The 72,089-nt window shown below is 40.5% G+C and overlaps 2 protein-coding genes across 2 annotated transcripts; one reads left to right on the top strand and one right to left on the bottom strand.

Moving 5' to 3' along the window:
- The first annotated feature begins 31,754 nt into the window (after positions 1–31,754).
- Positions 31,755–50,012, top strand: CHMP2B (charged multivesicular body protein 2B). Its single transcript, XM_033146821.1, has 6 exons — positions 31,755–31,971; positions 39,963–40,054; positions 40,329–40,523; positions 46,008–46,110; positions 47,884–47,990; positions 48,162–50,012. The coding sequence occupies exons 1-6, from the start codon at positions 31,938–31,940 to the stop codon at positions 48,273–48,275; spliced, it is 645 nt and encodes a 214-aa protein (XP_033002712.1). The 5' UTR covers positions 31,755–31,937; the 3' UTR covers positions 48,276–50,012.
- A 4,847-nt stretch (positions 50,013–54,859) lies between these two features.
- On the bottom strand, positions 54,860–71,186 carry POU1F1 (POU class 1 homeobox 1). The gene is made up of 7 exons (XM_033145817.1): positions 71,045–71,186; positions 68,348–68,357; positions 66,428–66,567; positions 64,787–65,029; positions 63,637–63,801; positions 63,234–63,294; positions 54,860–55,088 (listed from the first exon to the last, which is right to left on the bottom strand). Exons 1-7 carry the CDS (start codon positions 71,184–71,186, stop codon positions 54,875–54,877), a joined length of 975 nt encoding a protein of 324 aa, XP_033001708.1. The 3' UTR covers positions 54,860–54,874.
- Between the last annotated feature and the right edge of the window lie 903 nt (positions 71,187–72,089).

The following is a 72,089-nucleotide window of genomic DNA, read 5'->3' as shown; positions in this document are numbered from 1 at the left end:
TCTTCTGGCTACAGGTCAAAACCTCTGGGCCTCATATAATCTGCAGCAGCATCCAGCATGGAGAAGGGGAAGGAAGATGAAGACTGAAAGTCAAATTCCTCCTTCACTGGTAAGTGCACAATTTTTTTAATGGTTTGTTAAGGTTTTCTAGGATTTTTATGGAATAATAATAATAATAATAATAATAATTTTATTATTTATACCACTCCCATCTGGCTGGATTGCCCCAGCCACTGTGGGAGGCTTCCAACACATATAAAAACATAATAGGGGGTGTTCTGGCTTTATCTGATTTTTCATATAAGCACAATGACCAGGAATGCAAAGCCTGTGTAAGATCTGAGTTACCTGTATATCATAGTGACATCCAGTGACTACAGATGAGCAGTCTCATCCGCCTGTCAAATTTGGCCTGTGAGGCTAGATCCTTATAAGTAATCTGAATCACACCCTTTCCCCAGGTTACATTCTCTGCAAAGTTTTTATTTGTCTTGTTGGAGAAAACATACTGTTATCAATATATAGTACAGTGGTGCCCCGCTAGACGAATGCCTCGCTAGACGAAAAACTCGCTAGACGAACGGCATTCGTCTAGCGGAAGCTGCCCCGCAAGACGAAAAAGTCAATGGGGCTGCTTTATTAATTTTTTTAGCGTGAAAACCTCCGCGCTCCATTGCCGCTTCGCTAGACGAAAAATTCGCTCTACGAAAAAACTCGTAGAATGAATTATTTTCGTCTAGCGGGGCACCACTGTACCTGTATGTTTTCCTCTGCAGATGTGATAGCAACTTTGGGGAGGGTTGGACAATTTGAACTGAGGAAATGGTGTCTGTGAATATGCTTAACCCTCCTTCCAAGCATTGCAGCCCTGATTTAATTCAGGGGACACTCTGCTTTTTTACCTTTTCAAAATCTTCAGGGACAGATCTGCTCATGCCTCTTATTCCAATTCCCCATCTGGTTTTATCCCCAGAGCATATTTCATTCAGAGTGAGTGTTCCTTTTCTACTCACAAGCATACAACACAGCTCCTAGTCCTCCGAGATCACTGGATCTAGCAAGTTGTTTGTTGCTAATTGGATTGACTGCTTAAAATACTTTAATTGTATTCAGTTGCCAAAGGCTTTCTGGTACCTTGATGATGTTTCTATCAGAAATTATGCTCAGGGTGCTTAGATATGATGATGACACCCTTGAGTTATTGCATAGCTTAAAGAGCTGATCTCTGAGCATATGTTTGAAAACTTCAAATTCCCATTTGATAACCTCAGAATTTATGGAGATAATTCCAAAGCTGTAGATGAAGACAAATGAATATGATGCTTGCGTTCACTGAGGCTGCATAATTACAACAAGTTTCTGGATCTAATGTTCCACTAGGCAACAGATTTTCCAGCTTAATGGAACTGGGCTAGATCTGGGGTAGCCAATGTGTCAGCTAGGTGTTTGGGACGCCAGCATAGCCAGTGGTCAGGGATGGTGGGAGTTGTAGTATAGCCAATATATGGATGGCATCACTGAGCTAGATGTTACCATATGGCAGAATAAAGCTACTAAAATGTCAAGGGTGCCATGGGGGTACAATCATTTGTTATCTCCAAGCTAGAGTGTGTGAGAGAAATGGAGAGATTGCTTTTGAGTGGGTTATCTTTCTGGACTGGATTTCTAACTCAAAACTGTAGCAAATGATTATATATGACATTTAGAGACAAATGGTCTAATTCTATAAAACTTATACGCACATAGGAGGGAAAGCATGCACATGACTGAGCAAACAAGCCAGTTTTGAATTATGAAAAGCAGCTTTCCTGATAAGCTTTTCTCTTGGCAAAAGTCACATCTACACATAGTTCTGCTCTTACCCAGCTGTTAAAGATAGAAGAGATTCGTCCTTCAATCCATCTGGTCACCTTTGTTCTCACAGAGAGAGATGAGGATGTATGAGAAGCATGAGGGACTCGGGGCCAAGGCGATGACACAGACTTTTCAGACAGGCTCACTGCTTCTAGGGCTACTGATTCTGCTGGACATTGTCAGCACAACCTTGAATGTGGTGGGTCCAAACGTCAGCAAAAGATAGTGCACAACAGATGACTGGATGGCATTTTCTTTATCATAGAATATGTGATTCATTGCTGATAAAATGCTGTGGCTACTGTCATGAAAACTAATGTCATTTATTTATTTATTTATTTATTTATTTATTTATTTATTGTCTGAACTTTACAGTTCCTGTATTCTGAATCACTGACCTGATGGTTCTGGTCAGATGCATACTAAACTGCATTTATTTATACCAGCTCTTTTTCTCACATGTTGCCCACTTTGTGAAAGGTGAACACAAATGGGGTTATTCGGATCTGGCTATTCCCAGTATGTTTCCAAGCACAATTCAAAGTGTTAGTGCTGACATTTAAAGCCCTAAATAACCTCGGCCTGAAGGAGCATCTCCACCCCCATCGTTCTGCCCAGACACTGAGGTCCAGCACCAAGGGCCTTCTGGTGGTTCTCTCACTGCGAGCAGTGAAGTTACAGGGAACCAGGGCAGAGGGCCTTCTCAGTTGTGGTGCCCGCCCTATGGAAAGCCCTCCCGCCAGATGTCAAGGAAATAAACAACTATCTGACTTTTAGAAGACATCTGAAGGCACCCCTGTTTAGGGAAGTTTTTAATGTCTGATCTTTTATTGTGTTTTTCATATCCTGTTGTAAGCCACCCAGATTGGCTGGGGAGGCCTGGCCAGATAGGTGGGGTATAAGTAATAATTTATTATTATTATTATTATTATTATTATTATTATTATTATTCATATGGAATGTCACAGTGTTAGAGAATGCTAATGCACACTGCTGCCTCTGTTGCCCTCAGTAAAAAGTCACCTACCACCACCAGATTTTATCTTTTCCTCATCTGGGGAGTGGCAGGAATAGTTCCATACACTGACTATACCATCCGTAGTCACCTTGGTGTATTTTGACATCTGCAACTGCTGTCCTTACTCCTCTGGTCCAGAATCAGTGCCCAAGGTGAGGGCAGGGGATCAATTCTGCAACTCTAGTGACACAGCAGGGCTCCTGACAGTCCTGCCTCTGTGTGTCACGTTCCTCCAGGCGTTCATCTCCAGTAATGGGAGATCTTCCTTCTCCCTAGGGGCACCCTACCTGTGTGGCTGTTTCAGGACAGTCCACTAGGCTCTATCAAGAAATTCTTCATCTTACCCACTAGCATAAAGTGTGGATAGTCTGGCCTCAAGTTGCTGCACCATCTCTTGCAGCAAGGCAGCCGGCTTGCACTTGCTGCAGGTCTAGTTTTGCACTACCTGAGGCAGGAAGACAAACATGGCATGGGTTTTAGATGTCACTGCAGCAGCCAGTGTGGTGTAGTGGTTAAGAGCGGTAGGCTCGTAATCTGGTGACCCGGGTTTGCATCTCCGCTCCTCCACATGCAGCTGCTGGGTGACCTTGGGCTAGTCACACTTCTCTGAAGTCTCTCAGCCCCACTCACCTCACAGAGTGTTTGTTGTGGGGGAGGAAGGGAAAGGAGAATGTTAGCCGCTTTGAGACTCCTTTGGGTAGTGATAAAGCAGGGTATCAAATCCAAACTCCTCCTCCTCCTCCTCCTCCTCTTCCCTCACTGTCCATGTATCTTGGTCCAACATACACTGTGAGACAGCACTCCTCCTGGCCCCTTCCTCAAAATGCCCCCGTGAACACCTCTGATTACAAATCCTGGTCACAAGCTCCTTGAGGCTGCAATGAATTTTAAAAGTATTATTTGGTTTCAGGGCTACAGTAGTTTCTTTCCTTCCTTCCTTCCGTCCTTCCACCATGCTGCTGCTGCTGACCGTCCAATACTACCACCTGTATGGGCAATCTACCCAGAAGATAAATTTTATTTTGAGGAATTGGTGATCTGACATGATTATTCTTCCTGCCTCTGTTCCTTCCCCCTCCCTGAGCGCACTCAAGTTCTTTGATGACATGAGAACAGCCTTCAATGTACTAATTAATTGGGAGTAACACCTTCTTTCATGTTGGACATTATTTTGAGAAAGTGAGGCATTGAGAAGGTGTGGCCAAGGAATGATTTGCTATCTATAAATCAGATGGTTGTGAGCAGAGTTTTTGAGAAGCTCGTGAACGGACTGATGGCCGTGGGGCCATGCAAACTGAGGCTACCTGGGGGCGTCACTTCGCCACTTCTTGAGGACTTCCAAGTGGCAGATTGAAGTGCTTGCTTGGTATATATATTGCTTGCTGTTTAGAATAAAATCTTTAATCTTCTCACTCACTTGTGTTTTGTATTACTTCTGAATCTCATTTTAAAAGAACTGCAGTATCTTGCATTTGGCAAGACACCACCTAAGTCCCCACTCTGCCTTCAGGATGAAGATGTAGACTTGCCAAAATCAGTTCACCAGAACTGTGATATGAATTCAGGAGTCATCATTCCTACTCACAGCAAAATACGGACTATTCATGGTTCCCCTCCATACCAGGATGGTTCAGTTGGCACAGTGACCAACACTACCTGCATCTGCTGTTTTGGATTCTCTACCTCCAGTTTGGCAGATCTGAAATGTTGCTGGATATTGATGCTGGCAAGTTTATTCATCTTTAAAAAATAAAATAAAATAAAATAAACAGGTTGGGTGTGCTAATGATGAAAAGCTCAACCTCCTACCTTAACTGTGCATCACCAATACAACCCCCAGAGAGCAGAAGAAAACAAGCAAAGGCATGAGTCACAAACTAACGTCATACTCCAGGCTGTGTATTACCCAGAATCATAAAAAACCCAACAGCAACAAATGGGAAATCATAAAGATTATAGAAGTGTGTGTGTGTGTGTGTGTGTGTGTGTGTGTCATACTCGGTTTTCAGAATCTTTCACATGACAAATCCGAGCTGCTGAGATACCATAGCGAAAGTTGGAATTAAAATAGAAATCGTTAAGTCTGATCATACTGATATTGTAAAAAAAAAATTCCTATACAATAATGAATCATACTGAAGTTGCAAAATGTGTGGACATTTGGTTGTAGGTGGGCCTCCATTCATTTGGAATTCTGGACAGCCAAGATGGCTGAGTAGCACCCAGATGGTGGACAGCTTGAGACACCCTGTCAAAAGGCGAATGCATTGGCAGAATAAAGTGAGAGGCCTATGCCAATAATTAACCATTTCATCTCATTTCAGAGCATAGGTGTGCCTCAATCCCAAGAGGATGTGTTTATGTATATGTATGTATATATATATATATATATATATATATATATATATATATATATATATTTCTTTATTAGAATCACTTAGATCTTACCTTTATAATATAAACATGGAAACACTCAAGGCAAGTTGCAAAATCAGTTATACATCCCTGAATTTTCTGATTGAAATACAGTAACATTGCAGCAGCAGTAAAAACATCATCAACAAAACTGCTGAAGAAATCTGAACAAGAGAGAACCTGCATAGCAAAAAATGAAACGGAACAAGCTTCTTATGTTCTCTCACCTGCAAATCTGCAGATGACAAATGTTAGTATGGAACCAGCCCACAGTTATCTTTGATTTACAGAACCTAGCAGAGAAGCATTATATTAGAACTAAGCTCAAAGTTCTCAGACGAGTGAGGGGGCAACAATACCACCACACACACAGACACACACACGAAAGGTTATTTCACCAAACAATCTTATACGGTGGGGGGATTTTTGGGTGGGGGGAAGTCACAACTAGTAGGAGCTATGTGGCTTCTTTTCTTCCTCATTTGACAGGAGGAACAGCATCATTTTGTATCCCCTCACAATGCCTCAGACTATGCAACTTCATCTGTCTCCTTGTGCACCCCCCTTGCCCACCCAAATCTGCTCCAGATAGCTGGAGGGAAATCCAGAACAGATTTTAGGGGACACACAGGAGATGAGAGGAAGAATACAATCCACTGTGTAGGCAAAAGTCTTTGTGTTAATTGTACAACTTCATTGGATACATCTCTTCATGCCATTCAGCAGCATTGTGGGGGAAACTGGCAACTGCCACAGAATTACAATTCTTTCCCATGATGCCCTGGAAAAAATGCCACCTCTGTAGCATTGTACGGGATACAAAATGGCACCGGTCCACCAACACCTTTGTCATTGCTATCACTTGAGGTTGTGAAAAAGAAAGAAGCTCTGCTGCTGCACCAAAAAAAAATCCCACTGGAGAATTCCTCCAGAGAATATTCAGTTTAATCCCTCATTCCAGTTTTTTACCACCTGCAAATGGGGTGGTGAGAAGAGGATCGTTTTTTCCTATGCCCTTTGCCCTTGAACAATGGGAAGGGCAGAGCAAAAATGGTTTTTTTAAAAAAATAACAGAAACACAAATAGGCTCCATTGCACTCAGTGTCCTTTCAGACTATTTGGATATTGGGAGAACTGTGAAGGGTCCACTACAGGATCAACACAAGGCTTTAAGAAAAGGGATTTTGTTTTCAGACTTACTTCATTGTAATCCATTCAGTGAAGCACCTGTTCTTGCCAATCTTCTGCTGTGTAGTTTTAACTTAACGCCCTTGTTCACTCACTCAGCACTCAGCCTGTTACTAATCTGTACAATATGCATTGCATATATATTAATAATAAGCACATGGATGTTTGAAGAACCTCAAAATAATTTTCAACATTGATTTTCTGGGCCAAGAATGTATGTTTGGATAAAGAAAACAACAGGGCTCGTGTATTTGCACATTTGCAGTTTATTAAAAATCAATTTTTTGGAAGAAGCCTTTTTTTGTGAAAACAAATGCAAATTTCACTTCATTTCCTACTCTAATCATACACATGCAGCCAGTTAGATGTACAACAAGGAAATTCCTTTTAAATGAGTATAAAAATGACAGATGCTAATGCCGACAAGCTTAAGAACGGAGCAAATAAAACAATAAGTGGGCTTGTTTAAAACTACTCACAGAAATCCATGCTTAATTATATTCAGCACTTAGTTTGCGTGCTAAATGATTTCATACATGGGACCAATATTCAAGGAAGTAGCAGGAAAGTAGGGGGGACAAAGAGCAATGTTGTGCTATGGAATTTGGTGATTCTGGATGCCAGTGGAGCCAAATGAATCCAGTGTCAATGATTGGAGGCATGCAGCATTCATTTATTCTGGAGCTGTGGCAAATTGTGGCTACAGTACCTGCTGTGGATAGGAAGTTTGTTGCCTACAGGAGCCGCTCATATGGTGAGATGTTTATCATGCCTCTGCCTTTCCAGATTTATGATTGGGGATGGAGTCTGGTAACATTATTCTGACATACGGGAATATGCTACAGATGACTAACAGTTTCCCATGTGGCTGTAGTAGTATACTCCTCACAGAGCTATACTTCCAACATCCTTAACAAACTACAGTTCCCAGGATTCTTTGGGGGAAGCTGTGTGCTTTAAATGTATGAAGTGGATGCAACCTGTATCTATCAACAGACACAACAACATTGCTGTGTAACTGCAAAGACAACAACAACAACAACAACAACAACACTTGTACCCGTCTAATGGGGCTTCATGTATGATGCTGTATAAGGAAATCAAAAATTAATGCACAGATTGTGATATTGTGTGTGCTGACTATATTGACCCCTCCACTCTTTCTTATATTAAAGAGATGCACGAATGCAAACAATCCAAATGCTGGGTTGTATTCAATTAAGTATCACTCAAACAGGACCAATTGGAATTAATGGTATTGAGTAGTCATGTTCCATTAATTGCAATGGGTCTATGCCGAATAACACTTAGTTGAACACAACCCATTGTTTCTTGGGTTGCCTAAATGAAATCCCTTCCAAATCCAGACAACAACAACAAGAGGAGGAATATATTCCAATCTGGTATCCTCTATTTGCAAGTACCAACTGCGATAGTTCTTTTATCTACCCAGACTCATAATAAAATTAGGTGTCGTTTCAATCTTCAAAACCTGATGCTTGCTCAAGTTAATGGTGTTGTGGCCCAACTGTTACATCCCACAAATTACATTTTACACCATGGAATGCCTCAATTGCGCATTTTAATTCTAGTACTTGAAGCTTGCTCTTCTATTTATCGGCAGATCCATCACTTGCTTTTTCACAGATGTTTTCTGCCTTTATAACCCATATAAAAAGAATGGTTTGTGCTACCAAGTGATTAGATGGCTGTGTTCAAGAAGGCCGCCAAATAGACTTGGTAATGAGGATGCAGGGGGCTTTGAGCTTTGCCACTGCATCTGAGCCGGAGAAGTACCATTTACAGCACTGCACATCCTTGGAGCTGGCCAGTGCCCTGCCAGTTATAAATCCACACAGAATTGACCCATGTGCCCCCATTAATACTACTGGAGCTACACTGCTTGAAAATAAAATACACTTCTAGAAACAAGAAGGGCCGCAATAGAATATATTGGCAGAGAGAGAGATTGCAATAAGACTGTCAACGTGTAACAAGCTTATTAAGTACAGGTTTTTATATCAAAGATATAAATTTTATAGGTGAAAGCCTGCACAAGTTAAGGCTCTGTCAGAATTACTGTAAAGAAATAATAATAATAATAATCCCCAACCTGTAATAAAAGTGTGAGCAACAGTGATAGACAATGCCCAGAATGACTAGGCCACAGATTTATGACCAGAACAGGCAATAAAAACTAGCAAATACAATTTAATTCTGGCAGGAGGATGCCTAGAGCAATAAATTTACAGGAGGCTCCACTCACAAATATAGACACTTATAGAGTTTCAAGTAGTGTATGTAAATCATGAGAAGAAACACCTGATCGGATCTTGGCTGAAAAGACAAATTCTCAGTAGTTCAGGGCTCCAATCCATATATCCTTGTGTACAGCATCAGTTATTCACACTCTGCTGTGCACGCAGATCTCTGCAGGTAAGCTCTAATGGTGCCCATCACCTGCCAGGGCAGAAGGAAAATAGGGCCCTGAATTCAGCATCCTTATCCTCCCAAACAGCTGACTCAGTCAAAGAGGACTGACCCACTCCAAGAGCCCATACAGAATTCACAGGCTGGGGCAACCCTGTCATATGAGTGGGGTAGAAATAATGAAATTGTTATTATTACTCCAGATGGAATCATTTTCTGCACATACATCAAGGGGGCTTGCATGCAAAATGCACTTGAGCACAGTATGCCATTTCTAAATGGGGGAGGAGGGCTTTACACTAAGACCGGATGCTCATATTAGTTATGGGTACAGTGGTGCTATCTTCCTCCCACATTAATTGGGCATAGGACCACACATGAGGTGGACTGAAGCAGCCATTATGGGCAGCAGAATCCTGAAGGGCAGTGCCCATGCTGGGGTTGCGTGACAGCGGCAAGCCGCCTCAGCTGTGTAATCTCAGTAAACAAAGCTTGGGCCAGAAGTGGGTGGAGCAGTACTTTCTCATTTCACCTCAGGCTGTGAAATGGGCTGAATGTGTAATGTGGATATGCTGACTGAGCCCACAGGTGGCAAAAGCCCCCTTTTTTTCACCACCACCCCCTTTTTTAAGGCTCGTTCCAGCACAGATGCATTCTGAGTCAGTCACAAAATGGGCTTAATGAGTTCAATACACAAGAAAACAGTCAGCAGGTAGAGACTATAGACTTGAACTCTGGTACAGATGATGGATATCCAATCATCTCATTTGTGAATAATGAAGCACTTCATTCTGATCAGACTGACTTAACTGTGTTGTGCCTTTTGTTTGTGAATAAATTGCAAAACCACATTCCCCTGTAGTGATATACTGACCTTGTATTCTTCCTACCATGTTTCTGTTCTCTTTTGTTAATTTCTTTTCTCAGAAAAATGCAGGAAAATATTTTCAGGAAAAACATCATTATTTTTTAAGTGGCTGTTTGAATCAGCTCTTAGGACATGTCCACTCAAGGTCCGTTTGGGCTTATTAAGGGTATTTATCCAATCCATACAAGGCATGGTTCAGTCTGTCCTGATTCTCCCCTCTGACTGGGCTGTATAGTTGATGAATGCAGCTGTGGGGCAGCAACAAAGACTCAAGGATGTGCCTTGATTCATGCACACATATATAAATACCTTTGTACCTTTTAAAAAGGTTTTATTATGTTTGTGTCCTACCTTCCATAATGCTACCCAAAGACACATGCGCTTTATTCTGTGTAAAAGCAACCAGCTGTGAGCGCGCGCACACACACACACACACACATACACACTTAAGGTTGTTTGAAATGTGATGGCTTAACCAGTATTTGTATTTACAGCATCTTGAATTTGAATGCCGGGCTTACTGTATGTTGGACAGAAACCTTCCTTTGAGTAACAACTGGCACTCTCAAGGTTTCTCTCCTATGCAGGATCCCATGTAGATAACACATGAATATTCCCCATGTGGATAAATGTAGCATAGGTAGGCTTAAAGACACCTTTTTAATGTGATGCCATTGTGAAAATGTTACAGGGGTTGCTTGTGTTTATCTAAAACTCCCAGTAATTCAGAGGCCTTTAAAACATGATTTAAAGAATCGAGAGTGCAGAAGCACCAGCTGGACAAAAATGAAGATTGGAAGGTTGTAACAAAAGATTGAGGAAAGAAGATACATAGCAAAGGGTTCTAGTGCAACTGTTGAACGGAGAATGTGTCTGGTAGGACAAAAAGGGGTATGATACTGCCATCTATCGGTCAATTTAAAATGGCCATAATTTAATGGTTGTAGGGAGGAGCTGCAGGTGACTGAAAGCTTCGTTTATTTCCACTCATAGCATTTTAGTCTAGTGTCCTGTCAAACAGCTATTTGCTTTCCTGGTGAATTTGGAATTTCATAAAACAAGTAGGAGAGGCAATAAAACATTGCAGTGTGTAGTGCTCCCATTTGCTGTTCCTATCAGCCAGCCAAGCCCTTCTCTGCTAGACTTCATTCCATTCTCTTGTCTACCCTCTTGCACCCACCCCAGTCAGCATTCTCTGGCCACTGACTATCTTGGTCCGTGTTTCAGAACATAAGAAGTTGCCATACACTGAGTCAGTCCATTGGTCCATCTAGGTCAGTATTGTTTAACACTGACCATGGCTCTCCAGGGTTTCATGCAGGGAATCTTTCTCAGCCCTACCTGGAGATGCTGGAGATTGAACCTGGGAACTTCTACATGCAGGGAAGATGCTCTACCACTTTCCCCTGTTGATCAGCTTCTTGGTCCCCCCCCCCAAAATTTTTTTTTTCCTGTTCTTTGACAAACCTCAGGGTTCCTTCAACCCTGGTGCCACCATCCTCTTTTAGCTACATAAGTGACAGCACTAGAACATCAGAAATAGAGGGAATTATTTTCTACCTGTGAGTAAGATGTGGGAATTTTTCAACAACTGATTCAAGGAAATGGGTGTGGATTGCAATTCTTGATGAGCTGTTGGAATCATAGAACAGGCCGAAGGAATGAGACCGAAAATGGCTAGTTTTGAAATTCCTGTTTTGTCCAAACTATTCTGGAGTAGTTTAATTGACTACTTTGTGAATAATTTTTTAATGATTGAGGTTTCTTAATACACCCACAGAGCCCAAATAGGTTGCTTTCATGCTTTAAAGCGTACCGGAATAACTACAAATTATTGCCATGAAAAAACTTTTTATTTCAAGTCTGATGTCCTGTGAACATAGGTGCTGTTCTTTTGAAGATTGCTTTGTAATTATTCTCTATGCATTCCACCTCCTAAAGTTTTTACAGCAGGTGTTGGGGTGGCTCACTTAAAGGTCCACTACAAAAATATATCTTTATCTGTTAGCTCCTCATGCAGCCAAACTGATTTCTTTAGGTGCCTCCCACTTTTCTTTCTTATTGGAATTGTCTGCCTTTGTGCTTCAATATTTCACCTTTAAGAAACTCCCATCCATTTCAAACTTACATCTTGAACTTCCTGGTGGATGTTTATTCCCAATTCTGATTCACCACATCAATATGTGAACAAATCAGAAGTTAAGCTGAGTTCAGAGGCTGTTATGTCAGCATTTCAAACCATACAAAGAGACCCTCAGTTTGGGATTTAGGGAGGAAAATAATGCCCACACACATTTTTTGTATTGTGTCCATTCTAGCAAGGAAATTTGTTTTTAGATTGCTGTTATTTAAGCTACAGAGTACAGATTTCAATATGTTTCTAAGTCAGTGCAGAAGAGAATTATTACCTCCATGCTCTGCTTCATTGCTTGCCTGGCCATGGCTGGAAACAGGATGATTAGATGGAGCCACAGACTGAACCATCAGGGCTCTTCCTATGTACTACCGGTATATAAGCTAAATCAATTTTGGGTTCCCAAAGATTTGCAGTAAGCGAGAAGTAGAGGAATGTAGGAACACAGGAAGCTGTCTTTATGCTATGTCAGACCATTGGGCAGCCTAGCTTAGTATTCTATACACCAGGGGTCAGCAAACTTTTTCAGCAGGGGGCCGGTCTACTGTCCCTCAGACCTTGTGGGGGGCCAGACTATATTTCGAAAAAAAATATGAACAAATTCCTATGCCCCACAAATAACCCAGAGATGCATTTTAAATAAAAGGACACATTCTACTCATGTAAAAACACGCTGATTCCTGGACCGTCCGCAGGCCGCATTTAGAAGGCGATTGGGCCGCATCCACCCCTGGGCCTTAGTTTGGGGACCCCTGCTTTACACTGACTGGTATTGGCTCTTCAGGGTTTCAGAGTTCTACCTGGAGATGCTGGGAAATGAACCTGGACCTTTTGTAAGCAAGCAAGATCATCTACTACTGACCTATAGTCTTCCCCTAAAGGTGATATAATTCTGCAAAGAGAGGGGAACATGGGATGTCACAAGCTTCAGTATCTACCACATCCAAAATAACATCCATTGATGAATTAGTATCACATAGCTGAGAGAGCTGTTTTGCAGGGTGGGGTCCTTTTTTCCTTCACCAGTTCTGTTAAGTAGTGGGTGGACACAGCAGACGACACAGTGATTTCCAAGCTTATCTCGTTTCTTTTTTCTAATAACGCGAGAGCCGCATGACGTAGCCAGCTCTGCGCATAGTGTCCCTGTTGCCCTAGCAACATCAGGAACACGCGCAGAGCTGACCAAGCAGCTCTCGCTTGACATCGCTCGCCTGCCGCCACTTGTAACGGCCGCTGCCGCTTAGAAGTAAGTCCACGCGAGCGCGCACCCGCCGCGTGCCCGCGCACACCCGCCGCTTCAACAGTTTCACCCGGCTGCCCGAAGTCCCTGCGCTCCAAGTCCCAACAGCTGTCCGTGGGGCACATGCACAGTAGCGCAATCCCACGGACACAGGGACTGGACACAGAGACACTTGCATTTTATTATGTTAGATTTGGCAACCCTCTCCAGATGCAACATTTTAAAGATACAAAATGAGGTTGGATTGCAGTATGGAATAAAATTTGTGATTAAAAGAACAGTTCGCTGTGTGTGGCTTCAAGAGATGGGGGAGAGCTCTAATGTTGGAATGGATGATCTGGGAAAATTAGAGTGGATACCATCTCTACCCACCTTAAAAACAACAGAGAAGAGATACAACTTAAGTGGACTTTGGTCAAAATGCAGTTGTAAAGATGAAAGGAATTTAGAGTCGTGGACAAGGGAGGCATGGATACTTTGATGGTGATTAATTAAAATAAAAGTACTCCAAGATCCCCAGTGGCGGAAGCTGGATCCCTTTCCTGGGCTGTGGAAATTTTTAGATGCTGACTGAGTAGTGAGAAAGAGTGGACTGTTGGGAGTATGTTGTTGTCTGGAAACACCAAGCTAGATAAGAGCACGATGGGAGGGAGCTATTTTGAGAATTCTCTAGGATTGTAGCCCCACCCCAGCTACGCTGAGAGACAACAGCAATTAGAGGAATTTCAAGAAAGGGACAGCAGACAAAGGCAAAGGAGTTTATAATTGGACATATTTGGACTGACACATGCAGAGAAAGGAAAACAATTAGAGCACCTAATTTGAAATCCTATGGAAAGTTAGATAAGGTATTGACACGAATAGTAATTGCTAAAAATGCAGCTGTTATCTTAATGATTAATATACCAACTGATATAAAAAATATGAACCCCAGCAATATAAGAACTGGACAAAAAACATTGATCAAGGAGCTCGGGAAACCGCTTTGATTAAATTGTATAAATTTGGAAATAACTGGAATTATTTTGATATTAATTGGAATCCATATAATTGGCAAAACTGTGGTAATATTGGATAAATATTAGAAAATTTAATTTATAAAAATTTATTATATAGAAATTCTTGTCCTTTCACATGTACATTATAACTATCAAATGAAATTTACATTAGAAATAAAATCAAATGCAAAAATGCAATATTCATATTTAAAGTACAGTAGTATAATTAACAGCAAAGCAAAACATTCTCTTGAACATCAAAAACAGTACTAGTAAAATACAGAAATACAGTTTTAAAAATCCCCATATTAAAACACCATTGGAAGGAAAGGAAAGTGTTTTCCTGTATGCTAGCACCGCCGCCAGGATGGTGATAGCAGCAAAATGGAAGACAGAACAGGTACCAACAAAGAATGAGTGGTTAAGTAAACTAAATGAGTATTTACTAATGGCAAAGTTAACAGCAGCAATAAGAAACCAAACACACCAAAAGTTGAAAGAACAATGGAAATGCTATGAAGAGTATATGGAAAAATACTGCTCAAAGAAAGAAGTGCTAATATGCTTGGAATAAATAGGTATGAAGGAATTCTAGGATTAACAAATTAATCGAAAGATTTAATAAAAGGAGGATAGAACAATTTAGTAATTATGAATGTACAAATAAGGTATAAATAAGTAATTAGGAACGTACAAATAAGATGTATATAGCTTTAAGGAAGTCGATAGAGTGCTGGAGGGAAGTCAGAGGGATATGGGGGGGTGGGGAGGGTGGGAATAACGGGAATGGGATGAGATCAACGATATTGTATGGTACTATGGAAATGTATAAGATGTAATGTGTGTTCTCTTTTAATCAATAAAGTTATATTTATCAAAAAAATAAAAAAAATAAAAAAACACCATTGGAAGTAAAACAAAATAACTTAGTTACTTCTCACAAAATCATCTCCCAGACACATCCATAGCACTCTCCCACATACAAACCTCACTTATTCATTCCCACCAACCATGCCCGTAACACAGCAAATCCCCAGCCAACTATATGTCGCAAATACTGTTGCAAGTGCAAATTAAAAACAAAACAAAAACAATGGATACAAATGGATCAGATGCCTACAATAGCTCCCCTCACAGGTAAGGGGCTTTGGAATTGTAGTTAACTCAACCATGGTATAAATAAGTTACACATGTGAAAGCATTTACCTGAATGCTATTACAGTGTGGAGAATGAAGTGATCCACATAAAACTTATAATGCATAAAGTGACTCTGAAAATACCACATATCTCCATATACTACTCCTAACTAAAGAAAGAAAATTGAGTGATATAACTGGTTCAAATTATGATGGTCTCTGTCCAAAGTACACTTCTTCACAGTCCATGAAGCTGGTTTTTGACCAAGTTGTATTGAAGGCATAAGAAGGGTTAAGAAAAATATATTTAAATATGCTATTTTGGAGCAATCACTGGTACAACAGTGCTTCGGGCAATGACAATCTGTTAGCTCTTCCCTAAGTCTATTTCCTGCATTTGCGATGCAAATGTTACAACATTCAGAAAATGGCATTATTTTTGTAATCATTCATCAGCAGCAGGAAATCATGTAGTCCTATCTCCCTTGTAGTGCAAGTTTATTCCCTACAGCTACTTCCCCCCTCCCATAATTTTCTCTGGTTTGCTTGGAAGAGAGCTGCTTGTTTAATTCCTTCCACCTAAATTGTCCTTTCATATTGGGCCATGATGATACACCAAGAGTACCTCTGTAAAAGTCTATGGAGTGGTACCAATATAAAACTCAACCTGAATTTTGATAGAATTTTCTCTCTGTACTAGTCTGTCATCACACTGTTGACACACTGTGCATACTCCAGAATGAAGGAAGCATCGGAGACAGGCAGGTGAGGTGGGGCGAGTGAGGAAACTGGGTGCAGAGGAAGGTGGCCACTTCAGGCAGCTGATTTTGGGTATTGTGGAATGGCAGAAAATTGTTAGTTATTTAATTCATCATGTTTGTATTTTTACTGTCAAGCACGAGGACAGGTGCCTGTGACATATTTTTACCTCAGGGGCCACACTAACTTGGTTGCCTTGGGTAGTATGCTTTTTATGATGGTGAGATGCCATTTACTGCTCTGCCTCAGGCAGAAAAATATATTGGGCCGGCTCTACTAGTGAACAATGGAATAACGACTCACTGTTGTGGGAGAATGGAAAACCAGGAAGGGGGTATCCCGGGAAAGGCCATCGATGGATGGAATTCACATGTTTGAAATTTCTGAGACAGTTTTGCATTTGGTCATAATTTGGCCCATTTTATGTATGATGCATGCAAGCCTAGATAACAATTGCCAGCTGCGTAGCCCAGTACTAAGATAGCTACTTTAGTACTGTTTGGGGAGATATGGGCAGTTCTAAGTGGCTCTCTTGGGGAATGTACACTTTAGCAGCTTAACACACAGTGAGGTCTTTTGCTCCTCTACATAGTTCAGGTTGCATTTTACATTGCTGTACACATCATTACCTGATTTGCTTTCCCTGCACTTGCAACTCCCTCAAACAGCTATTCCAGGGGTCAGCAAACTTTTTCATCAGGGGGTCTTTCCACTGTCCCTCAGACCTTGTGGGGGGGCCAGACTATATTTTGAAAAATATAAATACCCTGCAAACCGGTCCTGCAGCTGCCTCCGGACCTGGAGGAGGAACACACTCTGCACGCGCTCAGGAGTGCATCTCGGCGGTGCCCGCTCACCTGCGTTGTTGACGAGCAGCAGCTGTTTCATTGGCCCATCCCCGCAGAGCTCCCAGGCGGCGTGCATGGAGCGCCAGGCAAGCAGCGCACAGCTTGCCCTCCAGCTGCTCCAGCTGAAGCTCCGCGATGCGCCCATCATGATGCCCATGGTGAGGCCTAGACCCACAGCCCAACCACCCGCCTCTCCGACCACGCCCACACCAGTTTTACCTCAGTGCGTGCCTCCTGCAGCCAATCCGAAGCCATGCCAGTGTTGTGGCCTGCCCAGAAGCCGTGCCAGCATTGCGGAAGTCAGTCCCTGCGCACACGGACTGACCAAGCAGGTGGCAGGGTCCGTGGGCCGGATATATGAGCCTGGGGGGCCGCATCCGGCCCCTGGGCCTGTTTTTCGTCCCTTGAGCTATTCAATCAAGCTGTCAGGAATAAAGAATGTCTAAAGTATACACACCTCCGCTTAATTGAGGATTATGTTTTCAAATCAGATGCAACATACAGCAGTATTTCCCAATAAACTACAGGATACATATGGATGGTGGCTATTGTCACGTATACCCAGCTTCAAAGACCAGAGGAGGAAGCACATTGGAGCTGGAGTGAATGGTTATGTGTACACAACCTTACAACAGGTTTAGGTCACTTCCGGCGGCGACGCCATTGCGGGTGGTCGTGGGCTGCTTCGGCTGCGAAGCGCCCAGTCCATCCCGGGGGTTAGGAGCCCCGCCACCGCAAAGCGGGGCTCCGGTTGGGGTGCGGGAAGAGCATCCCGCACCCTGGGCTCCCCGGCTGTGCCCGTTGTGGCTCCGAACCCTTCCCCCGCTCCCCCTGTAAAGGGGGAGTGGGGGTGAAGGGACGACGGAGCCGGGCTATAGGGGACATGCCCCAACCGGGATGTAAATGCGGCGACAAAGCCTGTGATGAGCGTCTAAGTTCTACCTGTCTTTAACGAGCTGATAAGAACCCAGTGGTTGTGAGTACTTGACTGACTTTTTTTTAATCTTGGAACGATCTGGGGGAAAGAGGAAAGGCAGCCCGCCTCCCTTCCCTTCGGGAATGAAAGAAACTAACCAGTTTAAGTGACTGCTGCTACAATAATCGACAGAAAGTATCTGGAATTTGAAAACTGAGACTGCTGAGATTTCCCTTTGGGGATTAATTGAGGAAAAAATATCTCCATTTGAAGTTTTGGTCTTTACACTCCGGCTTCGGAAAAATGGCGACGATTTGGACTGTCGTGGGAAAAAATTGAAACAAAGGAAGGAAGAGACAGGAGCTGAAATTTGATACCCACCCTCCCTTTCAAAATGCTGGACTTTGTGCTCGCACTTGTATTGAACTCTGGTTTAAAAGATGAGGAAATGCTCACTGTCTTGAAGCTGGAACTGCTTGATCGGAAATTACAAGTCTTGTGTGGGATTTTAAAGAAAATGGACTTAACTTCCACAGAGGAGGCTTTTCAAAAGTTTTATACAATGGAATCGAACCTTGGCAAAGAGCTGGGAGGGGTGCTTGAAGGATGGTTTGAAATGGCTGGGCAACTCCGGGAAAAGGAACCGTTTTCTGGGGGTGGCAGCCCCGGAACGGGAAAATTTATAATATCCAGACCCCGAGGTGGGAGCTCGGGGGCAAGGGACATGGAATTAAGATTTCTACAAGAAGAAGAACTATGGTACAAAGAAACGGAGGAGCCCAAAAAAGAAGTGATGGACACCCTGAAGCCTGATGCAAGGTTTGTTGTGAATGCTGCCTGGATCTGTGGACATTTAGAAGAAGAGAATTGGAGATCCGGTTCTGGTGAAAGACAGAGAAAGACAATGGACAGAGGGGGAGTGGGTTGAAGTATTAAATGTATATTCCAAATGGTCTGTCATGGTATCTGAAATCGGAGAGTGAAGTCTGTTAATTATAAGTTTATTTTAAACAAGTAGGGAGATATTGAATTTTAAGTTAAAAGCAGCATGATAAAGGATAGAAGAAATAAGTTTAGTCTTTATAAGAATATTTGGTTAAGATTTTTGTTATAATAGAAAGATCAAGATAATTGTGTTATCTTTAATTAAAGTTAAAGTTTTTTTTTTATAGAGAAAAGATGTTAAGAAAGTAGTATATCGATTTAAAACCGAAGGTGAAAAGGCGGGGGAAGTCAAAAGTCAAGATTCAGAACTAGAATTTTTTTTTTTTTTATGTAAGGTATACAAACAAGAAGAAGAATCCTGGCATTATGTGTATTTGTATTTGTTTTTGTATTTGTAGGTGTGGGTTTGGGTTTGTGTTATATTATGAAAACGCTAATAAACTCTAATAAAAAAAATACAACAGGTTTAGGTAATTATCACTACTTTGTAAGGTAAATCTGCACACAAATCCAAGATAATCCAGTACACGGCATTAATATGGCCATTTGCAGGATGTGTGTGAGAATTACATTATCACATAAGTAGAACAGAAGAGAAAAATCATATTACGAAGAACAAAATCAAAGAAAATAATCAGATGCCTATATCTTATAAATTAAGTACAAAAAGATATCCTTTTGATTAGGATCTACTGACAGGAAAAAAGGAAGTAGTATTTTCTTTAAATTGTCTTTATCTTTACATAATTTTCATGGGCCAGAGGAGGGAACGCACTAACAAACAAGGTACAAACTGTGAATTATTCTTGGTCTACAATTTCTAGTGTGCCATTAAGTTTCAGAGAATTATTATGTTCATTAAATCATCCCAGTTACAAACTGGATGACACCTGCAAAAACATTATGCAATGCCAAGTCCCTTTTGGTCAAATTTCTCACCAAAGCTAATCTATAACCCACTGTTTTCACTTTGGGGGGAAATGAAATTATTTCTTTATGCACTCAAGATGAAATCTAAGAGGATGTCCTAGTGAAGGACTAGCTCTCCTTAATGCCCTTAGTCTTCCTTCATTATGCTTGCGTGTCCCATGATAGAAACATTAATTTGACACAGCTGAATTGTGCTACCTATGTTCCTTGTACGACACTATCATTGCCTGAGGCAGGGCTTCCTACTTTTGATACTGGGGCCAGAAAGCCTATCCATAAATCCAGTCCTGTACAAGGAACAATTAAGCTACAGGTTGTCTAGCTGTGAGCATTTTAGCAGATGTGCCTAATAAATTATTTGATTATATTTATTTCCTGTCTCTTTGGATTTAGATGCTAGCACATACAAAAGCTAACACTGACGGCTTTCTTATGTTTTTTCTCAGGCAATTAATATGATCTAAATATGTAATTTAAAAACACTTACACACTTCAAATATTCATAGTAACTGCTTCACTCTTCATAATTCCCCTGTGAAAAACAATGTTCTCATTTTAAAGCTGTAGAGATAAGCAGAAGGTTGGACTCACTTGCTCGAGGTCATACATCAATTCAGAAATTGGGATAAAGGGCTTCCTGTTCATAGCCCATTCTCTGTGCCTGCTTTCATTATGACTCACAAACATCACCAGTAATTGTTTCTCTGTATATAGTTGAGTTTCTGTGTTGAGATAGACTGCTGCAAAGTTTATAAATGATTCTGTTGCAAATATTAATTCATTATATGAATATTCTTTTACAATGTTTCCATAAGAGTAGGTAGATTACTGTACATATAGGATATTCCTTCCTTAATATGTAAATTAAAATATTTTTCTTGATGCAATACGTTACACCAGACAAGTTGAAGCCCTCACAGGCTAAAATAACTTGGTTTCTCAATACTGTATATCGATCGTGTATATTTGTATAGCACACATTTAACAATGTTCACTGGATTGTTAACATTTACTCAGAGTAGGCCCAATGAAATTAATGGACCTAATTTAGCCATTGCCATTAATTTCAAAGGCTCTACTCTGTGTAAAAGTTAGTTGACTAAAACCCCAAAACACTAAATATTATAGTGTAAAATGATTACAGTATAAAATGAAAATAAATAAAGCTATCTGTAGCAACCAGCACAGCAGAGTTTAATACGCTGAAGATCTTTAAACTGTTTATAAGATTATGTTTCAATGTTGTAACACACTCTAAGACCTTAGGGTAAAGGGTGGGTTATAAATTGTAGTAATACAATAACAATAACAATAAAATAATTTTAGAGGGTTTTGGGTGTTCTTAATACCTTTAGTTGTTCACAGTTGTTTTAAAATTTTATTTTAATTGTATTGTCTTTACTAATTTGCTGTTTACGACCCTGGGCTCCTTTGAGAGGAAGGGCAGGATAGAATTTAATAAATAATTATATTAAAATGCTCGGGAAAGGGGCCTCTTTCAGCTGGTGCCAAAAAGACCATAACACAGGTGCCAGGTGAGCCTTTCTGGAGAAAGCATTCCACAGCTGGGGCATCACTGCCAATTGGTAACCTTTCTTTGGTAACCACCCACCAGACTTCATTTAGTGGGGTAACCTTAACCTTGGCCAAGATATAAGTCCACTGTGCTTGTCCAAGGCACTTACTGGAAATTAAGTGACTCACTACACAGGGACAATATATGGAATAGATGCACTGGAATTATGCCTATGCAAATACACCACTAGAGATAAAAATTTTGTATTCTATCATCTGGAAAGACCTAAACAGCAACTATATATGAACATCTTGCCAGTTATCCCTCACCCCTTAACATAATATGAATAAGAATGAACATGGGAATCAGCCACAATAAAACTAGTACTAACTGTTTTGAACCACCTCTAGTTTCAGGATTTTGCTAGCGTAGCAAATTATAATGATGCTGATTAGGCAATTATCAACAAGAGATGTGTTAAATGTTGTGCTCAGCAGAAATGTGAATGAAATGTTCAGTTCCACTAGTGTTTTAAGACAACCATGGAAAACATTATGACCAAAAATCTTAATTAGGCAGCCTACATACTCAACTGAAACATTTACACTGCATCTTATAATAGAGAATGTGAATGTTGTGCCATTATGGCATCCATCCTTAAGCTATCTCTGTTGTTAGAGGGGAATGAACTCAGCACCAGACTTGGTTAACATTTTTCTTAGACATGAAGTCTAATATGTAAAGCCATAATGATTTGCAATTCCATAAGCTACAGATCAACAGACACAGGAATTCCTGCATATTTTAGAAACAAACATAAAGGTAAAGGTAAAGGTAAAGGTAAAGGGACTCCTGACCATTAGGTCCAGTTGCAGACAACTCTGGGGTCGTGGTGCTCATCTCGCTTTACTGGCCGAGGGAGCCAGCGTACAGCTTCCAGGTCATGTGGCCAGCATGACTAAGCCATTTCTGGCAAACCAGAGCAGCACATGGAAACGCCGTTTACCTTCCCACTGGAGCGGTACCTATTTATCTACTTGCACTTTTACATGCTTTTGAACTGCTAGGTTGGCAGGAGCAGGGACCGAGCAATGGGAGCTCACCCCGTTGCAGGGATTCCAACCGCCAACCTTCTGATTGGCAAGCCCTAGGCTCTGTGGTTTAACCCACGGCGCCACCCACGTCCCAGAAACAAACATACATACTGTTAAACACCACCTATATCTCCACAAAGGTTGTCAGATTCCAGGGGTTCCAGGCACGTACTGAGGGTTTGTGTTTCCTTTGGAAATGAAACACAGCAAAGACTGTGGTGTAGGTGTCTTTATAATATATGGTTTATTTACACATATATGCAACCTGAGCCTATGATGGGAGGACTCACAGCATTACAATCAGCAGTGAAAATACATATGGAGTTCACTGGAGGATGACTTGCAATGTGCTTGGGGCAAGGACTAAAATTATATGACCTTGGCCACAGTCCATCACCAATTTGAAACCTCATTGAAAGGGGCAAGAACACTTAAGTACCATGAAATAAATAGGACATGCAGCTGGATCTTATGCACTTCTACTCAAGGGTAGTTATTCCCAATACTGGGTGGTATTCAACTCTACTTAGAGTAGGTGTAATGGCATTAATGGACCAAATTTAGGCATGTTCATTGATTTTAAAGGCCAAAATACTAGGCAATTGATTTCAAAGCAACATATCTGAATTGTCCTGATACTTTCTAATGTTTCATTAAAACTGAAGGGACAAATTAGTATCCCATTTTACTGATATGTAGAAATATTGGAACATAGTTCTTACATTTTACTTATGCATTTATTTTCAACACAAATAGAGACGAGAGAAACAAAATTTAGAAACAACATTATTGCATGACTGATGATAAAGGTAAATCTGTTCCAGTTTTATTTCAGTTCTTAAATTTAATTTTAAAATAGGTGAACTCATACTAGAGAACAAAGGAAGCGTGGATTTTTTATTTATTTTTTAAAAAAGCCCAAACTAACAGGTATTTCATGATACTACAAAAAGTGAACTACACTCAAGGGCCCAATGAGAAACCATATTGCAAGGCATGAACAATAGATTTCACATAAACAATTTGATTCTGCCTGCATGGACTTGCAGTGATAAAAAAATGAGGAGGAGGAAAAGCTATTTTTTATAACACTTTAGGGCCCAATCCAGCTTAAAATATATCCTGCTTTCTGACTGCACATACCATGGGAACATAATTTTAGTGACTTCCATGACTTTACACATCAAGTTTTCAGGGCAGACATGGAATATAATATTGTCAGACTAGCTCTTCAGGAAGCCCTTCTGTACACTTGACAGGCTGTAAAAATGACGAGCATCAGCTTACATGGGAAACAAAAGAAATTAAAGATCAAAAACAACAACCCAATCCTGGTTGCTATGTTTTAAATATTAAGCCTGCTAGGAATTTTATTTCTGTAAATTTCTGATTAGAGCAGATCTCAGCTTTACTAAGGTGATATATCTATAATTTATTTATTTATTATTATTTTTTCTAGCGGTTGGGATCTAGCTATTGTTTAAAATTCCTGAAAGCATTTAACTTCACAAATTCTTTAAGAATTATTCTACAGTTTAATATGTTCACACTTGTAAAAGGTTACTGGTAATTAAATAGTCAGGACTTAAATAATTGTGTTATTGAAATTTTGTTTGGCTTAGGGAGTAATTAGAGGCAATTTTGATAATGAAGGGCAAAGCAGATTAAAAGATTTGGCATTAATAGAGCTATATAATTTAATAACAAATAATCAACCACCTAAAGGAAATGTATAACATCAAGATTAATAACTGTATATACACATGTATATATTAAACATGTCAGAGCTCATGAACAAAACATGATATACCTATATAGCACAAGGACTAAAATGAATTCTGTCAGGAAGGAATTTGCCTATAGTTTGCTAAAGTACAAGGCTGGAATGTAGATTTGCCAGCATCCTATGAAGCAAATATTCAAACAGCATCAACTATAAAATATAACACCCTCTAACTATCAAGGGTAATAACCTTTGCATATTATTGCTGGGAATTCCTCCAATGCCCAAACCATTTTTAGTTTGCAAGCCAGTTTAATTTATTTGACATGGTTGGAAAGAATTTGCTGTACAACCAAAAAAGCTGTAGTTTTACCCCCCATTATCTCTGCACATAAAAAGTCAAGAAGCTTCAGGCTAGAATTAACATAAGATTGGCTATTATGATAGTAAGAGCATTTAGCAGCAATCCCAGTTGACTGTGCAGTTTGCAATAATAAATACCCTCATCTAATCTATCTCTCTCATATTTTTTAACTTCATGCCTTAAGGAAATATTGAAGCTCATGATAAAGTACCAAAAGCCTTTGCTTTTTAGGTGATACCCCCCGATATCTGTTCAACCTTGGGCAAAGTCATTTACAGATGCAGAGTTTACAAGTTAAATGACTTCAAAATATAAGCAGTAGTTTTATGACCACCCTTAAGAAATGCAGTCATTTACCTACTATACTTGGTTGATGAAGCTAGACTTTGGCTGAAAGCCTCAAACAACCTCATCATCATGCCAGGCACCATTTATTTCACCAGAGCTTACAGCTGCACAGTTCAGTGAGAATCAGGAAGATTTTGCTCAGGACTAACAGCAGTGCCTTAAAACATAGGTACAAAGAAACTTGCAGGTAGCTTAAAGGTTACACCAAGAACACTTTTAATAGCTTGCTGCTTCTCTTCAATGTAAATATTCAATGAGACATACATTCAAATTGTGGACTATAAGCACATGAAAATAATGAATTCCTATGATGTTACATTTGTGCTCTCCAGTACATACTCTGGTCTTTGCAGAAGATCGGGAAAGAACAGTTATTTGATATATTGTACTTGATTCTATGTTTCAATTTTATCAACTAATTTCTTAAAAAACAATTTCAGAAAAAGCCTAGCCAGAATGCCTGTAAGAAATATTGTTAAAGCTTCCTTTTCATTCTCTTTCTTGGCATAGAAAGCATCCAGAGAAAACCTGTAGAAAGCAATTTCTCTGCCCGCCATCCCTGTCAAAGGGGAAAAAAGTTTAACTAAATGTGAAAGAGATCTATTGCATTTTCTGAGTCACCGGTATAGAATTCAATTGTTTCCCTGACGAGTGTTTTGTTTCAACTTATCAGTCACAGTACAGTATAAAGATTAACCTGGAGTGATGTGCAGCACTGAAAAGAAAGATGGCAAGAAACACTTCTAGTTGTTCCTGGAGGCAAGACAACTACAACAAAGGCAGAAGGCGTTCTTTGTATTATAGAGCACTGACCAAATGAAATGCCTTGTTTGGTGCACTGTTTTGAACATATATATATAAGGAAGTTGGTTTTTATACACCTTCCACAGTTCTGCAGCTTGTGTCCTTTAATCCTAATGATTCAATTTTTATTTATATATTTAGAAGTAGCAAGGAGTGCCAAGCACTTTCTGGGAATTTTTAGGGACCCCTTCCCACAGCAAATTGTGATCATTAAATGGACAGTGTCATTTCTGAGTGTGAAACTATCACACCACAAATCAGGCAGAAGTTTTGGTCTCCCATCTTGATTCAAAATGGTGCCTGCCAGTATTTCATTCTCTCATGCAAGAGACTGTATCCAGAGGGGACTGATACAAGTGTCCTACATGTCAGGAAAAGAAATTCCTGCAGATTTGTTGTCAAAGATTGTTAACAAATGGATATATATGTACATATGTAGATAGTGATGCAATATTGTCATGAAAAGGGGAAGATGTCAGTATTTCAGTATTTCATTCTCTCATTGCATAGTGTAACTTGATACCCATGTTTACTTTAATTGTACTGTTGTATGAGAATGGAAGTTATCTGTATGTCATTTCCGTTCTCTTACCCTGAGGAAGGAGACGTGTGTGTGAGTCAGCTCGTTGCCATGTTTCCTTGTTACTTTTTCTTGTAAATAAATCTTGATGTCACATTTCAACCACAGTCTGCTTCTGCTGTACTCTGCTTTGTTGTTCAGTCATTCAGTCGTGTCCGACTCTTCGTGACCCCATGGAACAGAGCACGCCAGGCACCCCTATCCTCCACTGCCTCCCGCAGTTTGGCCAAATTCATGCTAGTCGCTTCAAGAACACTGTCCAACCATCTCATCCTCTGTCTTCCCCTTCTCTGCTACTATGGGCTAAGTCCCTGATCACCAAGGGGTGGCCCACAGTGCCTAGCATCCAAACATCAACACTGAATGCCACCCCGACCTTGAGAAATCTCAAGCTTTTTTCATTCCTATGAAGAATACACTTCAACTACACCTAGGGGCAATCTCTGTTTCCTGATATTGGCTCTTCATAAATAAAACCACTCCTTTTGTTATTTAGTCGTTTATTCATGTCTGACTCTTCATGACCCCATGGACCAGAGCACACCAGGCACTCCTGTCTTCCACTACCTCCTGCAGTTTGATCAAACTAATGTTAGTAGCTTCGAGAACACTGTCCAACCATCTCATCCTCTGTTGTCCCCTTCTCCTTGTGCCCTCCATCTTTCCCAACATCAGGGTCTTTTCCAGAGAGTCTTCTCATCTCATGAGGTGGTCAAAATATTGGAGCCTCAGCTTCAGGATCTGTCCTTCCAGTGAGCACTCAGGGCTGATTTCCTTAAGGATGAATAAGTTTGATCTTCTTGCAGTCCATGGGACTCTCAAGAGTCTCCTCCAGCACTAATTCAAAAGCATCAATTCTTTGGCGATCAGCCTTCTTTATGGTCCAGCTCACTTCCATACATCACTACTGGGAAAACCATAGCTTTAACTATACAGACCTTTGTCGGCAAGGTGATGTCTCTGCTTTTTAAGATACTGTATAGGTTTGTCATCGCTTTTCTCCCAAGAAGCAGATGTCTTTTAATTTCATGACTGCTGTCACCATCTGCAGTGATCATGGAGCCCAAGAAAGTAAAATCTCTCACTGCCTCCATTTCTTCCCCTTCTATTTGAAAGGTGATGGGACCAGTGGCCATGATCTTAGTTTTTTTTAATGTTGAGCTTCTGTTAGTCTTTTGAAGATGCCCAGTTCAAATTTTGTTAGTGTTGTCATTATTTATGTCCCATCTGATCATTCCCACCCCTGCATGCTTAGCAGTCATCATTCATAGCTTTAACACTAGGTTACTACTGCAATATGCTCTAAAGAGATACTCTGAATACTTTTAAAAGTATGTTGTAAACCACCCCGTGACCTTCAAATGACATAAATAATAATGAAGTAGTAGTAATCACTGGAGAACAGGATAGCTCGTTGGGACAGGTTACTACCAACAGAATCTTCTCCTTTAGCTATGTGGATGAAATTTATGGTGGAAATGTCCTTGCCCTTTTAAGCATAGGAATAGCTTATGCTTATATCACAGGTACAAGATAATGAAAAATGAACCAATGGGGGGGGGGGAACCTATGATGGAAGGATATTTCTTTCAATGTTACTGTTGTTTTGCTAATAGCTAGCTAACATAATTCTGACAAATAAAATCTACAGTCCTTCAAATAATGTGCTTTTTTACTTCTTCAAATGATGTGTTTATCTTTAAAATGCCTTGGAATAAAGATACACAGCTGCAGGGAAACCTGCACAAGCATATTAATGTCATGAGATGAAAGAAAAGAAATAGTTGCCTGCCAATAGGTAATTTGGAAAGAAAGTTTATATGCCTGCAAATCTGAAAATAGAATATGAACATCCTGGTGTTTTTAAAAAGTGTAATTCATCACAATTAAGAATCCATACATCTGGATTTTCCCCCAAAACACAAGAATTAAATTACATTTCTTACTGTAATTTTTTTTAAATTTAGGATTTATTTTTAAGCCAGTTATCCTATACACTGTGAAGATGGTAAGCCACATTGAAGACTGTGTCATTTTCCATTATTAACCTAACCCCTTCATATCCAAGGCTACTGATCGTGGATGAGTATGCTGATAACCCACTTGCTACCTTCCATGGAGATACTGGAGAAAGGGAATTAGTGTGGAGATGGCCAACTGAGAGGAAGGAGTAGGAAGTACTCAAACCATAAGGTTCCTGCCTTTGTAAACTATCCCAACAACACCCAAATAAGCTGCAATAGACAGAGGGGAAGGCAAGATCAGCAGGTGTAGAACTTAAAGCACTCCAAGCAGGCTTTGGAAGGCACAGTGCATAGTACAATTCCTGTCACTCCCCAGAGGAGGAAGAGACATTGTGGTGATAGGTGACTCCCTATAGTAAGAGCTGTTCTACAGTGGAACAGTCTTCCTTGGGAGGTTGTGGACTCTCCTTCCCTGGAGTTTTTTAAGTAATGGGTTGGACTAGATGACTCTTGGGTTCCTTCCAACTCTATGATTCAATGATAAAAAATGCAGCAGTCAGAATACTGGATGGAGTTCCACTGAGATCTCACATAAACCCTATTTCAAAATAGCTGCATTGGTAATCAGTTTGTTTCTGGGCCTAATTCAAATTGACCATGGTAATGTTTAAAACCATAAATGACTCAAGCCCCAAATATCTGAAATACCTTCCCCATAAACTTTCATGGGTGTTAAGCTCTGGGCAGGAGACCCTCTTGGAAGTTCCACTGCCCTCATACATTTCTGGGGTGGGTCCCACTGCAAGCACACAAATCCCTACGGGTTACTTTTACTTCGCAGGGAATAAAAGTTGTCCACCCACTGTTCTATTGCCTCATGCAGTGAGTGGCATCACTGAATGTAGATGGTGCAGAACTAAGAACTAGGAACAAGCAACTCATTTTTCACTTGAATGTGAAGTTTGCTGCATTCTGGGACTCAAGTCATGTTACAATTACATGAAAATGCAGATATAGCCTATGATGCACTCAAGGCACTTCAGTCAGCACAGAGTAGCTCTACGTGCCTGAGACATGACAGCTATAAAGGGTTCTAATGGGAGTGCAAGTGATGTGCAGTAGGACCTGCCCCACTTGTCTCATCATTGTAGCTACCTCAGTGTATGCCACTTCATCGTGCCTGGTTGCAGCTACATGGATCTACAAGCTTTATGTGTAAGGAAGAGACTTAAAAATAGGACTGATGGATAAAACATCCAGAAGATGGGAGTCTATGGAGCAGTAGTGTCTGTTCTCTAAATTCCACTGAAGACAAAACACTGATACAAAGAGCTTTTCTCCTACAACAGACACTCAGGCTAACAAAAATGCCGGAAACATACTCTTACCAAGAATGCAGCAAGATATCAGAATATGAAAAAGATGTAGTCACTGATGCCTACTTAACAGTCTATCTGTAGTTTTCAAGGTAATTATGACATTCTGTGCACATTAGTATTTATTTTTATTCTTTAGTATATTTTGAATGTGGCAGCTAAATTACTATTAGTAATTACTATTTTTTTGTTAACAAAACTTGATTTGTTTTTTTACAAAATCAATGCTATACTGCTTAAAAGAAAACAAGACTATACTGTATGACATTTTTGGGAAATGCCTGTATATGCATCACCGAATGAGATTAAAATGGGAAATTACAACAGAAAAGTTCTGTGTAAGATTTATAAGAGTATTATAGCATGAAACATAATTCTCGTTCAGCAGTGATCTGGATCTTGTTTAGTTAATTACTACATATAATGTATTGCATACTTTCTTTGCCTATTAAGAAACCATTTATTTAAACAGGAAGAGAAAATGTAATATTTATGCTGTCATCTTTTAAATTTTACTTTTGCTTTCCCCCAAAACTGTCTTTTTCAATATGCAGAGATCATGCTGTTTGGCATACCATCATTTTGTGCCCTGCACACTGGTTTATTATATATCAATTGGTTTGTTGTGTGATGTATTGATTGTATAGACTTGTGGAGTGAAGCAATGAGTGCAGCAGAAGGCAGCAAACAAGAGTCTCTGTGGCAAGCTGGCAGGTTCCTCTGGTGGGCTGGCAGGTCCCTCTCCTCATCCACACTGTATTCCCTAATAGGAGACACTGTACAGGTTCAAAATGAACATCAACTTTTAAAAAATCCAGACAAGTAATCTTGCTCATTCAAAATAGCATGTTCAATATGAAATACGAACACCACACAAAACTGGAACAGCTCTATTGCTGCAATTGCAAATAGCTGTTTGGCATTTTGCACAGCATCTGCCAGCTTTATGAAGCATGCCACACTGAATTGTAAGGCTGGAAGGGATCTGAACATCATTTCCTCCAATCCTGACAACCTGTATATCCATATGTTACCCTGTAAGATTCTTCTCTAAGCAAATGGAGAGCCTGACATTATATTAGGGCAGGTATGACAAACTTCTCTAATCTCAGGAGCCAGACAAGACGTGCTCAGTGTCCTACCACTGACATGATCAGGAAGGGCTTTGCAATCATGTACCATGCGTCTTCGTGGCTTCTTACAGAAATATCTGCATATTGTACACAGAACTCAGATGTGAGAGGTTGTACTTTACAATGTCACTATTTCTTACCATTTGAAAATATTCTTTAAAAGACTTATTAGTCAGGGCCTGCTTTGGGGGACCATCTCCAACCTGCAGACTCAGCTGTCTCTTCCAGGAGTCAGTCAAGTCCCAGGCTGCACTCAAGAACAACCCTCGCCGACCTCTCTCCTACTTTCCACACGGAAACGCAGGCGCTCACGTGCTGTACACAGAGACGGCACAGCCCACATGCTAAGAGCGACCCAAAAACACTGCATGGCATGGCGCCTTCCCTGCATTTCGGATTTAGCGAGGCAGCCTTTGGTGGCCCCTCAAACCACGCAGATGCGCCCAGAGAGTTGAGGCGTCGGGAAGCACCGCTGTCTGGCCGCCTCTGACACTAAGATTTAACCGACCCGAATTTACACCTGAATGCCTTTTTCCCCCAGCCTATTTTCTTTCGGTGGAGGTGGTGGGTGGGAAGCTCGAATGAAACATCCGTTTCAAAATAACCCTCCAAAATGCTTCGCTTGAAAGGGAGAGAGAAGCCTCACGCGCTACATTTCCTCAAACAGCCGCCGGGATTATTCTCGCTCGGCCGCTTTGCCACCTCGACGGCGACACTCTTGAGAAACAGGTTGTCGTGAGGCGCGGCGCTGTCAGGTATATCCGCCCGTCCTCCCGGTGTGTGTGTGTGTGTGTAGAGGTTACTACTACCCTCTCACCTCCCCCGCCCCCCCCCAAAAAACAACCACCACCCTACCTTGCTGCGTGAGGGGAAAGACGGTAGATAAATAAATGGATAATAAATTAATAAAACAAACGTCCTCCCACCCCCCACCCCCTACAACTAGGTCGTTTCATAGCAGCGGCTACCAGCCGTTCCTGCCCCCTCACAGCCCGCGCGCTGTCACGTGAGCAACCGCCGCTCATTCCCCCCCCTGGTCTCGAGTCCTGCCCGGCCGGCCGCGGAACCGACTCCTCCCGGACGCTCGCGAGAAGGGCGGCCTTCTCTAGCCCTTCCCCTCACGGCAAGCCCCTCCCCTCCGCGCCAGTGCCGGCACTGGGCGCCGCTGTTGCTACGGCTTCAGCCTCTCCCGAAGGCGGGGAGGCGGGCTTTTCTCCTGCTCGTCTCTGAGCTTGTGGCAGCAGCAACAGCGGCAGCCTCCGCTTCCTGGTCGGTCACCTGAGGAGCAGGAAGGAGCCCCGGTGGTGGCCCCTCTCTCCCGCCTTGGTTCCTGGGCCGCCGCCGCCGCCGCCGTCATGGCGTCGCTCTTCAAGAAGAAGACGGTGGACGGTGAGTGACGGGCGAAGGAAATCTGCTGTGGTGGTCGCTATGGTGGGGCGGGGGGAGGGTCCTTTTTCCTTCCTTGGGGGTGGGCAGCCTTTCCCCCAAATCGCCCTCTGACGACACCGCACCCTAGCAAACGGTGTGGGGGGATTTCCCTCCACCCCTCGCCCCAAGGCTGCCCCCGCGTCTTTGGAGAGGTATTTCCCGATACTTCAGGGAGTGTTTGCCCCTGTGGGCCCCCCGCTTCGCCCCTGAGCTGAGGGGATCCAGCCTAATTGCTCCTAGTTTGCCCCCAGAATATGATGACTTCGCCTCCCCCCCCCATAGAAGTCTTCCTCCCTCTCCTTTCTGATAGCCCTGTAGCTGCCTCCTGCGCTGCGTTCTTTGCCCTTTGGTCTTTCACTTGCCTTAAATGCACCACCAGGCTTGAATTTTAATAATAAAAATAAAAAATAATGATGCAGCTCAGAATGTAGGCTTGAGCACAATCCGTGTGTGTTGTTGGGTGGCAGTGGTGGTTGTTTGTGCATTGAGAGAGGGAGAACATGCATGACTCATGTCCTAATCATGTGTGGAAGTGTTACGTACAATGTTAATAAGCAGCACACACACAAAAACACCTTGTGGAACCAGGTTATTGCGGGATTGTGGCTGTGAGCACATGCACGTTTACCTGGGAGTAAGCCATGTTGAACACACCGTGGGGATTGCACTGTTTAAGGATTGCCCTGCTCAAATGGAGGAGCTGCTGCAGAGAATGCATTAGAAGTATGGCAAGGTTCTTAAGAACTGCTTTTTGCAGTAATTTTGAGATATTGTTACAATGAGTGTTTGTAGCCACCTACTGTATTTATTAAATAATAAATAAATAAATAAATAAATAAATACTGTGTGTGGGATTATTGTTTTTTGTTGGTTACTATGTTACTGTATTTTTGTGTTTTTATACTGCCCTGTGACCCTTGGATGAAGGGCAGTATATGAATGTAATAAAAATAAATAATTATCTGTATTATCTGTATCAATTTCAGTAGCCCTAAAAAAACGAAGGAAACAAGATGCATTGTTTTATTAAAACGAGCATTCTTTCCTATCAGGAACTGCCAGGGTGCATCAGTGTTGCCAGAGAGCTGGTTCCTTGATGTAACAAAAGCCCTTAGTGTCCTCTTCAAAACGATGCCCTTTATTACTATTGCTGCAATATTGGTTGATATTAAAAAGTGTTCCTCAATATTTCCTAGGGATTATATTTGTGTGGTGTGTGTGTACACAAAAATCCCACCTACTGCTGATTTCTAAAGAAGTATGAGTTAAGTCTTCCTTAGTTTAGAGAAAGACACTTCAAAGGAATGCTTTGAATTACATTGAAGCAGTTGGCATATTTGGGAAGCAAAGGACATATTTTGTGACTATTGCAGCATAATGTTGTGTGATCATTGCTGCTAAGTGAATTTTCTGTATGTGTCATGCACTATTACGTATCTCCCACCTCTGTGTTTTACTGTTGGCTACGTCATCTATTCATGAGTCAAAACATGGACACTCATTTTCTTTAGAACTGGGTTCTCAGGAAAAGTGACATTTTTAATAATCTTATATATATATGTTGTTTTACAACCATCATGGTTATTAAAGTGGTTCACAATATTAAAATTACACCAATAGTTGGATGATAGTGCTACCCCAATGACAAATCTGAAATACCAGGTAATGGTCATGTGGCTTCTGGTTCTTCTTCCCTGAAAGGTGTTGATGGCTGGGAGGAGGGCAAATGTTCTTCAGAGTCCTCTCCTGTTGCTCCTGCTTGTACATCTCTGAGCAGATAAGATGAATGACTCCCAGCACTCAGAACTCTCACAGTCATTAGCTCTTGGAGGCACTGAGTAGTGTAGTGATGTATAAAAAAATTTATCCCCAGTCCTGCCAGCTTTGCTGCTTCACTGTATTACTACTCAGTAATTGCAGTGCATCAAACATAAATTTAGTATTTTCTGTAACTTGCCTGGTAAAGAGTTTGAGTACAAAATTTGATGGCACAGCTGGCTTTCTCAGCTTTCCACTGATATAAATTTGAAGGAGTTGCTTCTTTTGTGAAGCTTTTTGTCACACAGGACTGCTATAGGGTGAATAGATAATGAGGTTGCCATATGGTTTGGTTTTCTATCACACGATCTCTTGATAATCTGTTACTACAAATGTGGTATAATTTCTTTTCTGTCACTTATTTCCATGTGTGGTGAATATATCTGATAGTAAAGCTATTCCATATTTATTAATTGAAACAATTTACTTTCTGCCTTTGTTGTGCTCATGGCCAAACAATCCCCCCCCCCCAAAAAAAACCACCCCATTAAAAGCAGAAAGACAGTATTGATTAAAACTGAACAATTGAACTGGACTCAATTGAAGTTAGGTGTTCTGCTCCACTTCTGGAAGGCCAGTGAGGTGTAGCACTATGGTTCTCAGTGGGGTGTTCGATCCCTACATCTCCAAGTGGGCCTGGGAGAGACCATGGAGAGCTACTGTCAGACAGTGAAGATAATACTGAGCTAGATGATCAATAATGGTGTAAGTCAGCTTCCTACATGTGGTAGAGGTTCCTACCTGAAACCTCAAGGTTCAACCTTTAAGGAAGCAAACATAAAAAGTATAAGCTGAGACAAAAACTTGTATGTGTGAGTGCATGGTCATAAGGATTGGAAAGTTGGCATTCTTTGACAAATTCAGAAGTACTCTCAGTATTTATACCCTGGAAGAAAGAAGCTGCTCTGTCTCTGGTATATGCTTCTGTTTAATCAGAGTTAGCCAGCATGGCGTCTTCTAGATGTTGAACTACAACTCCAATTATCCCAAGCCAATATGTTTAATAGAGATAATGGGCATCTAGAGGGCACTAGGTTTACTGTCTGACGTAAGTAGATAAGTGCCACCTCCTTACCTCTGATCTGTGAAGAGGTGCTTGTGAGTAAATACAGTAACAAGGAACTTAAATTTTTGCATTGTCATGGGATATTGAATGAAAAGTTTTGTCGGTGTAAATGCATTTAGTGTTTTTGTGTGACAGCCATTTTTGTAGACCCATTCATTAGGATTGAGTTAGCTGTAGCCCTTAGCTTTCAGTTAAATTATACTTTTCCAGTTAAGCCACTTCTAGTATAGCAAATGATATTCATACTGGCCAACCTACTTCTAGGCATCAATTGCAATTCTTACCTTGCTACTGTTTTTCAAAATACTCATTCCCCCCAGCCTTCAGAAAGATGGCTAAAACTGTTTTGTACAGATGTGACTTCAATGTTTTCTAATTTCCATAATTGGTTTATCATTCTGCTATTCTTAATAAATCAGTTTTCATTAAATAAATTTTATTGCTATTATTTTTATGATGGGCTTCTGAAGAAGTTCACAGATCTATGGGACTGAAAACTGGCCTGTTCCACAAAATTGCTCCTATTTATTTAATGCAGATATTCCTATCATTCCCTTTTTTTACCCATGTAGCACCCATACAAATATTAAGAACTGCAATACAATAAAATAGATTAAAATAAAAGGGGTGAAACAATAAAAATACAACAGATAAAATATATAACATTTAAATCCATTTGAAAGCAACAACAATAGAAACCACAATTTAAAAGATATCTTAACTGCAAAAGTCTTCCAAAATACTGTGAAAACAACTAGAGAGGAGGAAGTTCATGCTTCATGGGATGGGTTCCATAGTATTTGTGCAGCTACTATCTCTTGTTATTATCAAGCATGTCTTAGGGAAACACAGAGAAGGACCTCTCCTTTTGTTACCTTAGAGAGCACACAGGATGGTATAAGAGGGGGCCACTTTCAGGTATCCTGGGCCCAAGCCATTTAGGGCTTTAAAAGTAATCGACAGCACTTTGAGTTGTACTCAGAAGCAAATTGATAACCAGTGCAGATGTTGCAGGTTAGGTATAACTTGGTCTTATGGCTGTGTGCTCACTAATATCCTTGCTGCTGCATTATTTGAGACTTTTCAAGGGAATTTCACATAGAGTAATGTAGTCTTCAAGGAATGTTTTACTATAGCTTGGCCTGACTCCTCAGGGACAGGTGCAGCTGGTGCACTAGCCAAGGCACTTCTGGCCATCGTTACCACGAGGTCATCTAGATATAAAGCTGCATCCAGAATAGTCCCAAGATGTAAACCTCATTTAATCCCTATTCCAGATTTTTATCTCCCCCACCCCACCCCTTCCCCCACCAAGAGTACATTTGTTTTGTCTGGTTTGAGCCTCAGTTTGTTACCCTTCATCACCTACTGTTGATCCCTGGTGCTGGTTCAGAATACTATCCACTTGATTAGTTCCCTATCCCAATATTGACCAGGTATTCAACAGGATCACTGACTGGAGCAACAGAAAACTTTCCCAGGGCAGTCAGGAAACTATTTGAGCCCACTTTGTTCTGAAGGAAGACCTTCTTTAACACTCCCCCATACCTGCATCAGGAATCCTGCAAGTCTAAAACTTAAAAGGTTTTTTTTGACAACCCCCAATACCCAGATCACATTCTCTTGTCCAAAAAAAAAAAAGCCACCACAACAACCCAAGTTCAGGGTAATTCTTAGAGTTGTCAACTGTGAGACTTCTCATGTTACCATAATTTTGAGTCTTAAGTATGGATTTCAATCCAAATCAAGCCCGATTGTACAGTACAGTGGTACCTTGGTTTAAGAACAGCTTAGTTTGTGAACAACTTGGATTAAGAATGCTGCAAACCCAGAAGTAGGTATTTTGGTTTGTGAACTTTGCCTTGGAAGCAGAACATGTTCTGCTTCCTGTTGAGTGTGTTCCATTTGTAAATTGAGTCCCCCATTGCTATGGGAAGGCACGCCTTGGTTTAAGAACGGACTTCTGGAACAGATTAAGTTCATAAACCAAGGTACAACTGTACAAACTTCATGCAACACACTTGATTTTCCCTATGATATTCATTCCATTGTATTTAGTACTTAAAGGTAAAGGGACCCCTGACCATCAGGTCCAGTCGTGTCCAACTCTGGGGTTGCAGCGCTCATCTCACTCTATAGGCCGCGGGAGCCGGCGTTTGTCCACAGACAGCTTCCGGGTCATGTGGCCAGCATGACAAGGCCGCTTCTGGCGAACCAGAGGAGCGCACGGAAACGACATTTACCTTCCCGCTGGAGCGGTCCCTATTTATCTACTTGCACTTTAACGTGCTTTCGAACTGCTAGGTGGGCAGGAGCTGGGACCAAGCAACAGGAGCTTACCCCGTGGCAGGGATTCGAACCGCCGACCTTTTGATCAGCAAGCCCTTGGCTCTAATTGTGTATGCATTTGTATAAGTTAGTAAGGGCAGTATAGGTGCCTCAACATATATGAAAATGTTTCCTGTCAGGACTTTTTAATGCTGAAATCATTTCATCCTGGCATGTCTTGGAACTGTATCTAGGAAAGAAGCGTCTTTGAAGAAAGGATTAATGTAAAATAAATCTATGGCTGCAGTTCATGCTTTATTCATTTTTGACAGTCTATATTGTGGGAAGCAACAGCAACAAAATCCTATCATTATTGTTAGATGATTTTTTTTTAGATTGTGAAAGGAAGATGGAAACTTACTTTTGGGGATGTTTCATTTTCAAAAGAAATGGGATTTTTAATAGAATAAGACAAGTCATCTCTGTAAAAGCACGTGGGGGGGGGGAGTTGACTCTCTTCTGAACAACTCCAAATAAATTATTTTGACTTTATTGTGTGCTACTTTGAAATGGCCTCAGGCATAAAAAAACACAAAACATACTTTTTTATTATGAAGAAATAGATAAATGTAATCCTTGACTGGCAGTCCTATAATTTAAAAACTTCATTCCCCTCTAGAAGCCATGGCTAGTAGTTCATGGGAATGTCACTTGCTTCTCTTTGAGTAAAAGAGGATAAACATTCCCAGCCTGCAAAGTGTCATATCTTTGTGGTCTAAAAGGACTTTTAGAAAGTCATTACAAGTATTCTCATCTGATAAAACACAACTTCTCAATTGATAGCTAAGGGAACAACCCTGTTATCTAAATGAGAATTCCAACTCTGTTTGAAAATAGTATATATGTATGTGTGTGTGTGTGTGTGTGTGTGTGTGTGTATCACACACACACACACATATATAACACACACTCTTACAAAGTAAGCCACTGAAACCTTGAATGTTATGATTCCATAAGGTTCAGATTCCTGCGCTATTTCTATGTGGAAGAAAGTGCTGGTTTATTAAAAGGCTAGAAAATATTTGTGCTGTGGGTGGTATTTTGTTTATGCTGTGTTACAATTTCTTTGATAGGGAAATTAAAGGGAAACTTTTCCCCAAAAAATTGTGATTTGGAGAGCACCCTTTCTATAACATCAGAATGATAGAAAAATGAGAACAATCAAGTGCTGGTACTTGGGCACAGAAGATGGGTTTATCTCTAGTCTACTTATACTGTATTGGGACAGTAACAGTTTTCTTAAGTTGATATATAACTCATTTAATAATGTATCTGGCTATGATTATATGTACATCAAACTTCTTTGAAATAGGGAAAAATGCAATAATGGAAATAAATTCATACTGTTGGTAGTATTTGTTATGTTCAAGCAATAATGATAGTGTCAAAATAGTAACATAGTAGGTTGCATCCAAAGGGTCCTTTCCTCCAAGGCGTGCATAAATCAAATATAAAATTTCTCAGGGTTGGATCCAGAGGAAGCCTCTGCTTTCCTGTGGATTCAAAACAATATGGCTGTTTTTAAAATTAAGTGTACAGAAAATGTGTGATATCATTTGGAGTTTGTGTGTTCACAGAAATCAAACTGCTAAGCTCTTTGTAACTTTGCCAAGCTTTTTGTGTGGGTCAAGTTTTATCTCCCTGTTTCTTTAGTGAATGCTTTCATATTAACCATCCACAGGCAGAATACCGGTAAATTGGTTTTATTATGGTTTTATGCATTTTATGATGAAAACATTGTAAGGTGTTTTTTTTTAGTCTTTATAAAATAAATATGGGGCATTCATGTTTAAGTCATATTCACAACTTCAGTCTCAGTGTGTATAGCACTCTCCATGTGACTGAGACCCTAAAAAAGCATGTGAAACAACCCTTTTAGGAGGATTTTTAGTAGGCCTTCAAATGGACACAAGTAGGTTGTGGAGTCAGGACAGCATATGATTCCCCACATGTAATTGGTTACCTGCAATTGAAGACTATAGTACAGGGGTCACCAACCTAAGGCCCATAGGTCAGAAGCAGCCTGTGGAGGTCATTTGACCAGCCCACGAGCCGCCCCCAAACCAAGCTGCCCACTTGTGCGCTGCGCTAAAGCAGCGCAGCACGGGGACTCGCCTCCACAGTGCCGGAAATCACGTTGACACAGACACCGGAAATCGCGTCTGCACATGCGCAGACACCAAAAATCACAGGCATGTGCACGATCCAGCCCATGGAGGGATCTCTGCGGGACCGATCCAGCCCAGGCAAGATAAACCTTCCCAACCCCTGCTATACTATTTCTATCAAGTATTATCTTATCTGCCCTTTACAATAAGGTCACAGGTAATATACAATTATAAAACAAGTACAACTATTCCAAATTGAACAAACAGCAGAAACTGAATAAAAGAGGTGGGTCCCACTAAACGAAATACCTTAATTGTCAAAAAGCTAGGGTAAAGAGTTTGCATTCAAAGGTTCAGCATAAGCAGTACAATGAAAATGCTAGATGCACTTCTGTGAAGTGAGAGTTGCACAAATGAGGGGCTGCCACAGAGAAAGCAGTCTCCTGGGCCTCCGTCCCTCACACTATCCTAATAGTCTGTTTTCTAGTTATTCCAGTAGTCTATTTTTGAGACATCAGTGATGTTGCTATTAGGAGCGAAACACCTCTCACCTAAAACTTATGTTTTCATCATGCATGTATTCACTATGCTTCCTTATCCATTATACTAACTGTAAATATTTTGTTTCTTAGATATAATTAAAGAACAAAATAAGGAGCTAAGAGGCACCCAGAGGGCAATAGTAAGAGATCGAGTAGCTTTGGAGAGACAGGAAAAGCAACTGGTAGGTAATCAGAGAATCTTAGTACATCTTTCACAATCAGTGCCCAAACTGGTTATGGTAAATAATAGCTTGTCCATCTCCTTAACACTATTTTCTGCCTGTACTCTGTAGCTTTTAATTTTGGAAACAGTGTATTTTTTTCTTTAGCTTTCTTGCATGTCTAATAGGAAATTGTTCGAAAAATCACTTTTTACTCATTAAATTATCATAGTATTTATGCTGGAAGACAAAAAGTGAATACAGACTTAAAAACTGTTTTGTTTTTAATAAATAGGAATTGGAAATAAAGAAAATGGCTAAAACTGGAAACAAAGAAGCCTGTAAGGTTCTAGCAAAACAGCTTGTGCAACTGCGAAAACAGAAAACTCGAACCTATGCTGTTAGTTCTAAAGTTACATCCATGTCAACACAAACAAAACTGATGAACTCACAGATGAAAATGGCAGGAGCAATGTCAACAACAGCAAAAGTAAGCAATCAAACAAGTATCCCAAATATTGCTCATAGGATGCAGTTTTTAATTTACACAAATCTGTGTTTCAACTGGTTTATCATGATGGGAACAAATCTAGGTGAGTGTCAGGGTTGTGCATTTCCCCCTCCTTTGGCGCTGTAGCAAGTGGGAGATGAGAAACTTTCACTTATGTTTTTAATTAACTGCAGTTTAGTATTATCTTCTGAAACTTAATCTCAACTATGGCTTGTTGAAGCAAGCCAAGGTCATAAACGCTGGTCAGAGTTGTCTTGTTTTAAACAAACTATGTAAGATTAACCACAGTTTGCTGGGTTTCGACAACAACAAGCTGCAGTTAATGGGGGGGCAAGGTGGGCAGAAATGAAAACCTCTAAATTCTGTCTTGTAGCTTTACTTGAAGGGGGTTCATGTCAGCCTAGGATTGTTCCTGCCGAGATAAACCACAATCTATTGTGATGTCTAAAACGTAGCCAATAATAATTTCTACTGTTATTATACTTACTACCTGCTAGGGCTGGGCAATATCAGCTTTTCAACATTGCAATGTATCGCCAGCCAAACATCGCGGTTTGGCGATATACCGTGATGTTGAAAAACAAGATGCATTGGTCTCTGCAGCAGGAGCATTGGGGCTGCTCTGAGCTGCTTAGCTGGGAGGAGGGAATGTACCCCCTCCCCAGCTGAGACAGCCCTGGTGCTCTCCCTGCTTGTGTGCGAGTGGGGGGTGCATCAGGGCTCCTTTAACAGTTCACTGCGGTGAGCCGCAGCCGCACTTCCCTCAGCTGAGCAGTTTCACAGAGCCCCCACCCCGCCGCTGGCTTGCAGGAGTCAACGCCGAGCTGGGAGCTCCTTTAACTGCTTAACTGAGGCAAGGGCAGTTGCACACTACTCAGTTGAGCAGTTTAAAGATGCTGAGGGAGGAACAAGCTGTATTGGTGATATATCGCTGGTGAAACCGCTGCTGCTCCTGAGTCCCTCTGCTATCAGTGCTCTCTGGAGAAAGGAACTCTTGACTCCCTCCAGCGGACGCTGCTAGCAGAGGGACTTAAGAGCAGCAGCATTTTCACCAGTAATATACTGCTGAGTGAAGCTGACATCATGGTCTGCTCCTCATACTGGTCCTGGGCGATATATTGCCCAGCTGGTCCCAGGTTGAGTTACAACAAGCACTCTGCAAAAATCTGACAATAAAGTAATCTGCAATTTATGGTGAAAATAGTCAATACTTTTATAGAGTATGCATGTCTAAAGAAGCTAAACTGATGTTAATTAGCTGACAAATGCCTTCTCACAAAAGAAAGAAGGGCAATTTGTAACACACTGAAGGCATTTGTACTATCATGTAATTAAATGTTTAGGGAGTCTTGTGCCTGTGGCTTCTATCTTGACCCAATCCCTCACTGTCATTTTGCAACTGGGTTAAACCACAGAGCCTAGGGCTTGCTGATCAGAAGGTCGGCGGTTCGAATCCCCGCGATGGGGTGAGCTCCCGTTGCTCAGCCCCTGCTCCTGCCAACCTAGCAGTTTGAAAGCATGAAGTGCAAGTAGATAAATAGGTACCGCTCCGGTGGGAAGGTAAGCAGCGTTTATGCACGCTGCTCTGGTTTGCCAGAAGCGGCTTAGTCATGCTGGCCACATGACCCGGAAGCTGTACGCTGGCTCCGTCAGCCAGTAAAGCGAGATGAGCGCCACAACCCCAGAGTCATCCGCGACTGGATTTAACAGTCAGGGGTCCCTTTACCTTTACCTTAAGGCTACACAGTGCAAGTAGATAAATAGGTACTGCTCCGGCGGGAAGGTAAACGGTGTTTCCGTGCGCTGCTCTGGTTCGCCAGAAGCGGCTTAGTCATGCTGGCCACATGACCCGGAAGCTGTAAGCCAGCTCCCTCGGCCAGTAAAGTGAGATGAGCGTCACAACCCCAGAGTCGTCTGCGACTGGACCTAACGGTCAGGGGCCCCTTTACCTTTACCTTTAAGCCCACTGTAGTGCTATATTGAGTTGTGTATGTATGGAAGCAGTGTTATGAGTAAAGTGGATGACTAAGCTGACGGATGTTCTGTTTTGACTCTTGCTGATCCAAGAGCTTTTGTTCCCCCAGCTGAGCTGGCAGTTTCAAAATTGCTTGTTTGTATTTACAGTATATGGATTCACAGACTTGTGCAGAATATTGGCACATATGTATCCCATAGCTCATATGAGGACTTAGGACAGAGTACACAGGAATGTTTCATTTTAGCTTTGCAAATTCACCTTGTGATTACAGCATGATATTATAGTGAGAGAGTGACTTGTATGTGAAATAACTTAGTGAAAATTTGTGACTGAGCAATTGTCCTTCTGCTGCTTCTAAATCAATTTGGAAGCAATTTAGAACTTAAAATACAGTGGAACCCTTGGGTTACGTACCCCTCCCCCCCGTGTTGCGGACATTCGAGTTGCAAACGCCCGCAACCTGGAAGTGTTTCCGGAGCGCGCACGACCCATGGATGCGCAGAAGCGTTCTGTGCACTTCACGCATGTGCAGAAGCGCTCAAATCACGCTTCTTCTGGGGTTTTTTGGGTTTTTCCGTGTGTTCATGATACGCACGCCCGCATTACATACTGCAACCCGGAACGGATCGCTTATGTAACCCAGGGTATCACTGTAGAAGGTACATTTCTCTCCTTTTTGTATATTTTGGTATCTTAAATATTTATGTAGTTATGAACTTATAGAAAAATATTACTAAAATTACAAATAGTTACTGTTTCATTTTTGTCACAATATTTTAAGTTCAAGGGACAATTTAGGAGTAAGGATGTCTGTGGCAAACCCTTCTTCATCATCATCATCTCCAGTGCTTTTTTTCTGGACATACGCAGGGGTATGCATACTCCTAAACATTTGTGTCTCTAAGTTTGGCCTCATTGAGGGGCAGTATTTCAATATGAGTAAGAAAATGAGAGAACCCCAAACATTTTTAAAGAGAAAAAGCACTGATCATCTCACACTTCTCTGCTGTGTCCTATATTTCATTTTTCTTAATCATTAATCCTTTATTATTAATACCATTTATTTTCTTCAGTTTACCCAGCAATAGCTTTGGTTAAGTGTAGGGCAAAACATCACAGAGATCAAAATATAAAGTAAAAAACAAAGAATAGTATATCTTACTTAAAACTGTTACATTAATAAGCATGTATATATTCATCCCTACTTACTTAAACCAGGTGATTACTTTGTTAGTGCATACCAGGGGTCAGCAAACTTACAGCGCCTTGGGCCAGTGTCTCCAGCGCCGATTGCGCAGTGGGCTGGAGGGTGGGGGAGCGTGCACCCATACGTGTGCACACACACTATTTCCGGCGCACTTCCAGGTTGGAGGAGCACCGGAAATAGCTTGTGTGCATGTGCACGGGCTATTTCCGGTGCTCCTCAGACCTGGAAGTGGGCAGCTGTGCCGTGCTGCACTGGTAAGAGCGGCCGGCGGGGGTTGCCAAGAGCCAGATAAATGAGTCCCTTGGGCCGTATTCCGCCCCCGGGCCGTAGTTTGAAGACCTCTGGTGTATACACTCTTATTTAAGGTAACAGTATTAGTTTTTAGTCACTTGAAATTATGTATCAAACACAGTAGGATTCCAGCCACTTTTTTAAAGAGAAAAGTTATGCAAACTTCAGTCCCATCCCCACACCACCCCAAATCCAAACCTAAATCCATTTCACTATAATAGTCTTAATCAGTTAACACTTAGGAACTAGGGACTGAGGTCTATACTTGTACTCTTCTGTCAGATCCTTGAGTTCTTCCTCTAAGTTGACTCTTCAGTCTTCGCTCAGGACTTCTGCCGGAGTCCAACAACCTCTGTCGCCTCAAGTTCTCAGCAATCCTACTGACGCATGACAGCTGAACTCCCCTGAAGGCTACTGCTAGAGTCACATGCTCTTCTCCACAAACCTAATGTCAGGTCTAGATTAGTGGCATTAGCTCCTGGCTTCTCTTTGGCTTCTTAAGCTCCTTGATATGCCCTGTCTGACCTCAACTTTCAGCTCTTCCATCAACTGACCAACAGTCAGATCCTAGCCTAGTCTGCTGTCTCATTGACAGGAGCCTGGCCTTTTATTCGCTCTAGTCAGAGCCCACCCACCCCATAGCCAATCATTTCAATTTGGGTGGAATTGTGTCCTCTCATTGGCCTATAACTGATCCAATAGGATGAAGCAGAATGTCAGCAAACTCACCAGTTGGAGTCAACTGGATTCTGATGCCTTGGCTCCATTTTATAAAGACAGAAACCTCATTCACGTAATCATCTCTTGAAACAGTGCCAACATATAGTATCTCCACAGCTCCTGGTAGAAATGCATAACCATTGTTCTGTTATACTGCCACGTCTTCCTCCTCCTACCCTTTCTTTAAGCACTTTTGAGATTTTGAGGCAAAATGACCTCAAGAGAGCCCCAGAGGAAAGCCATTGGCTGCTTAGCTGCAGCAGCAAATGCTGTCTAAAGTTGAAAACCCTTCTTCACAATGAGTCATTGGAGCAGCAGAAGAGGAATTGATGGGCAGTGGGTGACCCTGTGGTAGGCTGGGAACAAAAATGTGTTTTGTTGCTGTTCCTGATCCATTGCCTGACTGCTAGTTAAAATAGGCAGCACTGGGGTAGACACACTAATGGCCTGACTTGATATAAGTCAGCTTCATGTGAGGCAAGTGGTTTACTACATGCTTGATGAAAAATAAAGTTCTATAGGGCCAGGAAGAGGTTTTCTAAATTATAAGATGTGTAGGCATAAGAGTAGAGGTTTCACACCAATTGTACAGGGTTCACCCTTCTCGCAATAGCTGTGTTCAGCCATAATGCTAAACAATAGCTTAGTGTTACATGAACAATGTGACTTATCCCGTGCCTCCTTCCTTCTCTTATCTGGCACAGCCATGACAGAAGCTTTCACTTCCATTTTAAACTAACTGTTGATGGTCTTAACTGTAGCTCACAGAAACAAGCCAATTCTAAATCAAGGTGTATGGTTGTTCCAATAAAACCATAATTAATATTAAGCAGAGTTTAGGATTTGGATTTGACACTGACCTGAAGTTAATTGAAAACAAATGAAGACGGCACTGGAGGGAGAAGAACACCAGCTGAGATGTTGTTAATGTAATGCTAAATTATAATTTGGTATTACATCCAAACCAGGTCAATATCAGGAAGACCAAGCAGCAGATTACATTTTGGAAAATGTTTGCATCAGATGGACTTACAGAAGAACTGTCTGCTATGCAATAGTGCATTCTATTCTTTTTCTGATAGTTGTAGATGTGCAGAGACTAAAGGTTTTGTTGTATACCCCCACGTTACATGGGAACTTGTATTCCTTGGAATTTATTTTCTTCTAACACCTTAAAAATATTCAAATATTTTTATGACGTGCTCAGCAGTTTTACTGTACTGTATGTTGGCCACATTTATTCATAAAGGTTATTGTTTCTTGCTAGACAATGCAAGCTGTTAATAAAAAGATGGATCCACAAAAGACACTGCAAACTATGCAGAACTTCCAGAAAGAAAACATGAAAATGGAAATGACTGAAGAAATGAGTAAGTTATGCTTTTCCATACAATGATTAAAACTGTTCCCTGCTTCCTTGTTGGTTTGGCAAGACCACCAAAATTAAGCTAACAATTGGTTCATGAGCTTGTGTTTAACCTACATTTGTTGAAATTATTAATTGCAGGAACATCCATTTTCATAGTCTTCCTTATTACTTCAGTATGGGCTACATAGAGAATGGAGGCAAGGAAATATGAAAATGGATGGCCAGAAATAGAGAGGCAGTGTTAATGTCATGGGAAGAGCCATGTGGAACACTAAAGCTTTGGCCTGTTCAGCCCATTCAGATTTAAGGAGGATTAATGACACATTACATTGCTGAAACATTAACTAGTGCTGCTTTTTAAGTGAAATTGCACACTTAAAAAGTGAACTAGTAGGTGCAGAATATACATACATCGTGGGTGACATTGTCCCAGTTACGCTATCAAAGCTGCAACTTTAAAAATGAAACTGCTTTACTGGCACAAAGAGCTGCTTTCCGCAAACTATGCCATAGTCTTGTGTGAGGCAAATCTTTCCAGCTGTGCTCTGCCTGATCCAATATCATAATGTAGATGCTTGGCAGGGGGTTGGACTGGGTGGCCCTTGTGGTCTCTTCCAACTCTATGATTCTATGATATAAAATAGGTAACTTGGTTTTTCACATGGCTGATTCTCTGGAAGCCAAAATCCTTTGAGGATAATGGAGTGGGGAAACTGCCAATTCTTGGGTTGTTTTCGTCCCACCTTTATGTTAGAATAACATTGTGTGAAGTTGCTACACTGCACTAGCAATGGTTGCTATTCCCAGCTCCATAACAAAGCCATATCTTTTTGCACCATGACACTGTCTTAGCTGGATGCCTAACTGAGTACAATGTGCATACTAGTGATGGCATGCTGAGGAAAGTCTATTGTGCCCCCTCGTAAGTGCTTATCTGCCAGTATAGGGCTTTAAAAAAATGTTTGATTCAGATTCAGTTCAAACCCATGGTTTAACCATAGAATAAGGAAGCTACACAAGCTTATGCTTTCATTCTTCTCTCTTCATGATATCTTCACATACAATAGAAGGCTGTGCTTTTACTTTAGAAGTTCATTAAGAAACAGTGGAAACAGTGGCTTTTCAAGCTATGATTGTTAAAAAGAAACCAGGTTCAAACCATAGCTTTGATGTCCTGATTTGCTGACTAGGGTGTCTGCTGGCGATGCTAAATATTGGGAAACAAGCCAAGGATTGTGGACGCCTGTTAACTTCCATTATTCCTGACAGTACACAGATGGTTTTATTACTACTGCTGGGGCAGGTGAAGGGTTGGTGGGATGGAAGGGAACTTGGTGGGTTGCAGGAGAATAGGGAACATTAGTGAAATTGTCACTAATAGCCAAGCTATTTTTTGACTTTGGGGGAAATAGCTTGGCTTATTTTGGGAGCATTCATGGTCAAACGAGCATAAAATCCCCAACTAAAAGCACATTGGTTTTCAGAGCTAGCATTGTAAAATTTTAAATTCTCTCTGCTAATGGATTTGCTTTTTGGCTCTATTTTTGTATTGTATATGTTTAAAGTTGTAAGCTGCCTTGAGGGCCAAAATCACATTTAAACAGCAGTATAACAGTATAAACCCACATACATTATTGCTTACATTATTTTCTTTCACTTTTCTTCAAAATAAAGCTGTTAATGTTTTCTGGGATGTAAAAGTGGTATGAAAGACCAGGATAACAATTGTACTATTACAGTTCTAATGAAGCTTTTGTTTTCATTTATCTTTAAGTCAATGATACCCTGGATGATATTTTCAATGATTCTGATGAAGAACAGGAAAGTCAGGATATTGTGAACCAAGTCCTGGATGAAATTGGTATTGAAATATCTGGAAAGGTATGGAGAAATTATCTCCCATTGCTTTTGAAAAGTAATCTGCCCTTGCCCTTACATTTTTATTGACTTTTGTAGTGCCTTCCTTTTTGTCTGTGTGTTTTTATCATTTTGATTACTGTGTCTCATCTTGCTTGCCTAAATGTAACTTTTCCTCATTTTTCTTTCTAATAGATGGCCAAGGCTCCTTCAGCTGCCAGAGGCATGCCATCTGCATCAGCATCCCAAAGTGCCACAATTTCTGATGAAGAGATTGAGCGGCAGCTCAAAGCCCTGGGTGTAGATTAACCCCATGGTGACGCGCAACCTGCCTTCTGCAATTGCTCCAGTGCTGGCATGCACATGAATGTGCAAGACCAGTATCAATAAAAACCAAATTCCTTTGCAAGATCTTGCCCGAGCCATCTTTGGTGACAATGAATTCTAGAAGCAGTTGGAACAATTAGTTGGAATCAGTTGAGACAGAACATCACAACATGCAAATAATGCAGAATGTGTACACATTTGACCAAATTGGATTCTGCTGTAAACAGGAACAACTGTTACATATGATCTAAATTTGGATTGGGTACAATAAGCTTTTTCTCCAAAAAGCATCAACACTCCATTTTTCATTCAGGTTTCTAACCTTTCTGAGGCTATTGCAAGCAGCCTTTCTAGAAGCATTTCATTTACGTATCTGTTGCAAGTACACCAAGAGACTTCTTAATTTATGGTATTAAATAAAACCTCACTTTTTCTTTCATTTGGAAGGTGGCTGTTGTATTCTTCAAGCAGAAGATGTATTTAAAAGTATAGTGGGATTTCATTAAGCGCCTTTCTAGGAAATCATTTTTTATTCAGCCTTGTTTTAAAATACACATTTCTAATATAGTCCCAAGGTTTTAGAACAGTGCTGATATATAATTGTCTTCTTGGAAGCAAGGTTGTGGTCTAATAATATGTTATGCTAGGAAAACGGTTTTTAGGGAACGTACTAAATAACTTCCATTGTACTGTAACACAGCTAACTTGAAGGAATTCTGTGCCTTTGTGTACATAGGGTGAGATCTTCATGCACTGAGGTTCCTCCTTCCTCTCCTCTCCCTGCAGCCTCCTGTGTGTCCCCAAAATCTGCTCTGGGGTGCACAAGGGGGCTAGAGGGTAAAGAGAGCAGCAGGAAGTTCAGTTGCACAAGTGGATTTCCATTGCACAAGGAGGTGAACATCATTGGATGTTGCCCATTGTGTTTGGTTTATTTTAATTAAGCTTAGAATTGTGGAAATAATGTAATGTTAAAGCCATTATCTCAACTTACATAGCACTGAAAGAGTTATGTGAACTCAACCACAACCGCTGCTACAAAGTATGTAATCTACTACCAACACCTGAAATTACATATTTTTCACTGAATAGCATTGTACATATTGCTATGCATTTTTCATTGAACAAGTGTTACCTTTGAAAATATACCGGTACTTTATTGTCCATATAATATGTTTGTTCTGTTTTATATCCAGTTGTTACACACTAATTGGAATTATGTATGCTTGACTATTTAAAGGTAATAGGTTCACTTGGTTATAAAATTGCGCCTAATATAGTAAAATAGTGGGTGGGACTTGATGTATTATAGGGAACATAATTCACATTGTGAATTACTGCCGGTTGTGAAAGGGGTTTTCTATTCCTGAACTTCTTCATGGCCCTGATACTAATTGTGAGAATGTAAATTACCAATAAAATGTCTGCTGATTGTTTATGAAGAACAGGAAAATAAAGTAATTACTGTGACTATCAACTAACAAGATACACCATAGGAATAAGGCAGCAGCAGCAGCAGCAGCATTTGCCAGCCTAGGTCTTCATTTTAGTATAGAATTATGATTTTTTCTGATTAAACATAGGATCAAAGCAATCAAGTACATAATTTGATTTACAATTTGGTTTTGTAATTACATAAAATAGATTCTATGTGGCTACCTTCAGTAAGATCTCCTTTTTATGGATTTTGTAAAAATCAAATAAAAGCTTTTAGCTCCTTGAGTGCCATTTTTCTGTTTTTTAAAAAAATAGTTTGAAAAAATACTAAAAGCATCCACTAGTCAGTGATTAAGGATGCAATCCAAACCCCCAAACTGCTGCACTGGGGTGTGTGCATTGGATGGGGCAGAGGTTTCCCTCTTCCTTGTTCTGCCAGCAGGGTGATGACAACACTACTTTTTGAGACTGCTTGTGGTTTCCTGCCAGTGGTAGCTTGTGGAAAGCCCTGAAATGCACCTTTAATGAGAGGCAGCAGCTGAGGATCCACTGGGTCCCAAGTCAACCCAATCCCATCTCTTAGCAGCATTGAGTCCAATCCAGGACTAGTGTAGCCAGCAGGTGTCCACCAGAATGAGTGACAGGGCCACAGAGATGGTGGCTTCACAGCTCCATCATGTTCTGCTGCTGCCCAGCTTGGGTTTGGATTGCCCTGAATGGCAATCCAAGAAAACTAACCAAGATGATGCATTCATAGCTTTGATATTACTCAAAAGGTAAATGTAGCCAAGGATTCTTGTGTTCTTGTAGAGAAAGTTATGCTAACGCTAATGACCAGTGAAAAAGTAATTCATCTACTCTAGTGGGAAAGTTAAAGTATTACAAATGCTGCCCAACTAAAGATGGACAATCAAACAATACTTGAAAATGTTTTGTCAATGGTGGGTGCTGAATAAAAACAATTGAGGGAGGGAATGGAATGAAGGAATGCCTCCTAAATGAGGCACTAGTTATCTGAGTGCCTCTTTCATTTCAGTTTCTCTAATAATGCTAGATCTAATAGAAAATTCTTTCCAGTAGCACCTTAGAGACCAACTGAGTTTGTTCTTGGTATGAGCTTTCGTGTGCATGCACACTTCTTCAGATACCTGAAGAAGGTATCTTCTTCAGATACCAGGTACCACTTCAGATACCACTTCTTCAGATACCAGATCTTCAGATACCACTTCTTCAGATACCAGGTATCTGAAGAAGTGTGCATGCACACGAAAGCTCATACCAAGAACAAACTCAGTTGGTCTCTAAGGTGCTACTGGAAAGAATTTTTCTATTTTGTTTCGACTATGGCAGACCAACACGGCTACCCACCTGTAGCTAGATCTAAGAGTTTCAACTCTCTCCCTTCACAGTTGTCATTGTTTTTGGGAAGAAGGCTGCTACTATGCATGTGTGTCAGGCAGCTGTTAAAAGTAGAGGTTCCTTAGCAGAATTTTTTTCCTGAACAGCGGTGATCACCATAAAATGGAAGGTGAAGCATCAAATTCATTCAATAACAGCTAGAAGTGTAGCTGCACTGCAATTTTGAAAGAAAAGAAAAACACTAGATAAATAATACCAGGACAACAGAAGTGATAGATACCAAAACATGTATACTGCAATTCCTGTTCTTGCCAAAAATGTGTTATTTTAGGCTTCCACCCTCTCAAATAACAAAAATGTAGAAGTATGCAATGCTGAAAGTTTTAAACTGGCTGATATACTACAGAAGAAATTACACAGCAAAACAAACATTACGCAGCTTGGCAATAATGCTGATGCTTGTTTATCCATTGAACAGTATCCAGACAACACAACTTTTGTTTTAATTCACATTCAGGTGGTTCACACATCACATTAAACTAGGGCTGAAGAACCGCAAGTCTGCCGGGCCCCAATTTGGCCTGAAAAGCAGTTTTCCTCGAACCACACCCAAACACACCTACTATCAGGGTGTGGAGACACAGCTGCAAAGGAACAGGTGAGCTCTTTAAAGTGCACTCCTCACTGTTTCTGGGCAAGCAAGCCTTGCTGTCAGCACCAACCAGCTGATGACTGGTGCTTTCAGCAAGCCTGCCGGGATTGGCACTTAATAGCAAGCTCCAAAACAGCTTGCTATCAGCATACACCATGGGTAGCCAAACTAAGGCCCGGGAGCCAGATCCAGCCCAATCGCCTTCTAAATCTGGCCCACGGACGGTCCAGGAATCAGCATGTTGTTACATGAGTAGAATGTGTCCTTTTATTTAAAATGCATCTCTGGGTTATTTGTGGGGCATAGGAATTTGTTCACCCCCCCTCAAAATATAGTCCACCCCCCCCCCAAGGTCTGAGGGACAGTGGACCAGCCCCCTGCTGAAAAAGTTTGTTGACCCCTGGCATACACATTCATTTGCAATGCTGTCGAAGTGAAGTTGGTGATGCAAAGGATCTTCCTCTGCAGACACAACTCAAGCCATGCCTGCAATGATAGATGATAGACAGACAGATAGATAGATGGATAGCTAGATAGATTAGATTAGATAGAGGGATGGATGATAGATAGGGTCACCTTGTGATTGTGATGTCGGGGGATTGACAAGTGGGAGGCTCTACTCCTGTCAAAATGGCCTGTGGTGGATTATCAGAATCTTTCCCTTAACCTTGTCTGGATGCTGTTTTCCACTGCAATTATTTTAAACCAGGCATAGGCAAACTCGGCCCTCCAGATGTTTTGGGACTACAACTCCCATCATCCCTAGCTAACGACCAGTGGTCAGGGATGATGGGAGTGTAGTCCCAAAACATCTGGAGTGCCGAGTTTGCCTCTGCCTGTTTTAAACTATGGTTTGAAGTGACATGAACCAGGCCATTATTAAATGAGAATGGGGAAAACCACAGGGATAGCTCAGTCGATAGAGCATGAGACTCTTAATCTCAGGGTCATAGGCTTGAGACCCATGTTGGGCAACAGATTCCTGCATTGCAGGGGCTTGGGCTGAATGACCCTTCCAACTCTACAATTCTCTGACTCCACCTTGTGCTCCTTGGAGAAAAATGTGGGATCTAAATGCAACAAAATAAAAATGTATGTGTCTCCCATTCCGTGCTACGGTCATTTACAAGATGTGGGTCACATGCCGTCTAGCTTATTAATAAAGGTCCCAGTTAGAGACCCCCTATAGTACATGGTGCTTTAGCACGATCCTTTCGTTTTTAGGATGAGGCCTCTAAACTAATACATTACTGGCTTTCCTGTATAAGCCAGGATAGAGGTAATTGCTATGTTTATTCCAATGTAGTTTAGGGAATACCCCTCATTGGGCCAACTTCCTTTTGGTAACAGCAAGCTTTTAATCCTTGCTGGACTTCACAAAGCCAAAAATCAAAATGCAAAGGTAGAGTGAAGTAGCTTTAAAGATGAATGTACAGGATGCAGATGTTAGATAATGCCTCCCTATAAGCCTTTCCCATATTAAAAGTTCTTGGCAATATTTTAACCAGCAGGCCCCTCACTGTGTGCTAAAACTGCTCATTAGGCGACAGCTGCTTTAAGGAGCTTTTAGGTTTAAGGATCCTGTCAACTAGGAGAGTCCTCATCAATGCCACCGATAAGCCTGCCCCAGTCGGAGCTGACAGTTTTTTTTCATCCCCCCTCTGAAATCCCTTGATTCCTGTCATCTTTTCCTCCCCTCCTATGAAATCTCATTCTTGCATAGGAAAAGGCTTCATGCTGTAACTTATTTAGCTAGTTCAATTAACATCTAGGGTGCTAATGAGAGTATTTGGATTAAAGGACTACAGCATATAGATGTCAGCAGAATTTCCCCATAACCTCAGGCTTTTAAATATCCCTTCCATCTCAATCTCTGTCCAAATTGATTAGGCTGGTATAAGTTAAATGGCGTTTTTCTAGTCTGTGGATCTCAGTGTAAGTTTCAGAGCTTACACTTCAGGATCTACGGAATTTCTGAAATGCAGATTACAAGTGAGAGAAACCCCTTCCCCACCTGCCTGTTTCAACAGACAAGGGATTATTGGAGGCACAAATTTGAAGAGAAGAATCCCTGGAAAAGACCCTGATGTTGGGAAAGATGGAGGGCACAAGGAGAAGGGGACGACAGAGGATGAGATGGTTGGACAGTGTTCTTGAAGCTACTAACATGAGTTTGGCCAAACTGCGAGAGGCAGTGAAGGATAGGCGTGCCTGGCGTGCTCTGGTCCATGGGGTCACGAAGAGTCGGACACGACTGAACGACTGAACAACAACAACAATGTGGGTGCAGCCTGCAGCCTTGGTGTTTCGACTGCAAGTGCAGTTCTCCACACCTAGATGGATGAATATTAACTGGGTTGGAGTGGTTTAGGGAAACTGACCATAGGGGATAAATTGAATCTCTCAGTTTCTTCTTAAAGAGCAGTAACTTCAGCTGTAACCATTCTGAGTTAAACAGTAAACCATGTTTGTACAGATCAACATATAGTATCTACACAAGCTAAGATCCTCAGCTGTTTATACTTAAAATAAATAATAAGTTACTCTGCCTTTTACTTTGAAATGGAGCCAGTGCTGTTTTGTATCATAGCTAGCTACCGGTGAGTAAAAAAATGGGATATATAATTGACTTGATATTTAGATACACGGTGGCAGCGGTGAACAACTAAGAAACAGATTTTAGCCTAAAATAAAGAAAGCAAAGCACTTGGATGTGTGAGAACACCCCCTCCAAAATATGCAAGTAGTGTTCACCACAGTAGGCTTACCTTTTAAAGGTGAATATCTAACCACCTAACTTCTGCATTCTGCACCCACAGGAGTCATCATCACCCTCTGACACTATAGAAAGTGCTGTTAAAATAGGCCAAGCAGTCTTCATTCCTGCTTTGCCTATTTCCCACTTGTTTGGCATTACTAAAACACACAAGGTGCTGCTGCACTAGGCTGTATTAAGTGTGCAGTATTTAAATGAAGCATCCCTAAAATGATTTTATCATTAAGCTTGACAAACTTGTAAAAGTGTTAAGCATTACATGCCCTGCATTTATGCCAATTTCTTTTCCTTTGGGGGTGGGGGAGGGAGTCCAGTTTTCAAAGTGTTCCTGTCTAAAGACCCGCTTCACTCCAAGAAATTCTAGTGGCACTCTTGGTGGTCCTTAATAATGGAATTAAAGGTGTTCTGGTGCAAACTGGTCTTCACTCTCTTCTCTCGTTGCCTTCTGTTGCAGAACCAGACCCTCACCACTTCTTTCTCCAGACTGAGCCCCTCAGCCATCCTCATGATCTCCTGAGATGAAGGCTTGCTTTGTTCTGCAAAATGGCTCTCCAGAGCTTCTTTGGCTGCAATGCTAGAAAGGAGAACCATAACAATCCGATCATATCCTTGGCATCTCAGGCTGCATGGAAACTATGGGCCAGTTCATGCAAGGCGTTTCACATACATGATAGGGAAAAAAGTATGGCATCCACATGTCATTTGGTGCCTGGGTTGTGCGATACAAATAGGAAGCATCATCCATATTTATCCCCGTGCTTTCAATACTGGCGGAGAAAAAGAGGGCAGCACCAAATTCAAGAGAGAAAAGAGAAAAGCAAGGCTCAAATTGGTGCTTTAAAAATGGATGGTATATTGCCAAAGGTGTCTTAGTGAAAACCTTCCATGGCAATATCTCTCACATGTCCAGAGAGGCCTCAGCCACTTCCACCTTTGGAGGCCCCTAGCTGTAATAGAAAATACAAATGACAACACGAGCAAATATATATATATATATATATATATATATATATATATATATATATATATATATATATATATATAAATCTGTACCAGTTAACACAAAAGTATGTGTTTTACCAAATCACATTTTAAATTGGCTTAAATTTGCGTTTCTAATCTGAGAGCATAACATTTAGAAAACAAGTTGGAAACCTTTTTTTTTTTTTTGTTTTCTTCACAATCAATCTCTTTATTGTTTAAAATCATAACAACTAAAAAATCTTCAGCCATTAACAAACATACATTACATACATTACATACATACATACATACATTACATTCATGCTTTCAGTCATCTTACAAGTATCCACATTTATTCTTACAACACTTCATAACACTCGATCTCAAAACTTCCAATTATCCTTTTTGTATTTCTTAGTTAACTTCTTTAACAAAACATACAGTTGTGATTCTTGTTCCTACTCTTACTGTCTTCTCATACTCTCCACTTAATTTTTAAGGTTCAATCTAGATCTGCTTTTAGGATTTCAGTTAAACCACTCTCTGTTAGATATTCTTTAAATACCCTCCATTCTTTCCAAACCTCCTGAATCATCTGTCCTCTTATTTTGCCCGTTGTTTTGGCTAACTGTAAGTATTCTATCATTAGGTTTTGCCAATCGGCTATAGATGGTATAACCTTGCTTTTCCAGTTTCTAGCCACTAGCATTCTCGCTGCTGTGGTACCATACATACATAGAACTCTTTTCTCTTTTTTAATTTCATCTGGTAGAATACTTAATAGGAATGTTTCTGGTCTTTTTTTAAAATTGGTTTTTATCAACTTTTTCAATTCTTCATAGATCTGGTTCCAATAATTGTTTACTTCTGGACACGTCCACCACATATGCTTCCGGTTTTGCCGCAACCGCGAACGAACGCGCTCCGCGAAAGCTGCAAGCTGGAGCGTTCGCCACGGAGTTTTTTGGGGTGCTGTGAGGGCTGCACGACCCCGAAAAGGCTTGAGGGGGTGACCCTCAGCCGAAGGATCCAGCGGTGCCAGAAGGGAACCCCGAATTCTTTTGCTTAGCGGTAAGAGAGTGGAGGGACCCGGCACGAGGATTAGAACGACTCCTGGCGAAAAAGCCCCGGAATTCGGAACGGCGAAAGAGCGGTAAAGCTTCCAACTTTATACCACCCCTAGATCACTACCTAATCGGCATAATTTATAGACTGTAACAACAAATCCTGCCGATTAGAGACTGGATTTCGGAATTGAGGGGGAAAAGGGAGAAAACGGAAATTATCCTTAATGTAATTGATCTCACTACAGACAATTAAAGGCTCAATCGATTAAAATGGACTATATATAAGAGAAATACTGCGGTAAACCTCTCCTTTTTCCGATAAATATAAGGCGAAAAGGAAAAAGAAAGAAAGGGAAATAAAGGAGAGTGAAAGAGAAAGGAGAGAAAGACGCTATTTTTGTGAGACCCAGCAATCTAACGCTGACAAAGGAAGAGGAGCTTTCTGGTCTTTAACAGGATCTAAAGAAATTTAAAGAGACTCTCTGATAAAAAATAAAGTATTTTACTTACGAGAGACAAAGATGGAGTAGCGTGGAGTTGTGATGGGAGGGGAGATGTGATGAAAGGAGGCAGAGGCAGAAGGAAGTGAGCAACAAAGAGGCGGAGAAAGACCTTAAAGCAGAAGCCCAGTAAAGAAAGGGAAACCTCCGAAAACAGCGACATCAGTGGCCACTAGTGGGACTGCAAGGAGAAAGAAATAGAAATAGAAAGGAAGAAAAGACAGCGACACAAGTGGCAAGAGGAGTAATTGCAGGTTGTCAAGAACTGGTGAAAAGAAATAAATAAAAAGAAATTAAAGGAATAAAGAAATTACAGGACAGAGAATTGTATAATGACAACAATTAAAAAATATAACACAAGAAGAAACTCAGGCACAGAACAAGATATGGAAATTAAAGAGCTGATCCTGAGCCTAAGAGGAGACATAAGAGGGGATATAGGAGAAATGAAGAAAGAATTTAATGACTTAAAAGTGGAAGTAAACAACAACATGAAAGGAATTGAAGAAAAGCTAGATCAAATGAATGGAAGAATAGAGAGCAACACCAAAGCAATTACAGAATTGAAGACGCAAGTATTGGAGTTGACAGAGGAGAACAAGGGACTGGTAAAGACAATACAGGACAATAAAAACAAAATACAGATTTTGGAGGAGACTGTAAAGAAAGCGTTTAAGGAAATCAAAGAGTGTAAAAAGGAGGGAGACAGGGCAAGGAAGGAAAGGGAGGAGTTCAAAATAACCCAGGAGGCAACCTGGGATGCTATGTCGATGTTACAAATGCAAGTTAAGGGGAATGTTCTCAGATTCAGGGGTGTCCCAGAAATACCAGAAGGAAACCTGCAAAAAATAATTATTAAAGAGATAGCAACATGGTTAGAAATGCAGGAGGAAGTAGTGACTGAGGGTATAGAAACGGTTTTCAGGGTCAACTCCAAGAAAGCGAAAGAAAACAAGTGGCCAGGAGACTGTCTGATCTCTTTTGAATCAAATAAGCTGAGAAACCAAATCTTACAAACTAGAAGGAGAAAGATTCTTAAGATAGAGGGAGGAAACATAATAGTGCTGAAGGAAGTTCCTCCTCGCTTATTGAGAAAAAGAGAGAGGTACCAATTCCTTACAAGAGCACTGAGGGCAAAGTCTATTGCCTTCAAGTGGGAATATCCGGAAGGAATATCCTTTAGTTTCAAAGGGAAGAGGAGGAGGTTTGATACACCAGAAGATGCTGACCTCTTTTTTGAAAGGTACAGGAAGGAATTAGGAGGTGAGAGACTGCAAATAGGAAAAGAACCCAACCCAGAGACAACGCAAGAAGAAAGTAGCTCTGAAAGTGAATAGAGAGTTTTAACATAACGGTGTGTAGTTTAATACAATAAAATGAATCTCAAAATATTATCATGGAATGTGAATGGTTTAAATAATAAGGTAAAAAGGAACAGAATAAGACACGTACTACTGAAACAAAAGTTAGATATTATTTGCTTACAAGAAACCCACATAAAAAGAGACCACAAAAGAATATTAATAGACCCAAAACTAGGAGTTGAATTTATTGCAGCGGATGAGAAAAAGAAGAGAGGGGTAGTGATTTATGCAAGATCCAACCTGGAGCCACAATTAATTTATGTTGATGAAGAGGGAAGAACGGTTATTCTCAAGATCACTTATAGAGGCGAGCTAATATATATTATAGGAATATATGCACCTAACGGGAAGAAAGTAGAATACTTTAAGAAGATTGAATCTAAACTGATGGAATTTGCCGAAGGGAAAATGGTGATGATGGGGGACCTAAATGGGGTAGCCAACCCGCAATTAGATAGAACGGGGAAAGGAGATGGGAAAAATCAAGGAAAATTGCCATATACCTTTTTTAGAATGATGGGAAAATTAGACATGAAAGACAGCTGGAGATTTCAAAACGAAATAGAAAGAGAGTACACATATTTTTCGAGTGCAAAAAAAACTGCAAGCAGAATAGATGCGATCTGGTTGTCAATAGATTTATTGAATAGAATTAAGGAAATTAAAATAGAACCAAGGACATTTTCTGACCATAACCCAATGCTACTTCAATTGAGACCAGAATGGTCAACAGGAATAAGAAGATGGAAATTAAATAACGATCTGTTATATGATGAAAAAATTCTGGAAGGTGCAAAAAAAGAATTAGTGGATTTTTTCAAATTAAATAATGATAAGCAAATGGAGCAAGGAATAATATGGGATACAGGGAAAGCATTTATCAGAGGCTACTTCATAAAACAGAATATCAGGAAAAAAAGGGAAAAGAAAAAAGAAAAAAAAAGAATAATTGAGGATTTGAATAAAAAAGAAAAGGAATTATATAAGAGCCCAAAAAATGAAAAATTAAGAAAAGAGATAAATATGTTAAAAACAGAATATAAAACCAAAGTAGAACAGGAGATGGAATGGAATTTAAAAATTTGGAACCGAAATAAATTCGAATTTGCAAACAAACCAAGCAAATTTCTTGCTTGGCAATTGAAAAAAAGAAAAAATGAAAAAATGATAAATAGAATAAAGATTGGGGATAAATATATAAACAAACCACAGATGATAGTAGATAATTTTCTGAAGTATTATGAGGAATTATATAAGAAAAAGGAAGAAGATTGTAAAGAAATAAATAATTACTTAGAGAAATACAAATTAGAGACTATTATAGAGGAAAAAGCAAAAGAAATGGATACCCCAATTACAGTACAGGAGATCAGAAATGTAATGAAGAAATGTAAAACCGGGAAATCACCAGGACCCGACGGATTACCGATAGAATATTATAAAAAAATGGAAGAAATAATGATAAATCCATTAAAAGATCTAATGAACCAAATATTACTTAAAGGAAGTTTACCAGACTCTTGGAGAGAAGCATATATTACACTCCTACCCAAACAGGATGCGGACCTCGACCTAATGAAAAATTACAGACCGATCTCTCTCTTAAATAGTGACTACAAATTGTTTGCAGGGGTGATTGCCAACAGATTAAAAAATGTAATTAAAGATATCGTACACCCCAATCAGGCAGGATTTATACCAGGTAGACAAATCTCAAATAACATAAGGAATATAATAGATATTTTAGAATATTTAGAGTTTAAAATAGATAAAAAAGCAGCTTTGCTGCTTTTGGATGCCGAAAAGGCATTTGACAATGTCTCCTGGGAGTTTATGAAAAGACACCTGGAAAAAATTGGATTTAAAGAAAACATGAGGAGGGCTATAGAGGCAATCTACAACCAGCAGAGAGCAAGGTTAATCATAAATGGGAGCGTAACGAATAGCTTCCAAATATCCAAAGGAACCAGGCAACGGTGTCCCCTTTCACCCTTGTTGTTTGTATTGGTATTAGAGGTCCTACTAAATAACATTAGAAAAGAAAGAAAACTAAAAGGAATTGTAGTGGGAAAGAATACCTATAAGGTGAGAGCATTCGCCGATGATCTAATAATTACGACACAAGAACCCAAAGAGAATATACCGATAGCATTAGATATAATCAAAGAATACGGAAAGGTGGCGGGGCTTAAAATAAATTATCAAAAAACTACCCTGATGACCAAAAATCTGAACAAAATTGAAAAAGAAGAACTACATAAATTAACAGGATTGGAAATCAAAAATAAGGCTAAGTATTTAGGAATAAATATAACACCTAAAAGTATCAATCTTTTTGATGATAATTATAAAAAAACATGGAGAGAAGTAAAGGCAAACATGGAGACATGGAACAAACTAAACCTTTCATTGTGGGGAAGAATATCGGTGGCTAAGATGAGCATCCTCCCAAAAATGCTATATCTATTTCAAGCAATACCAATATTGGGGGGCATGAAAGTCTTTAAAGAATGGAAAAAGGATCTAGCCAAATTCATATGGAACGGGAAAAGACCTAGGATCAAGTTTGAATTACTGACTGATAGGAAAGAAAGGGGAGGGTTTGCCATGCCAAACTTGGAGTTATATCATGCAGCCGCAGCACTAAATTGGATAAGAGATTGGATAACTTTAAAAGATTATGAATTATTAGATTTAGAAGGTGTGGAAAACAGATATGGTTGGCACTCCTACCTACTATATGAAAAGGTAAAAGTCCACAAGGGTTTTTTGAACCATTTAATTAGGAAATCACTGTATTTAATATGGATAAAATATAAGGGAATCCTAGAACCCAAAATCCCCTTATGGACATCACCCATAGATGTGATAACAATTAAAAAGATAAATATGGAGGGAGGAAGGGCCACCTATCGAATGTTATTGGAAGAAAAAGAGAACGATCTGCATCTGAAAAAATATGAAGAAATTAAAGAACACTTAAATGATTGGCTACAGTATTTCCAAATTTATCAAAGATTTATAATAGACAAAAAAAGTGGTTTGGCAAAAGAAAAATCAAGATTCGAGAAAGAGGTAATCCAAAGCAAGGGGAAGTATATTTCAAATATTTACAACATACTGTTAGAATGGGATCTAAAAGAGGAAGAGGTAAAATCTGTTATGGTGAAGTGGGCCCAGGATTTCGGGTATAATATATTAATGGAGCAGTGGGAAAGGTTGTGGCGGGTAGATATAAAATTTACCGCCTGCTACAACTTAAGGGAACACATATTGAAAATGATATATAGGTGGCACCTCACCCCGGAAAAAATAGTAAGGATGTACAGGAATGGATCCCCATTGTGTTGGAGGTGTGGAAATGAAATTGGGTCTTATAAACAAGTTGGAAACCTTGTTACGATATTACGATATTGCCTCATTCTTTGGGGAAACTACAAATGAATGTTGAAATTGCCTCCAAGCTGCTTGTTCTGCTTTTCAGCCCAAAACTGAAATATTGTGAAAATATTCAGATATGTGGTGTATTTTTTTTCCAAAGCCAAGTGGGTAACAAAAAACAATTCCCTCTGTAGCGGAACAATTTTTCATTTTGGCCACAAGGGGGAAGCATTATACTTTATGTTTGACATGAAAAGGGCTGTCCAAAGCAGTTATAGGATTCTGATGTAAAATAAGCCGGGATGGTGTGTTCCCTTTTCAGGGTTTCATTTTAGAGAAGTTGTGCTTTGCAATGTATTTGTGTTGCTGAGGTTAAACAAGCCAGGAATGGGTGAGTGTATCAGCATCGGCAGGGTGGTGGAGTAAAACAAAACATTGTGGTTTTTATCGATTCAAAATAGTAGAAGATTGAATTAGCATGGGTCTTTTAAAGGGACCATGAACTCAACTGTAAGTATATGGAGGAACATAGTGTGATGTTTTGGACCTCGCCCCCCCCGCCCCACAAATACAAGGACCATATATGTAATTAGCAAGGCAATCCTATTAACCCGAAGGTTGGTGGTTCGAGCCCAGCCAGGGAAGGCTGTGGGCAGGATCCCTGCATTGCAGGGGGTTGTACTAGATGACCCTCAGGGTCATTCATTCATTCATTATATTTCTATGCCACTTTTCACTTACGTGAGTCACAAAGCAGCTTACAACAATAAACAACATAACAGACCATCACAATTACAACATAAATCATATAGAATAATTAACAAATCGCTAGTAAAACAATTACAAATCATCAGCAAAGCAACCATCTTCTATAAAACACTTATTAACAAAACAACTAAAGGGAGAAAAGCTAAGCAGCCTAATTCTACAAGCCACCGGGGGTGGGGAGGATTTCCAACTCTACAATTCTATGATTCTAGGGACTTAGCCTCAGATAAGTGTTTTATAGCAGGGAAGGGCCCCCTCTTTGTGCTTAAGGGCTGCATTGCATTAGTGGGACAATGGGGAAGACTCTTACCTTTCCACAGGAGGCTATTTTCTAGCCACACAAGAGTCAGAGGTTTACACACACACACACACACACACACACACACACACACACACACACACCTCCATCATCCATCCAGATGAGTAAGATGGGCAAAAGCACCCATGGGTGGCATGGAGCAGGGACATTGGGGGGTTCATCCTAGGGGATGTGTGGGGAAAGTCTTGAGGGATGGCTAGAAAGACCAGGTCTTTTGCCCCTGGACCCGAGGTCCCTAACCCCTGGTATGTAGGATGGCAGCCTTAGGGGACTATTCCTACAGATGGGAATACTCAAGTGCTGACTGCCTGCATTTCCCAAAGCTGAAAAGCCCAGTTCAGCATCCAGCCACATTACCTTATGGTTGTTCTGCGTTTCCTTTTCCGCTCATTCACTCCAACTTTTTCATTGTATAAAGCTGCAGAACAGAACATTGTGAGAGAAAGCGACTTCCAATGATAACATGCACAGTATCAAAAGCTATTGTGACCTGCAATTCCTGTGAACTAAACACTCACATTTCAGTGATTTCAAAACATGACCCACACCTAAGACCCAGGGGCGCTTTGTCACCTGGTTCATGGGCACCTGGGACAGAGCTAGTGGGAACAATCCTGCTTCTTCCCTTGACTAAATGTGCTAAAGGGGTTGTTGCAGCAGGCCTGTGCTTTCTGAAAATTGCTCTCTGCTCCACATCAGTTTCAATGCACACAAGCAAGGAAATCTCCTTAAAGAAGAGCTGTGGAATTTTGGGTTATACCTCCTACTTGTTCTGCTTCCTCCAGCCACTTGGTTAGGATGGATTTTAGTTTGCAAGCATTCTTGAAGCTCAGCTGCAAGTTTTCAAACCGGCAAATAGTTGTTTGGCTGAACTCAGAGCCATGCACAGCAGCCAAAGCCTCCCCAACATTAGTTTGGGTATAACCTGCCGAAAGAAAAGAATCCTAGAAGCTCAAGGAAAGATGTTGGCATAGGAACACTTTATCTGTTTATCAATTTACACACACACACACACACACACACACACACACACACACACACACTGGTGATTTTGAAGCTCTTCCTGAATTTTTCTTTCATCTAATAAAACAAATCTGATTTTGATTTCACACCAATCAGACACAGAAAAGGTTTTCCAATGGGGAAGCCATTAATCTGTGGCTGCAAAAATAACAAAGACTCCCCTGTCACCTTGTAGACTGCATGTGCTAATTAGCTTACCAATGCCAGGCTGTCCAAATTATCAACTTTGCATGAATGGCCACTGGTAATGCCATAATTAGCACTCCTTGTACTTTTCTGCATTTCTTTTTCTTCTGACCTCAGTGAGATCGGTAGAGGATGATTCTGCATCTATGGATAACACTTAATGCATCTACAGTCACTTTATGCACCACATGCCACAGACGTCATGCCAAAGTAAATTTCTTTGTTTTTAAGCTGCCACAAGACTCGCTGTTGCTTGTACAAAATAAATGTTTTAATTTTAACAAAGAAGCAGACAAACTAAAAAGAGAGTCTGGGACTTACCGGTATCCTTGCACTATACAAGGCTTGCACTATACCTTTCCTACTACTCAGAAAAGACATTCACATTTAGATTTCTTGCATATGATCATTTACATCAGTGCACAATTTTTGAAAAATGTGGGAGGCTTGAAAAGCTCCAGTATTGGGTAAAAACCCAGTTCATTCACAATAGTACTTAGACATGGACCTTTCATGCTGCCCTTTCTACTCTGCTTCTGAAAATTGACCATTTTATCATTATCAGTATGCCACAATCCATGCATTTGTCGCTTTAGCATAAGATTATATATATATATATATATATATATATATATATATATATATATATATATATATATATATACAATCTCCTAACATCCTTAGTTAAATGAGTCTCATACCCAGCTTAATTCTTCTCAGCTTGAACTCATTGGCAAACTTTTCTAGCTCCCTGATTTCAGGAGAATCCATGTCCATTGGTTCTTCGATTGACTTGTTCTTCTTGCGGAATTCCTGCTTAAAATCAGTGACCGAGTCATCTCCAAGGATGGAGGGGTGCATGGAAGGAAAGCTGTGGCCCAGAGCACATGAACTGGCGCTCAGCGCATGGTCAGGGAATTTATAAAGGCAAGGGGTGAGGCTACCTGTTGGAGAACAAAAACAAATGCTATAATTTCCTAGATCACATCATTTAGCAGCAGTGCAATCCTAGGCAGACTTTTACTCAGAAGTAAGCCTCACCAAGATCAATAGGACTCGCTCGCAGGTAAGTGGCATGGGATTGAAGTCTTAATAGCTTATTCTCATTTCATATTACCCTGGTCCTATGTCCACTGGTCTTATTGATCGTTCTGTAAACTGCTCTGTGACCATCTGTGGTGAAAAGTGATCTATAAATACTGTATTGGAAATGAATAAAGAAATAGACTGTGCTGGCTTCCCAATTTGCTTCCAAGCCCATTAAAGGTGCTTAAACCCTAAAAAGCTGAGGGCCAGGTTATCTGAAACACTATCTCCACCCATATGAACCTTCCCACAAGCTAAGAAGTCCTTTCGTATCTCCCACCAGAAAAATAGATTTGGTTAGTGAATAGACACTAAGCTGTCTGGGGCAGCTCCTGGGTTTGCAGAATTCCCTCCCAATGAAGATGACTAGCCCCAACCACAAGGTCCCTTTTAGTCATCCTTATTCTGTATACCTTTTCATCATTTTTAAATGGTTGTACTTGAGGAATGATTCCAGCAGATTCCACACAAAAAATGCTTATGTCCTGTGGAGATGGCAGTACCAAATCAGTGGTGCATGCCCTTCTGGCTTGCACTCTTTATAAAGACTTGAGGAATAAGATTATCACCCCTCTTTTATTGTCCATTCTGGGTCGCCCAACCACTGCTACAGTGGCAGATCAAGATGAGCAGGTGACAGCAAAGGTTGCAAGGTTTTTAGCTGGGGCAATCAGAATAAGATCCACTATTTGACTATTGATTATAAACCCTAAAATGTATTTTATATAATTGACTTTTTATTTTTATTATTGGATATCGTATTGTTGTTTTATTGCTATGGCTGATGGCTGATGCAAATAAAGAATCATTCATTCATTCATTCCCGATGATGATAACTAGCTCCAACCACAAGGTCCCTTTTAGTCATCCTTATTTTGTATGGCTTTTCATTGTTTTTAAATGGCAATTAAGATTTAAACCCTGCTCCTTTTGATTTTGAACTACTGCTGTTACAGGAATGCCACTCGGGAACTGAAGCCTTTTATGTAATAAGGTTAATCAGTTAGGGAAAACAAAACAAAATGAAACAGGACACACTTGCCTTGCAATGTGCCAACACCATTCACAATGTTGGGATGGGGCATACTGCAGGTCTGCAAAATGCGGCTTTGAGAGAGGCTGGCTGCCAGCATATCTGGACCCGTAGGCTTGATACCTGGGTAAAAAGTGGGGGAGGAAGTTGAGAGTGCAGTAATACCATTTCAGTTGTGACAAACTGAATTTGAGCCCACTGGTTTTAAGAGAACATTTCTTACCTGCCATCACTCCGTAGGCAGCTTGCTGGTTTCCATAATGGCAGGATGGGATGGAATAATGCAGACCTGATAGAACATTTCCCAGTGTCGGCATGGAGAGGCATATGGAGGAAGATTTAGGGGTTGGGGTTAGCAAAACAGATAAGACCAGTAAGAACATGTATAGGGACCCAAAGAGCATCCTTTCAACCCAACAAAAGTATACTATGCCATTGAAATTCTACTCAATATTGACCCAGAATAGATTCCAATGTACAGTTAGCAGAGTAAAAACTTAAACACGTTGCAGGATTCCCCTCCAAAATAGACCAGAGGCAATTAATATTTCTTCCAGCCGAGCTTTACTGCTACTGAAGGAAAAGAGCATAATGGTCACCAATCCAATACATTCAGGACTGGCACTGTCCATAAAAAATCCAGTTGCAGCAGACTTAACTTAAATTTACAATAATTTAAAATAAGTCTTAAACTTTAACACTAAGCATACAGTACTATGTAAAGAACACCACACCAGAAGGAAAAGATATAGAAAGAGAAAGTGAAACCCAGGCTCCTTCTGGCCCTCCTTTTATAGTCAGCATGACCTTGACTGAAAAGGTGAGAGAACCAGTTTAAGCCAGCTGTACTCGGCGTCTCTGAAGGAATAACACGAAACATCAGGAACCTCCTGCTTGTTTCTTTCACACAGAGAAGCTTCCAGAACCCTCTTGGATTAATTAGAATAGGGAAGATCTCTACACATCAGATCAATACTTTCTGCACCAAGAAATGCAAACTGACATACTATACCAATAATGGCCAAACTTGGCCCTCCAGCTGTTATGTTGGACTACAACTCCCATCATCCCTAGCTAACAGGACCAGTGGTCAGGGATGATGGGAGTTGTAGTCCCAAAACATCTGGAGGGCCAAGTTTGACCATCACTGTACTATACCCTTAACAACTTGGGACCAGTGTACTAGGATTGCCTTGCCCCAAATGTGCCCATTTGACCTCTTCAATTGAAGAATTAGCATCACTACAAGTGTCATACAAGACCCGTTTAGTATGGCAGCATCTACACTTTGGAACTCCTGCCAGTTGAGATGAAGCAGGTGCCTTCACTGTTCTATGTTTGGTGTCTGCTAAAAAAGAATCCTGTTTAGACAAGCCTACCCAGACACTAAGAAAGTGAAGGTAATTTTAATTAGCTTTAGTATTTTACCTTCTATATGCTTTCAAGTATGGTTGTAATCCCCCCCTTTATTTTATTGTTTTATCTTTCTGTAAACTGCTTTGAAACTACTAGCATGAGTTTGGCCAAACTGCGAGAGGCAGTGAAGGATAGGCGTGCCTGGCGTGCTCTGGTCCATGGGGTCACGAAGAGTCGGACACGACTGAACAACAACAAACTGCTTTGAGCGTTGTTCTTTTCTTTTACGACCAAGTTGTGTATAAATGTTATGAAACGAACAAACAGGCAAACAAATAATATGTTATATTCACATTTTGGATCTGTCTTGAGTCTGTACTGTACCTTTTGGAGAGCATCTTAAGAAAGTGTGTGAATTTGAGCTGTACATTCAGGGAAAGCAACTGCATGCACACAGCTTTCAATGCAGCTCAGATTTACCATGCAGGACAAAGTTGTTGAAAGCAGGTGGAGCAGAAGTCCAGTAAATGTAGGCCATTGTGTGCTAGTTATAGTGATTACTGGAAAAGCTTGACACATAAAATAGAAAATATGCTTATGAGATTTTATTTTATTGTGTAAATTTTACAAAATAAAACTTTTTTTTAAAAAAATAGTAATAATTGCCAAGTCTGATGTGGGGCAGATGATAAAGGAATCAAAGGAACATTTGACTACTTCTTGAATTATGAATGGCTTCTGCATTAGTCAAATATACCCATTGTTCTTTGGTTTGATTCCATTTCACACAGAAGGAACTCCCTTGCCAGCAAATCAGTGCATCCAGTTTTACTTCAAAACAGAACTGTTTGTTAAAGATCACACATGCAAGTTTCAATATAGTTCTGTACTAATCACAGGCAAACCTTATCTGACAGGCTTGTCAAAAGTCCACAGTCTGAACTATTCACAAAATTAAAAAGCATATGTTTCTATGTGTGTGGCAGGGGAGTTATGCACTGCAAATAAATCACTGTGTGCCAAGCCATTTTTTATTTTCATTCTTCAGCCACAGTTCTTGTTTTAAGGCATTGAAATAGAAATGAATTATATTCCTGGAAGGATTCTATTTCACATTAAATTAAAACGGCAGTGCAGCGTTCTGCTTCTTTCTTCATTTCTTTTGAATCCACAAATTGGTTTTCTCCCATGTAACAGAAAAAAAGTTTTAACTTAATGATCTTTGAAATAGTTGGATACAGTATAATATGCTTTCAGGGTCATCTGCTTTAATGCACATCTTGATGCTTCTCTGAAATTAAAAACGGAGAGCTCTTGAAGTCACAGAAAACCTAAGGAACTGAAAAGAGCCTGGGTTAAATTGCCTGCAGGGGAGAGGAAAGAGTAGCAGTTTCTCAGCACAATGACTTTCATGCATCACTGATATAACTCATTTGGGAGAAACCAGATGCAGAGTGATGAAGCAACTCCACACAAAAGCCTCTGTCGATGGGACATGGATCTCTATCTTAAAAATCATATTTATTTATTTAATCGTATTTATTTGTTGACTTTAGATCTCTCCCTGCCTTCCCAAGGAGCAGCTATTACTCTAAACCAGCACCAGGCACCCTCTGCTTACTTCTGAGTGGTCTGTCCTATTGTTGTTGATGTGGCATGACTAGTCACTGGCACCATAGTGCAGCATTTAGTTGTGAGTCCACAACTACCAGAAAGTTATTTGGAGGTGGGTGCCAGTGTTAGTGGCGAGACATTGGTGAAGTCGAGGTTGACCAGGTAGAACTTTGCCAAGGTAGCCCTCAAACCTAATTCTGGTACTTCTTGAAACAACTCTTATTTTGAAAACTTATTCTAAAACTGTAAACTCTCTGGCAGGTTATATAAAACCCTGCAAGTGTTTGAAAGTATGACTTGAGAAAATGCAGATGTGGCAGAAAGTTCAGAAACCCATGGCCCACTTTTCCAGTTTAGACTGACTTTGGATACGGCTGTGTTTCCAATCCCAATTCAATCATACCCAATTTCTGAGATCTTTGAGGCCATTTCCAGCTGGGTTCAGACATGCTGGTGGTAGGAAAATGGGACAGAGTATCTATGGTTGCAGCCCAGACTATGTAATTCCCTCTAGGAGGCTTGTTAGCTTCTTCCTTATCAAACTTTTATTGGTTGGTGAAAACTCTTTTTGATGTACCTTCAATATAGATTAATTCTCACTCCCTGTGCCCCTCCCTGGGTTTTAGGTAGCAGCTTTTTCTGATTCTATTTTCTCTTCTGCTTAAACACACACTGGAGTTTGAAAAAAATGGGCATACAAATGATTTTATTTAAGGTTGAAATGTCATTTCACATCACTTGGAATAAATTGATGCTTTTGATCAACTCTAAGGGCCCTTCCAAGCATCGATTATATTGTGCTTTCATGATTATTTGGTACCAGGGAGGTTATACATACAATCCCAATTTCAATACTGTTTGTGTTTGCAAAGGTTTGGGAGGCAGACAAATTCTTCTGTTTCCAAACAGTGCGTGTTCCTGCAAAAATCCTTTAATTTTTTATACCACAAACATTCCAAGTTTCCCCCACCCCCACTCCCAGATATCTTTTATAGCACTTTAGTTCAAGATGTGCAGCTCCAGATGACAATAGTGCAGTAATATTGGGGAAGCATTGTAGAACAACTAATAAAGCAGAAGGATGTGTGGATTCTCCAAGATAAACCCACCACAAATTCAGTATAAATGAGTCAATTACATGTTGCAGAATATACCACCACCGAGAGCAGGAGCAATAACAACAAAAATAAAATGTCATATGGAAGAGTCCAAATGAAATGAAAATTGTTAATAATGCCATACTTAGACATGCAACTGAAAACAGGATTTATTAGCTTGGTTAAGTTTGCAACAGCTTAGATTTTTAGTGCTGGCATATGTGCAAACTGGTTGGTTTTATTTTCCACTTCATAAAATGCATCTTCCCATTCTTTAGTATGAGTTTTTGAGAAGTAGGAAATAAGACATTTCAGATTGTAAATGGTTTTAAGAATTGCGATACGCTTTTACCATTTTAGATTTATGTTTCATCTTGTTTCTAATTGGTTTTAAAGTTTGTACATCGTGTGAATTGATTTTATTCACACGTTTGTACACCACCCTGGAATCTTCTGATGAAACATTTAAGAAACATTTTAAAGAAATACGATATCAGATAAGTAAATAAGACACCAGCCTTTTGATGATGCATTATGATGATTCAGCTTCACCACTGTGAAGATTTTACTGGAAAGCTAATATGGCAATTAAAAAAACCAACAACTACACCATACGCAATTAAACCTGGCATGCTGGTAGCTTTAGTTTGAACCATTTGCTCAGAGAATCAAATCTCTTTAAAAAGTTTTCCCTTCAAGGTCTTGCGTAGCATATGAAAGATGCCAAGGCATGGCACATTGAGAACAGCAACACTGATAGAATAAAAAAGTACCTGTTGATACCACATTGGTGGCATGATTGGAGACAGGTAAGCACTCTGCAGCACTGTGATGCATTATCAGAGGCAGAGAGGTTGACGAGTCTGAATTCAAAGGGATGAAGGTGTCAGCTGAAGGAAAGGCTTGACAACTCATTCCCACAAGCAAACAGAAAAGGAAGAATGAAGAGATGCCTTGCCTTCCTCCCAAGTCTACCCTATGCAGTTCCCAGCAGTTCGGATTCGATTGCTACCACTTTCCCTTACATATATACATAACATGGGTTATGGTGCACAGGGAAGTCGTGTGCAGGTATTTATACTGTCAGGAAATCCCTTTATCCATTTTAATGTGCTTTGCCTGGCCAAGTTGCCTGATCACTTAGGAACCTCCTTCCTCCCCACCCAAATGCAACAGACACCCAATTAATGAGGGGAAACCAGAGACCCAATTTTTGCAGGTTCTTTTAAAGCAGGCTTTTGTGAAGGAACAATATTGGATAAGGCTGCAGGAGGGAGTCTTTTTACCCCAATTTCTGCTCATATGATAGTTGCGGAAACCTCCTCAGTGTTATCCAACCGTATGAACACCTGCCCCAAAAGCCAAAAAAATAAACACTCAAATCACACGGAGATGCCCACCGCACAAAGCAAAAGGTTGAAAATCCAAAATCTTACACACAAAAACCCCAAATCCAAAAGTTATACATGTACATTAAAGCCAAAACCTATAGAAATGAGATTTGATTCTTAATTTTTTGATTATATGAAGAGATCCATAAATAGATGTTATTGCATGAAGAAGGTTTCGAACGTCCCACTCTGCATGAATAGGAAGTACTAAGTGTTTATTGAGACTGGACAGACTTGGAAAATACATGAAAGATGTGTTGTTTTAAGGTCTGATGGGAATAATAATATCAACAGTTCTCTGGAACAAACATAGATATTTAAAGTTGCATTTATAACTTTTTTGCTTTTAAATGTTGCTGTTTTAAAAAAGTTTCAGAGACTGACATCAAAAAGGCACTGTAAGAATTTCCTCAGTAAAACTGAATGG

Source organism: Lacerta agilis, chromosome 4, assembly GCF_009819535.1.
Source record: "Lacerta agilis isolate rLacAgi1 chromosome 4, rLacAgi1.pri, whole genome shotgun sequence".
NCBI classification, from domain to species: domain Eukaryota; kingdom Metazoa; phylum Chordata; class Lepidosauria; order Squamata; family Lacertidae; genus Lacerta; species Lacerta agilis.
The sequence above is the reverse complement of the archived record's forward strand: the minus strand, read 5'-3'. Positions and strand labels throughout refer to the sequence as shown.

Bases quoted from the DNA above. Each gene is read 5' to 3' on its own strand.
- CHMP2B (XM_033146821.1), top strand. From the start codon at position 31,938: ATGGCGTCGCTCTTCAAGAAGAAGACGGTGGACG. The intron at 31,972-39,962 runs GTGAGTGACGGG...TTTGTTTCTTAG, and splicing joins CAAGAAGAAGACGGTGGACG to ATATAATTAAAGAACAAAAT. The intron at 46,111-47,883 runs GTAAGTTATGCT...TTTATCTTTAAG, and splicing joins GGAAATGACTGAAGAAATGA to TCAATGATACCCTGGATGAT.
- POU1F1 (XM_033145817.1), bottom strand. From the start codon at position 71,186: ATGAGTTGTCAAGCCTTTCCTTCAGCTGACACCTTCATCCCTTTGAAT. The intron at 63,802-64,786 runs GTATGAGACTCA...TTCTTTCGGCAG, and splicing joins GCTGAGAAGAATTAAGCTGG to GTTATACCCAAACTAATGTT. The intron at 63,295-63,636 runs GTATAACCCAAA...TCTGTTCTGCAG, and splicing joins GGAAGCAGAACAAGTAGGAG to CTTTATACAATGAAAAAGTT.